This window comes from Harpia harpyja, chromosome 10 (assembly GCF_026419915.1).
Source record: "Harpia harpyja isolate bHarHar1 chromosome 10, bHarHar1 primary haplotype, whole genome shotgun sequence".
NCBI classification, from domain to species: Eukaryota; Metazoa; Chordata; class Aves; order Accipitriformes; family Accipitridae; genus Harpia; species Harpia harpyja.
In genome coordinates this window covers 10575328-10644431 of record NC_068949.1, presented here as the reverse complement: position 1 = coordinate 10644431, position 69104 = coordinate 10575328, and positions in this window count along the sequence as shown.

Below are 69104 nucleotides of genomic sequence, written 5' to 3'. Positions count from 1 at the left end.
TGCGACCTTCCTTGTGGGAGAAGCAGTCAGACGTTTGCCTTTTCGGAAATAGGCTCTGCCGAGGACGAGCACCATGAGATGTGCTGTCTCTAGGGAAGCACAGATCCCCAGTGCTTTTGTGCCTGTAGATAGTGCACGAAGAGAAGGTGAAGAGCAGCACCAGCTTTCAGGGCTGCGACCTTCCTTGTGGGAGAAGGAGTCGGACGTTTGCCTTTTTGGGAAGAGGCTCTGCGGAGGACGAGCACCATGAGATGTGCTGTCTCTAGGAAACCACAGATCCTCAGTGCTGTTGTGCCTGTAGATAAGATGCCAAGGGAAGGTGAAGAGCAGCACCAGCTTTCAGGGCGGCGACCTTCCATATGGGAGAAGGAGTCGGACGTTTGCTTTTTCGGAAAGAGGCTCTGTCAAGGACAAGCACCATGAGATGTGCTGTCTCTAGGAAAGCAGAGATCCCCAGTGCTTTTGTGCCTGTAGATAGTGCATGAAGAGAAGGTGAAGAGCAGCACCAGCTTTCAGGGCTGCGACCTTCCTTGTGGGAGAAGGAGTCGGACGTTTGCCTTTTCGGAAATAGGCTCTCCCGAGGACAAGCACCATGAGATGTGCTGTCTCTAGGAAAGCACAGATCCCCAGTGCTGTTGTGCCTGTAGATAGGGCACCAAGAGAAGTTGAAGAGCAGCACCAGCTTTCAGGGCTGCGACCTTCCTTGTGGGAGAAGGAGTGGGACGTTTGCCTTTTCGGAAATAGCCTCTGCCGAGGACGAGCACCATGAGATGTGCTGTCTCTAGGAAAGCAGAGATCCTCAGTGCTGTTGTGCCTGTAGATAGGGCACCAAGGGAAGGTGAAGACCCGCAAGTGCTTCAAGGGCTGCGACCTTCCTTGTGGGAGAAGGAGTCGGACGTTTGCCTTTTCGGGGAGAGGCTCTGCCGAGGACGAGCACCATGAGATGTGCTGTTTCTAGGAAAGCACAGATCCCCAGTGCTGTTGTGCATGTAGATAAGGTGCCAAGGGAAAGTGAAGAGCAGCACCAGCTTTCAGGGCGGCGCCCTTCCTTGTGGGAGAACGAGTCGGACGTTTCCATTATCGGAAAGAGGCTCTGCCGAGGACGAGCACCATGAGATGTGCTGTCTCTAGGAAAGCAGAGATCCTCAGTGCTGTTGTGCCTGTAGATAGGGCACCAAGAGAAGGTGAAGACCCGCAAGTGCTTCAAGGGCTGCGACCTGCCTTGTGGGAGAAGGAGTCGGACGTTTGCATTTTCGGAAAGAGGCTCTGCAGAGGACAAGCACCATGAGATGTGCTGTCTCTAGGAAAGCCCAGATCCCCAGTGCTGTTGTGCCTGTAGATAGTGCACCAAGAGAAGGTGAAGAGCAGCACCAGCTTTCAGGGAGGCGACCTTCCTTGTGGGAGAAGGAGTCGGACGTTTGCCTTTTCGGAAAGAGGCTCTGCCGAGGACGAGCACCATGAGATGTGCTGTCTCTAGGAAAGCACAGATCCCCAGTGCTGTTGTGCCTGTAGATAGTGCACCAAGAGAAGGTGAAGAGCAGCACCAGCTTTCAGGGCTGCGAAGTTCCTTGTGGGAGAAGGAGTCGGACGTTTGCCTTTTCGGAAAGAGGCTCTGCCGAGGACGAACACCATGAGATGTGCTGTCTCTAGGAAAGCAGAGATCCTCAGTGCTGTTGTGCCTGTAGATAGGGCACCAAGAGAAGGTGAAGACCCGAAGTGCTTCAAGGGCTGCGACCTTCCTTGTGGGAGAAGGAGTCGGACGTTTGCCTTTTCGAAAGAGGCTCTGCCGAGGACGAGCACCATGAGATGTGCTGTATCTAGGAAGCCACAGATCCCCAGTGCTTTTGTGCCTGTAGATAGTGCACCAAGAGAAGGTGAAGAGCAGCACCAGCTTTCAGGGCTGCGACCTTCCTTGTGGGAGAAGGAGTCGGACATTTGCCTTTTCGGAAGGAGGCTCTGCCGAGGACGAGCACCATGAGATGTGCTGTCTCTAGGAAAGCAGAGATCCTCAGTGCTGTTGTGCCTGTAGATAGGGCACCAAGAGAAGGTGAAGACCCGAAGTGCTTCTAGGGCTGCGACCTTCCTTGTGGGAGAAGGAGTCGGACGTTTGCCTTTTCGGAAAGAGGCTCTGCCGAGGACGAGCACCATGAGATGTGCTGTATCTAGGAAGCCACAGATCCCCAGTGCTTTTGTGCCTGTAGATAGTGCACGAAGAGAAGGTGAAGAGCAGCACCAGCTTTCAGGGCTGCGACCTTCCTTGTGGGAGAAGGAGTCGTACATTTGCCTTTTCGGAAAGAGGCTCTGCCGAGGACGAGCACCATGAGATGTGCTGTCTCTAGGAAACCACAGATCCCCACTGCTGTTGTGCCTGTAGATAAGGCACCAAGAGAAGGTGAAGACCCGCAAGTGCTTTAAGGGCTGCGACCTTCCTTGTGGGAGAAGGAGTCGGACGTTTGCCTTTTCGGAAAGAGGATCTGCCGAGGAGAAGCACCATGAGATATGCTGTCTCTAGGAAACCACAGATCCCCAGTGCTTTTGTGCCTGTAGATAGTGCACCAAGAGAAGGTGAAGAGCAGCACCAGCTTTCAGGGCTGCGACCTTCCTTGTGGGAGAAGGAGTCGGACGTTTGCCTTTTCGGAAAGAGGTTCTGTCTAGAACAAGCACCATGAGATGTGCTGTCTCTAGGAAAGCACAGATCCCCACTGCTGTTGTGCATGTAGATAGTGCACCAAGAGAAGGTGAAGAGCAGCACCAGCTTTCAGGGCTGCGACCTTCCTTGTGGGAGAAGGACTGGGACGTTTGCTTTTTCGGAAAGAGGTTCTGCTGAGGACTAGCACCATGAGATGTGCTGTCTCTAGGAAAGCACATATCCCCACTGCTGTTGTGCCTGTTGATAAGGTGCCAAGAGAAGGTGAAGAGCAGCACCAGCTTTCAGGGCTGCGACCTTCCTTGTGGGAGAAGGAGTGGGACGTTTTTCTTTTCGGGGAGAGGCTCTGCCGAGGACGAGCACCATGAGATGTGCTGTCTCCAGGAAACCACAGATCCCCACTGCTGTTGTGCCTGTAGATAGTGCACCAAGAGAAGGTGAAGAGCAGCACCAGCTTTCAGGGCTGCGACCTTCCTTGTGGGAGAAGCAGTCAGACGTTTGCCTTTTCGGAAATAGGCTCTGCCGAGGACGAGCACCATGAGATGTGCTGTCTCTAGGAAAGCAGAGATCCTCAGTGCTGTTGTGCCTGTAGATAGGGCAGCAAGAGAAGGTGAAGACCCGCAAGTGCTTCAAGGGCTGCGACCTTCCTTGTGGGAGAAGGAGTCAGACGTTTGCCTTTTCGGAAAGAGGCTCTGTCTAGAACAAGCACCATGAGATGTGCTGTCTCTAGGAAAGCAGAGATCCCCACTGCTGTTGTGCCTGTAGATAGTGCACGAAGAGAAGGTGAAGAGCAGCACCAGCTTTCAGGGCTGCGACCTTCCTTGTGGGAGAAGGAGTCGGACGTTTGCCTTTTCGGGAAGAGGCTCTGCCGAGGACAAGCACCATGAGATGTCCTGTCTCTAGGAAAGCAGAGATCCCCAGTGCTGTTGTTCCTGTAGATAGGGCACCAAGAGAAGGTGAAGAGCAGCACCAGCTTTCAGGGCTGCGACCTTCCTTGTGGGAGAAGGAGTGGGACGTTTGCCTTTTCGGAAATAGGCTCTGCCGAGGACGAGCACCATGAGATGTGCTGTCTCTAGGAAAGCACATATCTCCACTGCTGTTGTGCCTGTAGATAAGGTGCCAAGGGAAAGTGAAGAGCAGCACCAGTTTTCAGGGCGGCGCCCTTCCTTGTGGGAGAAGGAGTCGGACATTTCCATTATCGGAAAGAGGCTCTGCCGAGGACGAGCACCATGAGATGTGCTGTCTCTAGGAAAGCAGAGATCCTCAGTGCTGTTGTGCCTGTAGATAGGGCACCAAGAGAAGGTGAAGACCCGCAAGTGCTTCAAGGGCTGCGACCTTTCTTGTGTGAGAAGGAGTCGGACGTTTGCCTTTTTGGGAAGAGTCTCTGCCGAGGACGAGCACCATGAGATGTGCTGTCTCTAGGAAACCACAGATCCTCAGTGCTGTTGTGCCTGTAGATAAGGTGCCAAGGGAAGGTGAAGAGCAGCAACAGCTTTCAGTGCGGCAACCTTCCATGTGGGAGAAGGAGTCGGACGTTTGCTTTTTCGGAAAGAGGCTCTGGCAAGGACAAGCACCATGAGATGTGCTGTCTCTAGGAAAGCACAGATCCCCACTGCTGTTGTGCATGTAGATAGTGCACCAAGAGAAGGTGAAGAGCAGCACCAGCTTTCAGGGCTGCGACCTTCCTTGTGGGAGAAGGAGTGGGACTTTTGCCTTTTCGGAAAGAGGCTCTGCCGAGGACGAGCACCATGAGATGTGCTGTCTCTAGGAAACCACAGATCGCCAGAGCTTTTGTGCCTGTTGATAAGGTGCCAAGAGAAGCTGAAGAGCAGCAGCAGCTTTCAGGGCTGCGACCTTCCTTGTGGGAGAAGGAGTCGGACGTTTGCTTTTTCGCAAAGAGGCTCTTCCCAGGGCGAGCACCATGAGACGTGCTGTCTCTAGGAAAGCACAGATCCCCACTGCTGTTGTGCCTGTTGATAAGGTGCCAAGAGAAGGTGAAGCGCAGCACCAGCTTTCAGGGCTGCGACCTTCCTTGTGGGAGAAGGAGTCGGACATTTGCCTTTTCGGAAACAGGCTCTGCCGAGGACGAGCACCATGAGATGTGCTGTCTCTAGGAAAGCACAGATCCCCAGTGCTTTTGTGCCTGTAGATAGTGCACGAAGAGAAGGTGAAGAGCAGCACCAGCTTTCAGGGAGGCGACCTTCCTTGTGGGAGAAGGACTGGGACGTTTGCCTTTTCGGAAAGAGGCTCTGCTGAGGACAAGCACCATGAGATGTGCTGTCTCTAGGAAAGTACATATCCCCACTGCTGTTCTGCCTGTAGATAAGGTGCCAAGAGAAGGTGAAGAGCTGCTCCAGCTTTCAGGGCTGCGACCTTCCTTGTGGGAGAAGGAGTCGGACATTTGCCTTTTCGGAAAGAGGCTCTGCCGAGGACGAGCACCATGAGATGTGCTGTCTCTAGGAAAGCACAGATCCCCAGTGCTGTTGTGCCTGTAGATAGTGCACCAAGAGAAGGTGAAGAGCAGCACCAGCTTTCAGGGCTGCGACCTTCCTTGTGGGAGAAGGAGTCGGACATTTGCCTTTTCGGAAAGAGGCTCTGCCGAGGACGAGCACCATGAGATGTGCTGTCTCTAGGAAACCATAGATCCCCACTGCTGTTGTGCCTGTAGATAAGGCACCAAGAGAAGGTGAAGACCCGCAAGTGCTTCAAGCGTTGCTACCTTCCTTGTGGGAGAAGGAGTCGGACGTTTTCCTTTTCGGAAAGAGGCTCTGCCGAGGACGAGCACCATGAGATGTGCTGTCTCTAGGAAACCACAGATCCCCACTGCTGTTGTGCCTGTAGATAGGGCACCAAGAGAAGGTGAAGACCCGCAAGTGCTTCAAGGGCTGCGACCTTCCTTGTGGTAGAAGGAGTCGGACGTTTGCCTTTTCGGAAAGAGGATCTGCCGAGGAGAAGCACCATGAGATATGCTGTCTCTAGGAAACCACAGATCCCCAGTGCTTTTGTGCCTGTAGATAGTGCACCAAGAGAAGGTGAAGAGCAGCACCAGCTTTCAGGGCTGCGACCTTCCTTGTGGGAGAAGGAGTCGGACGTTTGCCTTTTCGGAAAGAGGTTCTGTCTAGAACAAGCACCATGAGATGTGCTGTCTCTGGGAAAGCACAGATCCCCACTGCTGTTGTGCATGTAGATAGTGCACCAAGAGAAGGTGAAGAGCAGCACCAGCTTTCAGGGCTGCGACCTTCCTTGTGGGAGAAGGACTGGGACGTTTGCTTTTTCGGAAAGAGGTTCTGCTGAGGACTAGCACCATGAGATGTGCTGTCTCTAGGAAAGCACATATCCCCACTGCTGTTGTGCCTGTTGATAAGGTGCCAAGAGAAGGTGAAGAGCAGCCCCAGCTTTCAGGGCTGCGACCTTCCTTGTGGGAGAAGGAGTGGGACGTTTTTCTTTTCGGGGAGAGGCTCTGCTGAGGACGAGCACCATGAGATGTGCTGTCTCCAGGAAACCACAGATCCCCACTGCTGTTTTGCCTGTAGATAGTGCACGAAGAGAAGGTGAAGAGCAGCACCAGCTTTCAGGGCTGCGACCTTCCTTGTGGGAGAAGCAGTCAGACGTTTGCCTTTTCGGAAATAGGCTCTGCCGAAGACGAGCACCATGAGATGTGCTGTCTCTAGGAAAGCACAGATCCCCAGTGCTTTTGTGCCTGTAGATAGTGCACGAAGAGAAGGTGAAGAGCAGCACCAGCTTTCAGGGCTGCAACCTTCCTTGTGGGAGAAGGAGTCGGACGTTTGCCTTTTTCGGGAAGAGGCTCTGCTGAGGACAAGCACCATGAGATGTGCTGTCTCTAGGAAAGTACATATCCCCACTGCTGTTCTGCCTGTAGATAAGGTGCCAAGAGAAGGTGAAGAGCAGCTCCAGCTTTCAGGGCTGCGACCTTCCTTGTGGGAGAAGGAGTGGGACGTTTTTCTTTTCGGGAAGAGGCTCTGCCGAGGACGAGCACCATGAGATGTGCTGTCTCTAGGAAACCACAGATCCCCACTGCTGTTGTGCCTGTAGATAGTGCACGAAGAGAAGGTGAAGAGCAGCACCAGCTTTCAGGGCTGCGACCTTCCTTGTGGGAGAAGGAGTCGGACGTTTGCCTTTTCGGAAAGAGGCTCTGCCGAGGACGAGCACCATGAGATGTGCTGTCTCTAGGAAAGCAGAGATCCTCAGTGCTGTTGTGCCTGTAGATAGGGCACCAAGAGAAGGTGAAGACCCGAAGTGCTTCAAGGGCTGCGACCTTCCTTGTGGGAGAAGGAGTCGGACGTTTGCCTTTTCGGAAAGAGGCTCTGCCGAGGACGAGCACCATGAGATGTGCTGTCTCTAGGAAGCCACAGATCCCCAGTGCTTTTGTGCCTGTAGATAGTGCACGAAGAGAAGGTGAAGAGCAGCACCAGCTTTCAGGGCTGCGACCTTCCTTGTGGGAGAAGGAGTGGGACATTTGCCTTTTCGGAAACAGGCTCTGCCGAGGACGAGCACCATGAGATGTGCTGTCTCTAGGAAACCACAGATCCCCTCTGCTGTTGTGCCTGTAGATAGGGCACCAAGAGAAGGTGAAGACCCGCAAGTGCTTCAAGGGCTGCGACCTTCCTTGTGGGAGAAGGAGTCAGACGTTTGCCTTTTCGGAAAGAGGTTCTGTCTATAACAAGCACCATGAGATGTGCTGTCTCTAGGAAAGCACAGATCCCCACTGCTGTTGTGCATGTAGATAGTGCACCAAGAGAAGGTGAAGAGCAGCACCAGCTTTCAGGGCTGCGACCTTCCTTGTGGGAGAAGGACTGGGACGTTTGCTTTTTCGGAAAGAGGTTCTGCTGAGGACTAGCACCATGAGATGTGCTGTCTCTAGGAAAGCACATATCCCCACTGCTGTTGTGCCTGTTGATAAGGTGCCAAGAGAAGGTGAAGAGCAGCACCAGCTTTCAGGGCTGCGACCTTCCTTGTGGGAGAAGGAGTGGGACGTTTTTCTTTTCGGGGAGAGGCTCTGCCGAGGACGAGCACCATGAGATGTGCTGTCTCTAGGAAACCACAGATCCCCACTGCTGTTGTGCCTGTTGATAAGGTGCAGGAAGAGAAGGTGAAGAGCAGCACCAGCTTTCAGGGCTGCGACCTTCCTTGTGGGAGAAGCAGTCAGACGTTTGCCTTTTCGGAAATAGGCTCTGCCGAGGACGAGCACCATGAGATGTGCTGTCTCTAGGGAAGCACAGATCCCCAGTGCTTTTGTGCCTGTAGATAGTGCACGAAGAGAAGGTGAAGAGCAGCACCAGCTTTCAGGGCTGCGACCTTCCTTGTGGGAGAAGGAGTCGGACGTTTGCCTTTTTGGGAAGAGGCTCTGCGGAGGACGAGCACCATGAGATGTGCTGTCTCTAGGAAACCACAGATCCTCAGTGCTGTTGTGCCTGTAGATAAGATGCCAAGGGAAGGTGAAGAGCAGCACCAGCTTTCAGGGCGGCGACCTTCCATATGGGAGAAGGAGTCGGACGTTTGCTTTTTCGGAAAGAGGCTCTGTCAAGGACAAGCACCATGAGATGTGCTGTCTCTAGGAAAGCAGAGATCCCCAGTGCTTTTGTGCCTGTAGATAGTGCATGAAGAGAAGGTGAAGAGCAGCACCAGCTTTCAGGGCTGCGACCTTCCTTGTGGGAGAAGGAGTCGGACGTTTGCCTTTTCGGAAATAGGCTCTCCCGAGGACAAGCACCATGAGATGTGCTGTCTCTAGGAAAGCACAGATCCCCAGTGCTGTTGTGCCTGTAGATAGGGCACCAAGAGAAGTTGAAGAGCAGCACCAGCTTTCAGGGCTGCGACCTTCCTTGTGGGAGAAGGAGTGGGACGTTTGCCTTTTCGGAAATAGCCTCTGCCGAGGACGAGCACCATGAGATGTGCTGTCTCTAGGAAAGCAGAGATCCTCAGTGCTGTTGTGCCTGTAGATAGGGCACCAAGGGAAGGTGAAGACCCGCAAGTGCTTCAAGGGCTGCGACCTTCCTTGTGGGAGAAGGAGTCGGACGTTTGCCTTTTCGGGGAGAGGCTCTGCCGAGGACGAGCACCATGAGATGTGCTGTTTCTAGGAAAGCACAGATCCCCAGTGCTGTTGTGCATGTAGATAAGGTGCCAAGGGAAAGTGAAGAGCAGCACCAGCTTTCAGGGCGGCGCCCTTCCTTGTGGGAGAACGAGTCGGACGTTTCCATTATCGGAAAGAGGCTCTGCCGAGGACGAGCACCATGAGATGTGCTGTCTCTAGGAAAGCAGAGATCCTCAGTGCTGTTGTGCCTGTAGATAGGGCACCAAGAGAAGGTGAAGACCCGCAAGTGCTTCAAGGGCTGCGACCTGCCTTGTGGGAGAAGGAGTCGGACGTTTGCATTTTCGGAAAGAGGCTCTGCAGAGGACAAGCACCATGAGATGTGCTGTCTCTAGGAAAGCCCAGATCCCCAGTGCTGTTGTGCCTGTAGATAGTGCACCAAGAGAAGGTGAAGAGCAGCACCAGCTTTCAGGGAGGCGACCTTCCTTGTGGGAGAAGGAGTCGGACGTTTGCCTTTTCGGAAAGAGGCTCTGCCGAGGACGAGCACCATGAGATGTGCTGTCTCTAGGAAAGCACAGATCCCCAGTGCTGTTGTGCCTGTAGATAGTGCACCAAGAGAAGGTGAAGAGCAGCACCAGCTTTCAGGGCTGCGAAGTTCCTTGTGGGAGAAGGAGTCGGACGTTTGCCTTTTCGGAAAGAGGCTCTGCCGAGGACGAACACCATGAGATGTGCTGTCTCTAGGAAAGCAGAGATCCTCAGTGCTGTTGTGCCTGTAGATAGGGCACCAAGAGAAGGTGAAGACCCGAAGTGCTTCAAGGGCTGCGACCTTCCTTGTGGGAGAAGGAGTCGGACGTTTGCCTTTTCGAAAGAGGCTCTGCCGAGGACGAGCACCATGAGATGTGCTGTATCTAGGAAGCCACAGATCCCCAGTGCTTTTGTGCCTGTAGATAGTGCACCAAGAGAAGGTGAAGAGCAGCACCAGCTTTCAGGGCTGCGACCTTCCTTGTGGGAGAAGGAGTCGGACATTTGCCTTTTCGGAAGGAGGCTCTGCCGAGGACGAGCACCATGAGATGTGCTGTCTCTAGGAAAGCAGAGATCCTCAGTGCTGTTGTGCCTGTAGATAGGGCACCAAGAGAAGGTGAAGACCCGAAGTGCTTCAAGGGCTGCGACCTTCCTTGTGGGAGAAGGAGTCGGACGTTTGCCTTTTCGGAAAGAGGCTCTGCCGAGGACGAGCACCATGAGATGTGCTGTATCTAGGAAGCCACAGATCCCCAGTGCTTTTGTGCCTGTAGATAGTGCACGAAGAGAAGGTGAAGAGCAGCACCAGCTTTCAGGGCTGCGACCTTCCTTGTGGGAGAAGGAGTCGTACATTTGCCTTTTCGGAAAGAGGCTCTGCCGAGGACGAGCACCATGAGATGTGCTGTCTCTAGGAAACCACAGATCCCCACTGCTGTTGTGCCTGTAGATAAGGCACCAAGAGAAGGTGAAGACCCGCAAGTGCTTTAAGGGCTGCGACCTTCCTTGTGGGAGAAGGAGTCGGACGTTTGCCTTTTCGGAAAGAGGATCTGCCGAGGAGAAGCACCATGAGATATGCTGTCTCTAGGAAACCACAGATCCCCAGTGCTTTTGTGCCTGTAGATAGTGCACCAAGAGAAGGTGAAGAGCAGCACCAGCTTTCAGGGCTGCGACCTTCCTTGTGGGAGAAGGAGTCGGACGTTTGCCTTTTCGGAAAGAGGTTCTGTCTAGAACAAGCACCATGAGATGTGCTGTCTCTAGGAAAGCACAGATCCCCACTGCTGTTGTGCATGTAGATAGTGCACCAAGAGAAGGTGAAGAGCAGCACCAGCTTTCAGGGCTGCGACCTTCCTTGTGGGAGAAGGACTGGGACGTTTGCTTTTTCGGAAAGAGGTTCTGCTGAGGACTAGCACCATGAGATGTGCTGTCTCTAGGAAAGCACATATCCCCACTGCTGTTGTGCCTGTTGATAAGGTGCCAAGAGAAGGTGAAGAGCAGCACCAGCTTTCAGGGCTGCGACCTTCCTTGTGGGAGAAGGAGTGGGACGTTTTTCTTTTCGGGGAGAGGCTCTGCCGAGGACGAGCACCATGAGATGTGCTGTCTCCAGGAAACCACAGATCCCCACTGCTGTTGTGCCTGTAGATAGTGCACCAAGAGAAGGTGAAGAGCAGCACCAGCTTTCAGGGCTGCGACCTTCCTTGTGGGAGAAGCAGTCAGACGTTTGCCTTTTCGGAAATAGGCTCTGCCGAGGACGAGCACCATGAGATGTGCTGTCTCTAGGAAAGCAGAGATCCTCAGTGCTGTTGTGCCTGTAGATAGGGCAGCAAGAGAAGGTGAAGACCCGCAAGTGCTTCAAGGGCTGCGACCTTCCTTGTGGGAGAAGGAGTCAGACGTTTGCCTTTTCGGAAAGAGGCTCTGTCTAGAACAAGCACCATGAGATGTGCTGTCTCTAGGAAAGCAGAGATCCCCACTGCTGTTGTGCCTGTAGATAGTGCACGAAGAGAAGGTGAAGAGCAGCACCAGCTTTCAGGGCTGCGACCTTCCTTGTGGGAGAAGGAGTCGGACGTTTGCCTTTTCGGGAAGAGGCTCTGCCGAGGACAAGCACCATGAGATGTCCTGTCTCTAGGAAAGCAGAGATCCCCAGTGCTGTTGTTCCTGTAGATAGGGCACCAAGAGAAGGTGAAGAGCAGCACCAGCTTTCAGGGCTGCGACCTTCCTTGTGGGAGAAGGAGTGGGACGTTTGCCTTTTCGGAAATAGGCTCTGCCGAGGACGAGCACCATGAGATGTGCTGTCTCTAGGAAAGCACATATCTCCACTGCTGTTGTGCCTGTAGATAAGGTGCCAAGGGAAAGTGAAGAGCAGCACCAGTTTTCAGGGCGGCGCCCTTCCTTGTGGGAGAAGGAGTCGGACATTTCCATTATCGGAAAGAGGCTCTGCCGAGGACGAGCACCATGAGATGTGCTGTCTCTAGGAAAGCAGAGATCCTCAGTGCTGTTGTGCCTGTAGATAGGGCACCAAGAGAAGGTGAAGACCCGCAAGTGCTTCAAGGGCTGCGACCTTTCTTGTGTGAGAAGGAGTCGGACGTTTGCCTTTTTGGGAAGAGTCTCTGCCGAGGACGAGCACCATGAGATGTGCTGTCTCTAGGAAACCACAGATCCTCAGTGCTGTTGTGCCTGTAGATAAGGTGCCAAGGGAAGGTGAAGAGCAGCAACAGCTTTCAGTGCGGCAACCTTCCATGTGGGAGAAGGAGTCGGACGTTTGCTTTTTCGGAAAGAGGCTCTGGCAAGGACAAGCACCATGAGATGTGCTGTCTCTAGGAAAGCACAGATCCCCACTGCTGTTGTGCATGTAGATAGTGCACCAAGAGAAGGTGAAGAGCAGCACCAGCTTTCAGGGCTGCGACCTTCCTTGTGGGAGAAGGAGTGGGACTTTTGCCTTTTCGGAAAGAGGCTCTGCCGAGGACGAGCACCATGAGATGTGCTGTCTCTAGGAAACCACAGATCGCCAGAGCTTTTGTGCCTGTTGATAAGGTGCCAAGAGAAGCTGAAGAGCAGCAGCAGCTTTCAGGGCTGCGACCTTCCTTGTGGGAGAAGGAGTCGGACGTTTGCTTTTTCGCAAAGAGGCTCTTCCCAGGGCGAGCACCATGAGACGTGCTGTCTCTAGGAAAGCACAGATCCCCACTGCTGTTGTGCCTGTTGATAAGGTGCCAAGAGAAGGTGAAGCGCAGCACCAGCTTTCAGGGCTGCGACCTTCCTTGTGGGAGAAGGAGTCGGACATTTGCCTTTTCGGAAACAGGCTCTGCCGAGGACGAGCACCATGAGATGTGCTGTCTCTAGGAAAGCACAGATCCCCAGTGCTTTTGTGCCTGTAGATAGTGCACGAAGAGAAGGTGAAGAGCAGCACCAGCTTTCAGGGAGGCGACCTTCCTTGTGGGAGAAGGACTGGGACGTTTGCCTTTTCGGAAAGAGGCTCTGCTGAGGACAAGCACCATGAGATGTGCTGTCTCTAGGAAAGTACATATCCCCACTGCTGTTCTGCCTGTAGATAAGGTGCCAAGAGAAGGTGAAGAGCTGCTCCAGCTTTCAGGGCTGCGACCTTCCTTGTGGGAGAAGGAGTCGGACATTTGCCTTTTCGGAAAGAGGCTCTGCCGAGGACGAGCACCATGAGATGTGCTGTCTCTAGGAAAGCACAGATCCCCAGTGCTGTTGTGCCTGTAGATAGTGCACCAAGAGAAGGTGAAGAGCAGCACCAGCTTTCAGGGCTGCGACCTTCCTTGTGGGAGAAGGAGTCGGACATTTGCCTTTTCGGAAAGAGGCTCTGCCGAGGACGAGCACCATGAGATGTGCTGTCTCTAGGAAACCATAGATCCCCACTGCTGTTGTGCCTGTAGATAAGGCACCAAGAGAAGGTGAAGACCCGCAAGTGCTTCAAGCGTTGCTACCTTCCTTGTGGGAGAAGGAGTCGGACGTTTTCCTTTTCGGAAAGAGGCTCTGCCGAGGAGAAGCACCATGAGATATGCTGTCTCTAGGAAAGCACATATCCCCACTGCTGTTGTGCCTGTTGATAAGGTGCCAAGAGAAGGTGAAGAGCAGCACCAGCTTTCAGGGCTGCGACCTTCCTTGTGGGAGAAGGAGTGGGACGTTTTTCTTTTCGGGGAGAGGCTCTGCCGAGGACGAGCACCATGAGATGTGCTGTCTCCAGGAAACCACAGATCCCCACTGCTGTTGTGCCTGTAGATAGTGCACGAAGAGAAGGTGAAGAGCAGCACCAGCTTTCAGGGCTGCGACCTTCCTTGTGGGAGAAGCAGTCAGACGTTTGCCTTTTCGGAAATAGACTCTGCCGAGGACGAGCACCATGAGATGTGCTGTCTCTAGGAAAGCACAGATCCCCAGTGCTTTTGTGCCTGTAGATAGTGCACGAAGAGAAGGTGAAGAGCAGCACCAGCTTTCAGGGCTGCGACCTTCCTTGTGGGAGAAGGAGTCGGACGTTTGCCTTTTCGGAAAGAGGCTCTGCCGAGGACGAGCACCATGAGATGTGCTGTCTCTAGGAAAGCAGAGATCCTCAGTGCTGTTGTGCCTGTAGATAGGGCACCAAGAGAAGGTGAAGACCCGCAAGTGCTTCAAGGGCTGCGACATTCCTTGTGGGAGAAGGAGTCGGACGTTTGCCTTTTCGGAAAGAGGCTCTGCCGAGGACAGGCACCATGAGATGTGCTGTCTCTAGGAAGCCACAGATCCCCAGTGCTTTTGTGCCTGTAGATAGTGCACGAAGAGAAGGTGAAGAGCAGCACCAGCTTTCAGGGCTGCGACCTTCCTTGTGGGAGAAGGAGTGGGACATTTGCCTTTTCGGAAAGAGGCTCTGCCGAGGACGAGCACCATGAGATGTGCTGTCTCTAGGAAACCACAGATCCCCTCTGCTGTTGTGCCTGTAGATAGGGCACCAAGAGAAGGTGAAGACCCGCAAGTGCTTCAAGGGCTGCGACCTTCCTTGTGGGAGAAGGAGTCGGACGTTTGCCTTTTCGGAAAGAGGTTCTGTCTATAACAAGCACCATGAGATGTGCTGTCTCTAGGAAAGCACAGATCCCCACTGCTGTTGTGCATGTAGATAGTGCACCAAGAGAAGGTGAAGAGCAGCACCAGCTTTCAGGGCTGCGACCTTCCTTGTGGGAGAAGGGCTGGGACGTTTGCTTTTTCGGAAAGAGGTTCTGCTGAGGACTAGCCCCATGAGATGTGCTGTCTCTAGGAAAGCACATATCCCCACTGCTGTTGTGCCTGTTGATAAGGTGCCAAGAGAAGGTGAAGAGCAGCACCAGCTTTCAGGGCTGCGACCTTCCTTGTGGGAGAAGGAGTGGGACGTTTTTCTTTTCGGGGAGAGGCTCTGCCGAGGACGAGCACCATGAGATGTGCTGTCTCTAGGAAACCACAGATCCCCACTGCTGTTGTGCCTGTAGATAGTGCACGAAGAGAAGGTGAAGAGCAGCACCAGCTTTCAGGGCTGCGACCTTCCTTGTGGGAGAAGCAGTCAGACGTTTGCCTTTTCGGAAATAGGCTCTGCCGAGGACGAGCACCATGAGATGTGCTGTCTCTAGGGAAGCACAGATCCCCAGTGCTTTTGTGCCTGTAGATAGTGCACGAAGAGAAGGTGAAGAGCAGCACCAGCTTTCAGGGCTGCGACCTTCCTTGTGGGAGAAGGAGTCGGACGTTTGCCTTTTTGGGAAGAGGCTCTGCCGAGGACGAGCACCATGAGATGTGCTGTCTCTAGGAAACCACAGATCCTCAGTGCTGTTGTGCCTGTAGATAAGATGCCAAGGGAAGGTGAAGAGCAGCACCAGCTTTCAGGGCGGCGACCTTCCATGTGGGAGAAGGAGTCGGACGTTTGCTTTTTCGGAAAGAGGCTCTGTCAAGGACAAGCACCATGAGATGTGCTGTCTCTAGGAAAGCAGAGATCCCCAGTGCTTTTGTGCCTGTAGATAGTGCATGAAGAGAAGGTGAAGAGCAGCACCAGCTTTCAGGGCTGCGACCTTCCTTGTGGGAGAAGGAGTCGGACGTTTGCCTTTTCGGAAATAGGCTCTGCCGAGGACAAGCACCATGAGATGTGCTGTCTCTAGGAAAGCACAGATCCCCAGTGCTGTTGTGCCTGTAGATAGTGCACCAAGAGAAGTTGAAGAGCAGCACCAGCTTTCAGGGCTGCGACCTTCCTTGTGGGAGAAGGAGTGGGACGTTTGCCTTTTCGGAAATAGCCTCTGCCGAGGACGAGCACCATGAGATGTGCTGTCTCTAGGAAAACACATATCCCCACTGCTGTTGTGCCTGTTGATAAGGTGCCAAGAGAAGGTGAAGAGCAGCACCAGCTTTCAGGGCTGCGACCTTCCTTGTGGGAGAAGGAGTGGGACGTTTTTCTTTTCGGGGAGAGGCTCTGCCGAGGACGAGCACCATGAGATGTGCTGTCTCCAGGAAACCACAGATCCCCACTGCTGTTGTGCCTGTAGATAGTGCACGAAGAGAAGGTGAAGAGCAGCACCAGCTTTCAGGGCTGCGACCTTCCTTGTGGGAGAAGCAGTCAGACGTTTGCCTTTTCGGAAATAGGCTCTGCCGAGGACGAGCACCATGAGATGTGCTGTCTCTAGGAAAGCACAGATCCCCAGTGCTTTTGTGCCTGTAGATAGTGCACGAAGAGAAGGTGAAGAGCAGCACCACCTTTCAGGGCTGCGACCTTCCTTGTGGGAGAAGGAGTCGGACGTTTGCTTTTTCGGGAAGAGTCTCTGCTGAGGACAAGCACCATGAGATGTGCTGTCTCTAGGAAAGTACATATCCCCACTGCTGTTCTGCCTGTAGATAAGGTGCCAAGAGAAGGTGAAGAGCAGCTCCAGCTTTCAGGGCTGCGACCTTCCTTGTGGGAGAAGGAGTGGGACGTTTTTCTTTTCGGGGAGAGGCTCTGCCGAGGACGAGCACCATGAGATGTGCTGTCTCTAGGAAACCACAGATCCCCACTGCTGTTGTGCCTGTAGATAGTGCACCAAGAGAAGGTGAAGAGCAGCACCAGCTTTCAGGGCTGCGACCTTCCTTGTGGGAGAAGGAGTCGGACGTTTGCCTTTTCGGAAAGAGGCTCTGCCGAGGACGAGCACCATGAGATGTGCTGTCTCTAGGAAAGCAGAGATCCTCAGTGCTGTTGTGCCTGTAGATAGGGCACCAAGAGAAGGTGAAGACCCGAAGTGCTTCAAGGGCTGCGACCTTCCTTGTGGGAGAAGGAGTCGGACGTTTGCCTTTTCGGAAAGAGGCTCTGCCGAGGACGAGCACCATGAGATGTGCTGTCTCTAGGAAAGCACAGATCCCCAGTGCTTTTGTGCCTGTAGATAGTGCACGAAGAGAAGGTGAAGAGCAGCACCAGCTTTCAGGGCTGCGACCTTCCTTGTGGGAGAAGGAGTGGGACATTTGCCTTTTCGGAAACAGGCTCTGCCGAGGACGAGCACCATGAGATGTGCTGTCTCTAGGAAACCACAGATCCCCTCTGCTGTTGTGCCTGTAGATAGGGCACCAAGAGAAGGTGAAGACCCGCAAGTGCTTCAAGGGCTGCGACCTTCCTTGTGGGAGAAGGAGTCGGACGTTTGCTTTTTCGGGAAGAGGCTCTGCTGAGGACAAGCACCATGAGATGTGCTGTCTCTAGGAAAGTACATATCCCCACTGCTGTTCTGCCTGTAGATAAGGTGCCAAGAGAAGGTGAAGAGCAGCTCCAGCTTTCAGGGCTGCGACCTTCCTTGTGGGAGAAGGAGTGGGACGTTTTTCTTTTCGGGGAGAGGCTCTGCCGAGGACGAGCACCATGAGATGTGCTGTCTCTAGGAAACCACAGATCCCCACTGCTGTTGTGCCTGTAGATAGTGCACCAAGAGAAGGTGAAGAGCAGCACCAGCTTTCAGGGCTGCGACCTTCCTTGTGGGAGAAGGAGTCGGACGTTTGCCTTTTCGGAAAGAGGCTCTGCCGAGGACGAGCACCATGAGATGTGCTGTCTCTAGGAAAGCAGAGATCCTCAGTGCTGTTGTGCCTGTAGATAGGGCACCAAGAGAAGGTGAAGACCCGCAAGTGCTTCAAGGGCTGCGACCTGCCTTGTGGGAGAAGGAGTCGGACGTTTGCCTTTTCGGAAAGAGGCTCTGCCGAGGACGAGCACCATGAGATGTGCTGTCTCTAGGAAGCCACAGATCCCCAGTGCTTTTGTGCCTGTAGATAGTGCACGAAGAGAAGGTGAAGAGCAGCACCAGCTTTCAGGGCTGCGACCTTCCTTGTGGGAGAAGGAGTGGGACATTTGCCTTTTCGGAAACAGGCTCTGCCGAGGACGAGCACCATGAGATGTGCTGTCTCTAGGAAACCACAGATCCCCTCTGCTGTTGTGCCTGTAGATAGGGCACCAAGAGAAGGTGAAGACCCGCAAGTGCTTCAAGGGCTGCGACCTTCCTTGTGGGAGAAGGAGTCGGACGTTTGCCTTTTCGGAAAGAGGTTCTGTCTATAACAAGCACCATGAGATGTGCTGTCTCTAGGAAACCACAGATCCCCACTGCTGTTGTGCCTGTAGATAGTGCACGAAGAGAAGGTGAAGAGCAGCACCAGCTTTCAGGGCTGCGACCTTCCTTGTGGGAGAAGCAGTCAGACGTTTGCCTTTTCGGAAATAGGCTCTGCCGAGGACGAGCACCATGAGATGTGCTGTCTCTAGGAAAGCACAGATCCCCAGTGCTTTTGTGCCTGTAGATAGTGCACGAAGAGAAGGTGAAGAGCAGCACCACCTTTCAGGGCTGCGACCTTCCTTGTGGGAGAAGGAGTCGGACGTTTGCTTTTTCGGGAAGAGTCTCTGCTGAGGACAAGCACCATGAGATGTGCTGTCTCTAGGAAAGTACATATCCCCACTGCTGTTCTGCCTGTAGATAAGGTGCCAAGAGAAGGTGAAGAGCAGCTCCAGCTTTCAGGGCTGCGACCTTCCTTGTGGGAGAAGGAGTGGGACGTTTTTCTTTTCGGGGAGAGGCTCTGCCGAGGACGAGCACCATGAGATGTGCTGTCTCTAGGAAACCACAGATCTCCACTGCTGTTGTGCCTGCCGATAGTGCACCAAGAGAAGGTGAAGAGCAGCACCAGCTTTCAGGGCTGCGACCTTCCTTGTGGGAGAAGGAGTCGGACGTTTGCCTTTTCGGAAAGAGGCTCTGCCGAGGACGAGCACCAGGAGATGTGCTGTCTCTAGGAAAGCAGAGATCCTCAGTGCTGTTGTGCCTGTAGATAGGGCACCAAGAGAAGGTGAAGACCCGCAAGTGCTTCAAGGGCTGCGACCTTCCTTGTGGGAGAAGGAGTCGGACGTTTGCCTTTTCGGAAAGAGGCTCTGCCGAGGACGAGCACCATGAGATGTGCTGTCTCTAGGAAGCCACAGATCCCCAGTGCTTTTGTGCCTGTAGATAGTGCACGAAGAGAAGGTGAAGAGCAGCACCAGCTTTCAGGGCTGCGACCTTCCTTGTGGGAGAAGGAGTGGGACATTTGCCTTTTCGGAAACAGGCTCTGCCGAGGACGAGCACCATGAGATGTGCTGTCTCTAGGAAACCACAGATCCCCTCTGCTGTTGTGCCTGTAGATAGGGCACCAAGAGAAGGTGAAGACCCGCAAGTGCTTCAAGGGCTGCGACCTTCCTTGTGGGAGAAGGAGTCGGACGTTTGCTTTTTCGGGAAGAGTCTCTGCTGAGGACAAGCACCATGAGATATGCTGTCTCTAGGAAAGTACATATCCCCACTGCTGTTCTGCCTGTAGATAAGGTGCCAAGAAAAGGTGAAGAGCAGCTCCAGCTTTCAGGGCTGCGACCTTCCTTGTGGGAGAAGGAGTGGGACGTTTTTCTTTTCGGGGAGAGGCTCTGCCGAGGACGAGCACCATGAGATGTGCTGTCTCTAGGAAACCACAGATCCCCACTGCTGTTGTGCCTGTAGATAGTGCACCAAGAGAAGGTGAAGAGCAGCACCAGCTTTCAGGGCTGCGACCTTCCTTGTGGGAGAAGGAGTCGGACGTTTGCCTTTTCGGAAAGAGGCTCTGCCGAGGACGAGCACCAGGAGATGTGCTGTCTCTAGGAAAGCAGAGATCCTCAGTGCTGTTGTGCCTGTAGATAGGGCACCAAGAGAAGGTGAAGACCCGCAAGTGCTTCAAGGGCTGCGACCTTCCTTGTGGGAGAAGGAGTCGGACGTTTGCCTTTTCGGAAAGAGGCTCTGCCGAGGACGAGCACCATGAGATGTGCTGTCTCTAGGAAGCCACAGATCCCCAGTGCTTTTGTGCCTGTAGATAGTGCACGAAGAGAAGGTGAAGAGCAGCACCAGCTTTCAGGGCTGCGACCTTCCTTGTGGGAGAAGGAGTGGGACATTTGCCTTTTCGGAAAGATGTTCTGTCTATAACAAGCACCATGAGATGTGCTGTCTCTAGGAAAGCACAGATCCCCACTGCTGTTGTGCATGTAGATAGTGCACCAAGAGAAGGTGAAGAGCAGCACCAGCTTTCAGGGCTGCGACCTTCCTTGTGGGAGAAGGACTGGGACGTTTGCTTTTTCGGAAAGAGGTTCTGCTGAGGACTAGCACCATGAGATGTGCTGTCTCTAGGAAAGCACATATCCCCACTGCTGTTGTGCCTGTTGATAAGGTGCCAAGAGAAGGTGAAGAGCAGCACCAGCTTTCAGGGCTGCGACCTTCCTTGTGGGAGAAGGAGTGGGACGTTTTTCTTTTAGGGGAGAGGCTCTGCCGAGGACGAGCACCATGAGATGTGCTGTCTCTAGGAAACCACAGATCCCCACTGCTGTTGTGCCTGTAGATAGTGCACGAAGAGAAGGTGAAGAGCAGCACCAGCTTTCAGGGCTGCGACCTTCCTTGTGGGAGAAGCAGTCAGACGTTTGCCTTTTCGGAAATAGGCTCTGCCGAGGACGAGCACCATGAGATGTGCTGTCTCTAGGGAAGCACAGATCCCCAGTGCTTTTGTGCCTGTAGATAGTGCACGAAGAGAAGGTGAAGAGCAGCACCAGCTTTCAGGGCTGCGACCTTCCTTGTGGGAGAAGGAGTCGGACGTTTGACTTTTTGGGAAGAGGCTCTGCCGAGGACGAGCACCATGAGATGTGCTGTCTCTAGGAAACCACAGATCCTCAGTGCTGTTGTGCCTGTAGATAAGATGCCAAGGGAAGGTGAAGAGCAGCTCCAGCTTTCAGGGCGGCGACCTTCCATGTGGGAGAAGGAGTCGGACGTTTGCTTTTTCGGAAAGAGGCTCTGTCAAGGACAAGCACCATGAGATGTGCTGTCTCTAGGAAAGCAGAGATCCCCAGTGCTTTTGTGCCTGTAGATAGTGCATGAAGAGAAGGTGAAGAGCAGCAGCAGCTTTCAGGGCTGCGACCTTCCTTGTGGGAGAAGGAGTGGGACGTTTGCCTTTTCGGAAATAGGCTCTGCCGAGGACGAGCACCATGAGATGTGCTGTCTCTAGGAAAGCACATATCCCCACTGCTGTTGTGCCTGTTGATAAGGTACCAAGAGAAGGTGAAAAGCAGCACCAGCTTTCAGGGCTGCGACCTTCCTTGTGGGAGAAGGAGTCGGACGTTTGCTTTTTCGGGAAGAGGCTCTTCCCAGGACGAGCACCATGAGATGTGCTGTCTCTAGGAAAGCAGAGATCCTCAGTGCTGTTGTGCCTGTAGATAGGGCACCAAGAGAAGGTGAAGACCCGCAAGTGCTTCAAGGGCTGCGACCTTCCTTGTGGGAGAAGGAGTCGGACGTTTGTCTTTTCGGGGAGAGGCTCTGCCGAGGACGAGCACCATGAGATGTGCTGTCTCTAGGAAAGCACAGATCCCCAGTGCTGTTGTGCCTGTAGATAAGATGCCAAGGGAAAGTGAAGAGCAGCACCAGCTTTCAGGGCGGCGCCCTTCCTTGTGGGAGAACGAGTCGGACGTTTCCATTATCGGAAAGAGGCTCTGCCGAGGAGGAGCACCATGAGATGTGCTGTCTCTAGGAAAGCAGAGATCCTCAGTGCTGTTGTGCCTGTAGATAGGGCACCAAGAGAAGGTGAAGACCCGCAAGTGCTTCAAGGGCTGCGACCTGCCTTGTGGGAGAAGGAGTCGGACGTTTGCATTTTCGGAAAGAGGCTCTGCAGAGGACAAGCACCATGAGATGTGCTGTCTCTAGGAAAGCACAGATCCCCAGTGCTGTTGTGCCTGTAGATAGTGCACCAAGAGAAGGTGAAGAGCAGCACCAGCTTTCAGGGCTGCGACCTTCCTTGTGGGAGAAGGAGTCGGACGTTTGCCTTTTCGGAAAGAGGCTCTGCCGAGGACGAGCACCATGAGATGTGCTGTCTCTAGGAAACCACAGATCCCCACTGCTGTTTTGCCTGTAGATAGGGCACCAAGAGAAGGTGAAGAACCGCAAGTGCTTCAAGGGCTGCGACCTTCCTTGTGGGAGAAGGAGTCGGACGTTTGCCTTTTCGGAAATAGGCTCTGCCGAGGACGAGCACCATGAGACGTGCTGTCTCTAGGAAACCACAGATCCCCAGTGCTGTTGTGCCTGTAGATAGTGCACCAGAGAAGGTGAAGAGCAGCACCAGCTTTCAGGGCTGCGACCTTCCTTGTGGGAGAAGGACTGGGACGTTTGCTTTTTCGGAAAGAGGTTCTGCTGAGGACTAGCACCATGAGATGTGCTGTCTCTAGGAAAGCACATATCCCCACTGCTGTTGTGCCTGTTGATAAGGTGCCAAGGGAAGGTGAAGAGCAGCAACAGCTTTCAGTGCGGCGACCTTCCATGTGGGAGAAGGAGTCGGACGTTTGATTTTTCGGAAAGAGGCTCTGCCAAGGAGAAGCACCATGAGATGTGCTGTCTCTAGGAAAGCACAGATCCCCACTGCTGTTGTGCATGTAGATAGTGCACCAAGAGAAGGTGAAGAGCAGCACCAGCTTTCAGGGCTGCGACCTTCCTTGTGGGAGAAGGAGTGGGACTTTTGCCTTTTCGGAAAGAGGCTCTGCCGAGGACGAGCACCATGAGATGTGCTGTCTCTAGGAAACCACAGATCGCCAGAGCTTTTGTGCCTGTTGATAAGGTGCCAAGAGAAGCTGAAGAGCAGCAGCAGCTTTCAGGGCTGTGACCTTCCTTGTGGGAGAATGAGTCGGACGTTTGCTTTTTCGGAAAGAGGCTCTTCCCAGGGCGAGCACCATGAGACGTGCTGTCTCTAGGAAAGCACAGATCCCCACTGCTGTTGTGCCTGTTGATAAGGTGCCAAGAGAAGGTGAAGCGCAGCACCAGCTTTCAGGGCTGCGACCTTCCTTGTGGGAGAAGGAGTCGGATATTTGCCTTTTCGGAAACAGGCTCTGCCGAGGACGAGCACCATGAGATGTGCTGTCTCTAGGAAAGCACAGATCCCCAGTGCTTTTGTGCCTGTAGATAGTGCACGAAGAGAAGGTGAAGAGCAGCACCAGCTTTCAGGGCTGCGACCTTCCTTGTGGGAGAAGGAGTCGGACGTTTGCTTTTTCGGGAAGAGGCTCTGCTGAGGACAAGCACCATGAGATGTGCTGTCTCTAGGAAAGTACATATCCCCACTGCTGTTCTGCCTGTAGATAAGGTGCCAAGAGAAGGTGAAGAGCTGCTCCAGCTTTCAGGGCTGCGACCTTCCTTGTGGGAGAAGGAGTCGGACGTTTGCCTTTTCGGGAAGAGGCTCTGCCGAGGACGAGCACCATGAGATGTGCTGTCTCTAGGAAAGCACAGATCCCCAGTGCTGTTGTGCCTGTAGATAGTGCACGAAGAGAAGGTGAAGAGCAGCACCAGCTTTCAGGGCTGCGACCTTCCTTGTGGGAGAAGGAGTCGGACGTTTGCTTTTTCGGGAAGAGGCTCTGCCGAGGACGAGCACCATGAGATGTGCTGTCTCTAGGAAAGTACATATCCCCACTGCTGTTCTGCCTGTAGATAAGGTGCCAAGAGAAGGTGAAGAGCTGCTCCAGCTTTCAGGGCTGCGACCTTCCATGTGGGAGAAGGAGTCGGACGTTTGCCTTTTCGGGGAGAGGCTCTGCCGAGGACGAGCACCATGAGATGTGCTGTCTCTAGGAAAGCAGAGATCCTCAGTGCTGTTGTGCCTGTAGATAGGGCACCAAGAGAAGGTGAAGACCCGAAGTGCTTCAAGGGCTGCGACCTTCCTTGTGGGAGAAGGAGTCGGACGTTTGCCTTTTCGGAAAGAGGCTCTGCCGAGGACGAGCACCATGAGATGTTCTGTGTCTAGGAAGCCACAGATCCCCAGTGCTTTTGTGCCTGTAGATAGTGCACGAAGAGAAGGTGAAGAGCAGCACCAGCTTTCAGGGCTGCGACCTTCCTTGTGGGAGAAGGAGTCGGACATTTGCCTTTTCGGAAAGAGGCTCTGCCGAGGACGAGCACCATGAGATGTGCTGTCTCTAGGAAAGCAGAGATCCCCACTGCTGTTGTGCCTGTAGATAAGGCACCAAGAGAAGGTGAAGACCCGCAAGTGCTTCAAGGGCTGCGACCTTCCTTGTGGGAGAAGGAGTCGGACGTTCGCCTTTTCGGAAAGAGGATCTGCCGAGGAGAAGCACCATGAGATATGCTGTCTCTAGGAAACCACAGATCCCCAGTGCTTTTGTGCCTGTAGATAGTGCACCAAGAGAAGGTGAAGAGCAGCACCAGCTTTCAGGGCTGCGACCTTCCTTGTGGGAGAAGGAGTCGGACGTTTGCCTTTTCGGAAAGAGGTTCTGTCTAGAACAAGCACCATGAGATGTGCTGTCTCTAGGAAAGCACAGATCCCCACTGCTGTTGTGCATGTAGATAGTGCACCAAGAGAAGGTGAAGAGCAGCACCAGCTTTCAGGGCTGCGACCTTCCTTGTGGGAGAAGGACTGGGACGTTTGCTTTTTCGGAAAGAGGTTCTGCTGAGGACTAGCACCATGAGATGTGCTGTCTCTAGGAAAGCACAGATCCCCACTGCTGTTGTGCCTGTTGATAAGGTGCCAAGAGAAGGTGAAGAGCAGCACCAGCTTTCAGGGCTGCGACCTTCCTTGTGGGAGAAGGAGTGGGACGTTTTTCTTTTCGGGGAGAGGCTCTGCCGAGGACGAGCACCATGAGATGTGCTGACTCCAGGAAACCACAGATCCCCACTGCTGTTGTGCCTGTAGATAGTGCACGAAGAGAAGGTGAAGAGCAGCACCAGCTTTCAGGGCTGCGACCTTCCTTGTGGGAGAAGCAGTCAGACGTTTGCCTTTTCGGAAATAGGCTCTGCCGAGGACGAGCACCATGAGATGTGCTGTCTCTAGGAAAGCACAGATCCCCAGTGCTTTTGTGCCTGTAGATAGTGCACGAAGAGAAGGTGAAGAGCAGCACCAGCTTTCAGGGCTGCGACCTTCCTTGTGGGAGAAGGAGTCGGACGTTTGCTTTTTCGGGAAGAGTCTCTGCTGAGGACAAGCACCATGAGATGTGCTGTCTCTAGGAAAGTACATATCCCCACTGCTGTTCTGCCTGTAGATAAGGTGCCAAGAGAAGGTGAAGAGCAGCTCCAGCTTTCAGGGCTGCGACCTTCCTTGTGGGAGAAGGAGTGGCACGTTTTTCTTTTCGGGGAGAGGCTCTGCCGAGGACGAGCACCATGAGATGTGCTGTCTCTAGGAAACCACAGATCCCCACTGCTGTTGTGCCTGTAGATAGTGCACGAAGAGAAGGTGAAGAGCAACACCAGCTTTCAGGGCTGCGACCTTCCTTGTGGGAGAAGGAGTCGGACGTTTGCCTTTTCGGGAAGAGGCTCTGCCGAGGACGAGCACCATGAGATGTGCTGTCTCTAGGAAACCACAGATCCTCAGTGCTGTTGTGCCTGTAGATAAGGTGCCAAGGGAAGGTGAAGAGCAGCACCAGCTTTCAGGGCTGCGACCTTCCTTGTGGGAGAAGGAGTCGGACGTTTGCTTTTTCGGGAAGAGGCTCTGCTGAGGACAAGCACCATGAGATGTGCTGTCTCTAGGAAAGTACATATCCCCACTGCTGTTCTGCCTGTAGATAAGGTGCCAAGAGAAGGTGAAGAGCTGCTCCAGCTTTCAGGGCTGCGACCTTCCTTGTGGGAGAAGGAGTCGGACGTTTGCCTTTTCGGGGAGAGGCTCTGCCGAGGACGAGCACCATGAGATGTGCTGTCTCTAGGAAACCACAGATCCCCACTGCTGTTGTGCCTGTAGATAGTGCACCAAGAGAAGGTGAAGAGCAGCACCAGCTTTCAGGGAGGCGACCTTCCTTGTGGGAGAAGGAGTCGGACGTTTGCCTTTTCGGAAAGAGGCTCTGCCGAGGACGAGCACCATGAGATGTGCTGTCTCTAGGAAAGCAGAGATCCTCAGTGCTGTTGTGCCTGTAGATAGGGCACCAAGAGAAGGTGAAGACCCGAAGTGCTTCAAGGGCTGCGACCTTCCTTGTGGGAGAAGGAGTCGGACGTTTGCCTTTTCGGGAAGAGGCTCTGCCGAGGACGAGCACCATGAGATGTGCTGTATCTAGGAAGCCAGAGATCCCCAGTGCTTTTGTGCCTGTAGATAGTGCACGAAGAGAAGGTGAAGAGCAGCACCAGCTTTCAGGGCTGCGACCTTCCTTGTGGGAGAAGGAGTCGGACATTTGCCTTTTCGGAAAGAGGCTCTGCCGAGGACGAGCACCATGAGATGTGCTGTCTCTAGGAAACCACAGATCCCCACTGCTGTTGTGCCTGTAGATAGGGCACCAAGAGAAGGTGAAGACCCGCAAGTGCTTCAAGGGCTGCGACCTTCCTTGTGGTAGAAGGAGTCGGACGTTTGCCTTTTCGGAAAGAGGATCTGCCGAGGAGAAGCACCATGAGATATGCTGTCTCTAGGAAACCACAGATCCCCAGTGCTTTTGTGCCTGTAGATAGTGCACCAAGAGAAGGTGAAGAGCAGCACCAGCTTTCAGGGCTGCGACCTTCCTTGTGGGAGAAGGAGTCGGACGTTTGCTTTTTCGGGAAGAGGCTCTGCTGAGGACAAGCACCATGAGATGTGCTGTCTCTAGGAAAGTACATATCCCCACTGCTGTTCTGCCTGTAGATAAGGTGCCAAGAGAAGGTGAAGAGCTGCTCCAGCTTTCAGGGCTGCGACCTTCCTTGTGGGAGAAGGAGTCGGACGTTTGCCTTTTCGGGGAGAGGCTCTGCCGAGGACGAGCACCATGAGATGTGCTGTCTCTAGGAAACCACAGATCCCCACTGCTGTTGTGCCTGTAGATAGTGCACCAAGAGAAGGTGAAGAGCAGCACCAGCTTTCAGGGAGGCGACCTTCCTTGTGGGAGAAGGAGTCGGACGTTTGCCTTTTCGGAAAGAGGCTCTGCCGAGGACGAGCACCATGAGATGTGCTGTCTCTAGGAAAGCAGAGATCCTCAGTGCTGTTGTGCCTGTAGATAGGGCACCAAGAGAAGGTGAAGACCCGAAGTGCTTCAAGGGCTGCGACCTTCCTTGTGGGAGAAGGAGTCGGACGTTTGCCTTTTCGGGAAGAGGCTCTGCCGAGGACGAGCACCATGAGATGTGCTGTATCTAGGAAGCCAGAGATCCCCAGTGCTTTTGTGCCTGTAGATAGTGCACGAAGAGAAGGTGAAGAGCAGCACCAGCTTTCAGGGCTGCGACCTTCCTTGTGGGAGAAGGAGTCGGACATTTGCCTTTTCGGAAAGAGGCTCTGCCGAGGACGAGCACCATGAGATGTGCTGTCTCTAGGAAACCACAGATCCCCACTGCTGTTGTGCCTGTAGATAGGGCACCAAGAGAAGGTGAAGACCCGCAAGTGCTTCAAGGGCTGCGACCTTCCTTGTGGTAGAAGGAGTCGGACGTTTGCCTTTTCGGAAAGAGGATCTGCCGAGGAGAAGCACCATGAGATATGCTGTCTCTAGGAAACCACAGATCCCCAGTGCTTTTGTGCCTGTAGATAGTGCACCAAGAGAAGGTGAAGAGCAGCACCAGCTTTCAGGGCTGCGACCTTCCTTGTGGGAGAAGGAGTCGGACGTTTGCCTTTTCGGAAAGAGGTTCTGTCTAGAACAAGCACCATGAGATGTGCTGTCTCTGGGAAAGCACAGATCCCCACTGCTGTTGTGCATGTAGATAGTGCACCAAGAGAAGGTGAAGAGCAGCACCAGCTTTCAGGGCTGCGACCTTCCTTGTGGGAGAAGGACTGGGACGTTTGCTTTTTCGGAAAGAGGTTCTGCTGAGGACTAGCACCATGAGATGTGCTGTCTCTAGGAAAGCACATATCCCCACTGCTGTTGTGCCTGTTGATAAGGTGCCAAGAGAAGGTGAAGAGCAGCACCAGCTTTCAGGGCTGCGACCTTCCTTGTGGGAGAAGGAGTGGGACGTTTTTCTTTTCGGGGAGAGGCTCTGCTGAGGACGAGCACCATGAGATGTGCTGTCTCCAGGAAACCACAGATCCCCACTGCTGTTTTGCCTGTAGATAGTGCACGAAGAGAAGGTGAAGAGCAGCACCAGCTTTCAGGGCTGCGACCTTCCTTGTGGGAGAAGCAGTCAGACGTTTGCCTTTTCGGAAATAGGCTCTGCCGAAGACGAGCACCATGAGATGTGCTGTCTCTAGGAAAGCACAGATCCCCAGTGCTTTTGTGCCTGTAGATAGTGCACGAAGAGAAGGTGAAGAGCAGCACCAGCTTTCAGGGCTGCAACCTTCCTTGTGGGAGAAGGAGTCGGACGTTTGCCTTTTTCGGGAAGAGGCTCTGCTGAGGACAAGCACCATGAGATGTGCTGTCTCTAGGAAAGTACATATCCCCACTGCTGTTCTGCCTGTAGATAAGGTGCCAAGAGAAGGTGAAGAGCAGCTCCAGCTTTCAGGGCTGCGACCTTCCTTGTGGGAGAAGGAGTGGGACGTTTTTCTTTTCGGGAAGAGGCTCTGCCGAGGACGAGCACCATGAGATGTGCTGTCTCTAGGAAACCACAGATCCCCACTGCTGTTGTGCCTGTAGATAGTGCACGAAGAGAAGGTGAAGAGCAGCACCAGCTTTCAGGGCTGCGACCTTCCTTGTGGGAGAAGGAGTCGGACGTTTGCCTTTTCGGAAAGAGGCTCTGCCGAGGACGAGCACCATGAGATGTGCTGTCTCTAGGAAAGCAGAGATCCTCAGTGCTGTTGTGCCTGTAGATAGGGCACCAAGAGAAGGTGAAGACCCGAAGTGCTTCAAGGGCTGCGACCTTCCTTGTGGGAGAAGGAGTCGGACGTTTGCCTTTTCGGAAAGAGGCTCTGCCGAGGACGAGCACCATGAGATGTGCTGTCTCTAGGAAGCCACAGATCCCCAGTGCTTTTGTGCCTGTAGATAGTGCACGAAGAGAAGGTGAAGAGCAGCACCAGCTTTCAGGGCTGCGACCTTCCTTGTGGGAGAAGGAGTGGGACATTTGCCTTTTCGGAAACAGGCTCTGCCGAGGACGAGCACCATGAGATGTGCTGTCTCTAGGAAACCACAGATCCCCTCTGCTGTTGTGCCTGTAGATAGGGCACCAAGAGAAGGTGAAGACCCGCAAGTGCTTCAAGGGCTGCGACATTCCTTGTGGGAGAAGGAGTCAGACGTTTGCCTTTTCGGAAAGAGGTTCTGTCTATAACAAGCACCATGAGATGTGCTGTCTCTAGGAAAGCACAGATCCCCACTGCTGTTGTGCATGTAGATAGTGCACCAAGAGAAGGTGAAGAGCAGCACCAGCTTTCAGGGCTGCGACCTTCCTTGTGGGAGAAGGACTGGGACGTTTGCTTTTTCGGAAAGAGGTTCTGCTGAGGACTAGCACCATGAGATGTGCTGTCTCTAGGAAAGCACATATCCCCACTGCTGTTGTGCCTGTTGATAAGGTGCCAAGAGAAGGTGAAGAGCAGCACCAGCTTTCAGGGCTGCGACCTTCCTTGTGGGAGAAGGAGTCGGACGTTTTTCTTTTCGGGGAGAGGCTCTGCCGAGGACGAGCACCATGAGATGTGCTGTCTCTAGGAAACCACAGATCCCCACTGCTGTTGTGCCTGTTGATAAGGTGCAGGAAGAGAAGGTGAAGAGCAGCACCAGCTTTCAGGGCTGCGACCTTCCTTGTGGGAGAAGCAGTCAGACGTTTGCCTTTTCGGAAATAGGCTCTGCCGAGGACGAGCACCATGAGATGTGCTGTCTCTAGGGAAGCACAGATCCCCAGTGCTTTTGTGCCTGTAGATAGTGCACGAAGAGAAGGTGAAGAGCAGCACCAGCTTTCAGGGCTGCGACCTTCCTTGTGGGAGAAGGAGTCGGACGTTTGCCTTTTTGGGAAGAGGCTCTGCGGAGGACGAGCACCATGAGATGTGCTGTCTCTAGGAAACCACAGATCCTCAGTGCTGTTGTGCCTGTAGATAAGATGCCAAGGGAAGGTGAAGAGCAGCACCAGCTTTCAGGGCGGCGACCTTCCATATGGGAGAAGGAGTCGGACGTTTGCTTTTTCGGAAAGAGGCTCTGTCAAGGACAAGCACCATGAGATGTGCTGTCTCTAGGAAAGCAGAGATCCCCAGTGCTTTTGTGCCTGTAGATAGTGCATGAAGAGAAGGTGAAGAGCAGCACCAGCTTTCAGGGCTGCGACCTTCCTTGTGGGAGAAGGAGTCGGACGTTTGCCTTTTCGGAAATAGGCTCTCCCGAGGACAAGCACCATGAGATGTGCTGTCTCTAGGAAAGCACAGATCCCCAGTGCTGTTGTGCCTGTAGATAGGGCACCAAGAGAAGTTGAAGAGCAGCACCAGCTTTCAGGGCTGCGACCTTCCTTGTGGGAGAAGGAGTGGGACGTTTGCCTTTTCGGAAATAGCCTCTGCCGAGGACGAGCACCATGAGATGTGCTGTCTCTAGGAAAGCAGAGATCCTCAGTGCTGTTGTGCCTGTAGATAGGGCACCAAGGGAAGGTGAAGACCCGCAAGTGCTTCAAGGGCTGCGACCTTCCTTGTGGGAGAAGGAGTCGGACGTTTGCCTTTTCGGGGAGAGGCTCTGCCGAGGACGAGCACCATGAGATGTGCTGTTTCTAGGAAAGCACAGATCCCCAGTGCTGTTGTGCATGTAGATAAGGTGCCAAGGGAAAGTGAAGAGCAGCACCAGCTTTCAGGGCGGCGCCCTTCCTTGTGGGAGAACGAGTCGGACGTTTCCATTATCGGAAAGAGGCTCTGCCGAGGACGAGCACCATGAGATGTGCTGTCTCTAGGAAAGCAGAGATCCTCAGTGCTGTTGTGCCTGTAGATAGGGCACCAAGAGAAGGTGAAGACCCGCAAGTGCTTCAAGGGCTGCGACCTGCCTTGTGGGAGAAGGAGTCGGACGTTTGCATTTTCGGAAAGAGGCTCTGCAGAGGACAAGCACCATGAGATGTGCTGTCTCTAGGAAAGCCCAGATCCCCAGTGCTGTTGTGCCTGTAGATAGTGCACCAAGAGAAGGTGAAGAGCAGCACCAGCTTTCAGGGAGGCGACCTTCCTTGTGGGAGAAGGAGTCGGACGTTTGCCTTTTCGGAAAGAGGCTCTGCCGAGGACGAGCACCATGAGATGTGCTGTCTCTAGGAAAGCACAGATCCCCAGTGCTGTTGTGCCTGTAGATAGTGCACCAAGAGAAGGTGAAGAGCAGCACCAGCTTTCAGGGCTGCGAAGTTCCTTGTGGGAGAAGGAGTCGGACGTTTGCCTTTTCGGAAAGAGGCTCTGCCGAGGACGAACACCATGAGATGTGCTGTCTCTAGGAAAGCAGAGATCCTCAGTGCTGTTGTGCCTGTAGATAGGGCACCAAGAGAAGGTGAAGACCCGAAGTGCTTCAAGGGCTGCGACCTTCCTTGTGGGAGAAGGAGTCGGACGTTTGCCTTTTCGAAAGAGGCTCTGCCGAGGACGAGCACCATGAGATGTGCTGTATCTAGGAAGCCACAGATCCCCAGTGCTTTTGTGCCTGTAGATAGTGCACCAAGAGAAGGTGAAGAGCAGCACCAGCTTTCAGGGCTGCGACCTTCCTTGTGGGAGAAGGAGTCGGACATTTGCCTTTTCGGAAGGAGGCTCTGCCGAGGACGAGCACCATGAGATGTGCTGTCTCTAGGAAACCACAGATCCCCACTGCTGTTTTGCCTGTAGATAGGGCACCAAGAGAAGGTGAAGACCCGCAAGTGCTTCAAGGGCTGCGACCTTCCTTGTGGGAGAAGGAGTCGGACGTTTGCCTTTTCGGAAAGAGGTTCTGTCTAGAACAAGCACCATGAGATGTGCTGTCTCTAGGAAAGCACAGATCCCCAGTGCTGTTGTGCATGTAGATAGTGCACCAGAGAAGGTGAAGAGCAGCACCAGCTTTCAGGGCTGCGACCTTCCTTGTGGGAGAAGGACTGGGACGTTTGCTTTTTCGGAAAGAGGTTCTGCTGAGGACTAGCACCATGAGATGTGCTGTCTCTAGGAAAGCACATATCCCCACTGCTGTTGTGCCTGTTGATAAGGTGCCAAGAGAAGGTGAAGAGCAGCACCAGCTTTCAGGGCTGCGACCTTCCTTGTGGGAGAAGGAGTGGGACGTTTTTCTTTTCGGGGAGAGGCTCTGCCGAGGACGAGCACCATGAGATGTGCTGTCTCTAGGAAACCACAGATCCCCACTGCTGTTGTGCCTGTAGATAGTGCACGAAGAGAAGGTGAAGAGCAGCACCAGCTTTCAGGGCTGCGACCTTCCTTGTGGGAGAAGGAGTCGGACGTTTGCCTTTTCGGGAAGAGGCTCTGCCGAGGACGAGTACCATGAGATGTGCTGTCTCTAGGAAACCACAGATCCTCAGTGCTGTTGTGCCTGTAGATAAGGTGCCAAGGGAAGGTGAAGAGCAGCACCAGCTTTCAGGGCGGCGACCTTCCATGTGGGAGAAGGAGTCGGACGTTTGCTTTTTCGGGAAGAGGCTCTTCCCAGGACGAGCACCATGAGATGTGCTGTCTCTAGGAAAGCAGAGATCCTCAGTGCTGTTGTGCCTGTAGATAGGGCACCAAGAGAAGGTGAAGACCCGCAAGTGCTTCAAGGGCTGCGACCTTCCTTGTGGGAGAAGGAGTCGGACGTTTGCCTTTTCGGGAAGAGGCTCTGCCGAGGACGAGCACCATGAGATGTGCTGTTTCTAGGAAAGCACAGATCCCCAGTGCTGTTGTGCCTGTAGATAAGGTGCCAAGGGAAAGTGAAGAGCAGCACCAGCTTTCAGGGCGGCGCCCTTCCTTGTGGGAGAACGAGTCGGACGTTTCCATTATCGGAAAGAGGCTCTGCCGAGGACGAGCACCATGAGATGTGCTGTCTCTAGGAAAGCAGAGATCCTCAGTGCTGTTGTGCCTGTAGATAGGGCACCAAGAGAAGGTGAAGACCCGCAAGTGCTTCAAGGGCTGCGACCTGCCTTGTGGGAGAAGGAGTCGGACGTTTGCATTTTCGGAAAGAGGCTCTGCAGAGGACAAGCACCATGAGATGTGCTGTCTCTAGGAAAGCACAGATCCCCAGTGCTGTTGTGCCTGTAGATAGTGCACCAAGAGAAGGTGAAGAGCAGCACCAGCTTTCAGGGCTGCGACCTTCCTTGTGGGAGAAGGAGTCGGACGTTTGCTTTTTCGGAAAGAGGCTCTTCCCAGGGCGAGCACCATGAGACGTGCTGTCTCTAGGAAAGCACAGATCCCCACTGCTGTTGTGCCTGTTGATAAGGTGCCAAGAGAAGGTGAAGCGCAGCACCAGCTTTCAGGGCTGCGATCTTCCTTGTGGGAGAAGGAGTTGGACGTTTTTCTTTTCGGGGAGAGGCTCTGCCGAGGACGAGCACCATGAGATGTGCTGTCTCTAGGAAACCACAGATCCCCAGTGCTTTTGTGCCTGTAGATAGTGCACGAAGAGAAGGTGAAGAGCAGCACCAGCTTTCAGGGCTGCGACCTTCCTTGTGGGAGAAGGAGTCGGACGTTTGCTTTTTCGGGAAGAGGCTCTGCTGAGGACAAGCACCATGAGATGTGCTGTCTCTAGGGAAGCACAGATCCCCAGTGCTTTTGTGCCTGTAGATAGGGCACCAAGAGAAGGTGAAGAGCAGCACCAGCTTTCAGGGCTGCGACCTTCCTTGTGGGAGAAGGAGTGGGACGTTTGCCTTTTCGGAAAGAGGCTCTGCCGAGGACGAGCAGCAGGAGATGTGCTGTCTCTAGGAAACCACAGATCCTCAGTGCTGTTGTGCCTGTAGATAGGGCAGCAAGAGAAGGTGAAGACCCGGAAGTGCTTCAAGGGCTGCGACCTTCCTTGTGGGAGAAGGAGTCGGACGTTTGCCTTTTCGGAAAGAGGCTCTGCCGAGGACGAGCACCATGAGATGTGCTGTCTCTAGGAAGCCACAGATCCCCTGTGTTTTTATGCCTGTAGATAGTGAACCAAGAGAAGGTGAAGAGCAGCTCCAGCTTTCAGGGCTGCAACCTTCCTTGTGGGAGAAGGAGTCGGACGTTTGTCTTTTCGGGGAGAGGCTCTGCTGAGGACTAGCACCATGAGATGTGCTGTCTCTAGGAAAGCACATATCCCCACTGCTGTTGTGCCTGTTGATAAGGTGCCAAGAGAAGGTGAAGAGCAGCACCAGCTTTCAGGGCTGCGACCTTCCTTGTGGGAGAAGGAGTGGGACGTTTTTCTTTTCGGGGAGAGGCTCTGCCGAGGACGAGCACCATGAGATGTGCTGTCTCTAGGAAACCACAGATCCCCACTGCTGTTGTGCCTGTAGATAGTGCACGAAGAGAAGATGAAGAGCAGCACCAGCTTTCAGGGCTGCGACCTTCCTTGTGGGAGAAGGAGTCGGACGTTTGCCGTTTCGGGAAGAGGCTCTGCCGAGGACGAGTACCATGAGATGTGCTGTCTCTAGGAAACCACAGATCCTCAGTGCTGTTGTGCCTGTAGATAAGGTGCCAAGGGAAGGTGAAGAGCAGCACCAGCTTTCAGGGCGGCGACCTTCCATGTGGGAGAAGGAGTCGGACGTTTGCTTTTTCGGGAAGAGGCTCTTCCCAGGACGAGCACCATGAGATGTGCTGTCTCTAGGAAAGCAGAGATCCTCAGTGCTGTTGTGCCTGTAGATAGGGCACCAAGAGAAGGTGAAGACCCGCAAGTGCTTCAAGGGCTGCGACCTTCCTTGTGGGAGAAGGAGTCGGACGTTTGCCTTTTCGGGAAGAGGCTCTGCCGAGGACGAGCACCATGAGATGTGCTGTTTCTAGGAAAGCACAGATCCCCAGTGCTGTTGTGCCTGTAGATAAGGTGCCAAGGGAAAGTGAAGAGCAGCACCACCTTTCAGGGCGGCGCCCTTCCTTGTGGGAGAACGAGTCGGACGTTTCCATTATCGGAAAGAGGCTCTGCCGAGGACGAGCACCATGAGATGTGCTGTCTCTAGGAAAGCAGAGATCCTCAGTGCTGTTGTGCCTGTAGATAGGGCACCAAGAGAAGGTGAAGACCCGCAAGTGCTTCAAGGGCTGCGACCTGCCTTGTGGGAGAAGGAGTCGGACGTTTGCATTTTCGGAAAGAGGCTCTGCAGAGGACAAGCACCATGAGATGTGCTGTCTCTAGGAAAGCACAGATCCCCAGTGCTGTTGTGCCTGTAGATAGTGCACCAAGAGAAGGTGAAGAGCAGCACCAGCTTTCAGGGCTGCGACCTTCCTTGTGGGAGAAGGAGTCGGACGTTTGCTTTTTCGGAAAGAGGCTCTTCCCAGGGCGAGCACCATGAGACGTGCTGTCTCTAGGAAAGCACAGATCCCCACTGCTGTTGTGCCTGTTGATAAGGTGCCAAGAGAAGGTGAAGCGCAGCACCAGCTTTCAGGGCTGCGATCTTCCTTGTGGGAGAAGGAGTTGGACGTTTTTCTTTTCGGGGATAGGCTCTGCCGAGGACGAGCACCATGAGATGTGCTGTTTCTAGGAAACCACAGATCCCCAGTGCTTTTGTGCCTGTAGATAGTGCACGAAGAGAAGGTGAAGAGCAGCACCAGCTTTCAGGGCTGCGACCTTCCTTGTGGGAGAAGGAGTCGGACGTTTGCTTTTTCGGGAAGAGGCTCTGCTGAGGACAAGCACCATGAGATGTGCTGTCTCTAGGGAAGCACAGATCCCCAGTGCTGTTGTGCCTGTAGATAGTGCACGAAGAGAAGGTGAAGAGCAGCACCAGCTTTCAGGGCTGCGACCTTCCTTGTGGGAGAAGGAGTCGGACGTTTGCCTTTTCGGAAAGAGGCTCTGCCGAGGACGAGCAGCAGGAGATGTGCTGTCTCTAGGAAACCACAGATCCTCAGTGCTGTTGTGCCTGTAGATAGGGCAGCAAGAGAAGGTGAAGACCCGGAAGTGCTTCAAGGGCTGCGACCTTCCTTGTGGGAGAAGGAGTCGGACGTTTGCCTTTTCGGAAAGAGGCTCTGCCGAGGACGAGCACCATGAGATGTGCTGTCTCTAGGAAGCCACAGATCCCCTGTGTTTTTATGCCTGTAGATAGTGAACCAAGAGAAGGTGAAGAGCAGCTCCAGCTTTCAGGGCTGCAACCTTCCTTGTGGGAGAAGGAGTCGGACGTTTGTCTTTTCGGGGAGAGGCTCTGCCGAGGACGAGCACCATGAGATGTGCTGTCTCTAGGAAAGCAGAGATCCCCACTGCAGTTGTGGCTGTAGGTAGAGCAACAAGAGAAGGTGAAGAGCAGCACCAGCTTTCAGGGCGGCGACCTTCCTTGTGGGAGAAGGAGTGGGACGTTTTTCTTTTCGGGGAGAGGCTATTCCGAGGACGAGCACCATGAGATGTGCTTTCTCTAGGAAACCACAGATCCCCACTGCTGTTGTGCCTGTAGATAGTGCACGAAGAGAAGGGGAAGAGCAGCACCAGCTTTCAGGGCTGCGACCTTCCTTGTGGGAGAAGGAGTCGGACATTTGCCTTTTCGGAAAGAGGCTCTGCCGAGGACGAGCACCATGAGATGTGCTGTCTCTAGGAAACCACAGATCTCCACTGCAGTTGTGCCTGTAGGTAGAGCAACAAGAGAAGGTGAAGAGCAGCACCAGCTTTCAGGGCGGCGATCTTCCTTGTGGGAGAAGGAGTCGGACGTTTGCTTTTTCGGAAAGAGGCTCTGCCGAGGACGAGCACCATGAGATGTGCTGTCTCTAGGAAACCACAGATCCCTCGTGCTTTTGTGCCTGTTGATAAGGTGCCAAGAGAAGGTGAAGAGCAGCACCAGCTTTCAGGGCTGCGACCTTCCTTGTGGGAGAAGGAGTCGGACGTTTGCTTTTTCGGAAAGAGGCTCTTCCCAGGGCGAGCACCATGAGACGTGCTGTCTCTAGGAAAGCACAGATCCCCACTGCTGTTGTGCCTGTTGATAAGGTGCCAAGAGAAGGTGAAGCGCAGCACCAGCTTTCAGGGCTGCGATCTTCCTTGTGGGAGAAGGAGTTGGACGTTTTTCTTTTCGGGGAGAGGCTCTGCCGAGGACGAGCACCATGAGATGTGCTGTCTCTAGGAAACCACAGATCCCCAGTGCTTTTGTGCCTGTAGATAGTGCACCAAGAGAAGGTGAAGAGCAGCACCAGCTTTCAGGGCTGCGACCTTCCTTGTGGGAGAAGGAGTCGGACGTTTGCTTTTTCGGGAAGAGGCTCTGCTGAGGACAAGCACCATGAGATGTGCTGTCTCTAGGGAAGCACAGATCCCCAGTGCTTTTGTGCCTGTAGATAGTGCACGAAGAGAAGGTGAAGAGCAGCACCAGCTTTCAGGGCTGCGACCTTCCTTGTGGGAGAAGGAGTCGGACGTTTGCCTTTTCGGAAAGAGGCTCTGCCGAGGACGAGCAGCAGGAGATGTGCTGTCTCTAGGAAACCACAGATCCTCAGTGCTGTTGTGCCTGTAGATAGGGCAGCAAGAGAAGGTGAAGACCCGGAAGTGCTTCAAGGGCTGCGACCTTCCTTGTGGGAGAAGGAGTCGGACGTTTGCCTTTTCGGAAAGAGGCTCTGCCGAGGACGAGCACCATGAGATGTGCTGTCTCTAGGAAGCCACAGATCCCCTGTGTTTTTATGCCTGTAGATAGTGAACCAAGAGAAGGTGAAGAGCAGCTCCAGCTTTCAGGGCTGCAACCTTCCTTGTGGGAGAAGGAGTCGGACGTTTGTCTTTTCGGGGAGAGGCTCTGCCGAGGACGAGCACCATGAGATGTGCTGTCTCTAGGAAAGCAGAGATCCCCACTGCAGTTGTGGCTGTAGGTAGAGCAACAAGAGAAGGTGAAGAGCAGCACCAGCTTTCAGGGCGGCGACCTTCCTTGTGGGAGAAGGAGTGGGACGTTTTTCTTTTCGGGGAGAGGCTATTCCGAGGACGAGCACCATGAGATGTGCTTTCTCTAGGAAACCACAGATCCCCACTGCTGTTGTGCCTGTAGATAGTGCACGAAGAGAAGGGGAAGAGCAGCACCAGCTTTCAGGGCTGCGACCTTCCTTGTGGGAGAAGGAGTCGGACATTTGCCTTTTCGGAAAGAGGCTCTGCCGAGGACGAGCACCATGAGATGTGCTGTCTCTAGGAAACCACAGATCTCCACTGCAGTTGTGCCTGTAGGTAGAGCAACAAGAGAAGGTGAAGAGCAGCACCAGCTTTCAGGGCGGCGATCTTCCTTGTGGGAGAAGGAGTCGGACGTTTGCTTTTTCGGAAAGAGGCTCTGCCGAGGACGAGCACCATGAGATGTGCTGTCTCTAGGAAACCACAGATCCCTCGTGCTTTTGTGCCTGTTGATAAGGTGCCAAGAGAAGGTGAAGAGCAGCACCAGCTTTCAGGGCTGCGACCTTCCTTGTGGGAGAAGGAGTCGGACGTTTGCCTTTTCGGGAAGAGGCTCTGCCGAGGACGAGTACCATGAGATGTGCTGTCTCTAGGAAACCACAGATCCTCAGTGCTGTTGTGCCTGTAGATAAGGTGCCAAGGGAAGGTGAAGAGCAGCACCAGCTTTCAGGGCGGCGACCTTCCATGTGGGAGAAGGAGTCGGACGTTTGCTTTTTCGGGAAGAGGCTCTTCCCAGGACGAGCACCATGAGATGTGCTGTCTCTAGGAAAGCAGAGATCCTCAGTGCTGTTGTGCCTGTAGATAAGGTGCCAAGGGAAAGTGAAGAGCAGCACCAGCTTTCAGGGCGGCGCCCTTCCTTGTGGGAGAACGAGTCGGACGTTTCCATTATCGGAAAGAGGCTCTGCCGAGGACGAGCACCATGAGATGTGCTGACTCTAGGAAAGCAGAGATCCTCAGTGCTGTTGTGCCTGTAGATAGGGCACCAAGAGAAGGTGAAGACCCGCAAGTGCTTCAAGGGCTGCGACCTGCCTTGTGGGAGAAGGAGTCGGACGTTTGCATTTTCGGAAAGAGGCTCTGCAGAGGACAAGCACCATGAGATGTGCTGTCTCTAGGAAAGCACAGATCCCCAGTGCTGTTGTGCCTGTAGATAGTGCACCAAGAGAAGGTGAAGAGCAGCACCAGCTTTCAGGGCTGCGACCTTCCTTGTGGGAGAAGGAGTCGGACGTTTGCTTTTTCGGAAAGAGGCTCTTCCCAGGGCAAGCACCATGAGACGTGCTGTCTCTAGGAAAGCACAGATCCCCACTGCTGTTGTGCCTGTTGATAAGGTGCCAAGAGAAGGTGAAGCGCAGCACCAGCTTTCAGGGCTGCGATCTTCCTTGTGGGAGAAGGAGTTGGACGTTTTTCTTTTCGGGGAGAGGCTCTGCCGAGGACGAGCACCATGAGATGTGCTGTCTCTAGGAAAGCAGAGATCCCCAGTGCTTTTGTGCCTGTAGATAGTGCACGAAGAGAAGGTGAAGAGCAGCACCAGCTTTCAGGGCTGCGACCTTCCTTGTGGGAGAAGGAGTCGGACGTTTGCTTTTTCGGGAAGAGGCTCTGCTGAGGACAAGCACCATGAGATGTGCTGTCTCTAGGGAAGCACAGATCCCCAGTGCTTTTGTGCCTGTAGATAGTGCACGAAGAGAAGGTGAAGAGCAGCACCAGCTTTCAGGGCTGCGACCTTCCTTGTGGGAGAAGGAGTCGGACGTTTGCCTTTTCGGAAAGAGGCTCTGCCGAGGACGAGCAGCAGGAGATGTGCTGTCTCTAGGAAACCACAGATCCTCAGTGCTGTTGTGCCTGTAGATAGGGCAGCAAGAGAAGGTGAAGACCCGGAAGTGCTTCAAGGGCTGCGACCTTCCTTGTGGGAGAAGGAGTCGGACGTTTGCCTTTTCGGAAAGAGGCTCTGCCGAGGACGAGCACCATGAGATGTGCTGTCTCTAGGAAGCCACAGATCCCCTGTGTTTTTATGCCTGTAGATAGTGAACCAAGAGAAGGTGAAGAGCAGCTCCAGCTTTCAGGGCTGCAACCTTCCTTGTGGGAGAAGGAGTCGGACGTTTGTCTTTTCGGGGAGAGGCTCTGCCGAGGACGAGCACCATGAGATGTGCTGTCTCTAGGAAAGCAGAGATCCCCACTGCAGTTGTGGCTGTAGGTAGAGCAACAAGAGAAGGTGAAGAGCAGCACCAGCTTTCAGGGCGGCGACCTTCCTTGTGGGAGAAGGAGTGGGACGTTTTTCTTTTCGGGGAGAGGCTATTCCGAGGACGAGCACCATGAGATGTGCTTTCTCTAGGAAACCACAGATCCCCACTGCTGTTGTGCCTGTAGATAGTGCACGAAGAGAAGGGGAAGAGCAGCACCAGCTTTCAGGGCTGCGACCTTCCTTGTGGGAGAAGGAGTCGGACATTTGCCTTTTCGGAAAGAGGCTCTGCCGAGGACGAGCACCATGAGATGTGCTGTCTCTAGGAAACCACAGATCTCCACTGCAGTTGTGCCTGTAGGTAGAGCAACAAGAGAAGGTGAAGAGCAGCACCAGCTTTCAGGGCGGCGATCTTCCTTGTGGGAGAAAGAGTCGGACGTTTGCTTTTTCGGAAAGAGGCTCTGCCGAGGACGAGCACCATGAGATGTGCTGTCTCTAGGAAACCACAGATCCCTCGTGCTTTTGTGCCTGTTGATAAGGTGCCAAGAGAAGGTGAAGAGCAGCACCAGCCTTCAGGGCTGCGACCTTCCTTGTTGGAAAAGGAGTCGGACGTTTGCCTTTTCGGGAAGAGGCTCTGCCGAGGACGAGCACCATGAGATGTGCTGTCTCTAGGAAAGCAGAGATCCTCAGTGCTGTTGTGCCTGTAGATAGGGCACCAAGAGAAGGTGAAGACCCGCAAGTGCTTCAAGGGCTGCGACCTTTCTTGTGGGAGAAGGAGTCGGACGTTTGCCTTTTCGGAAATAGGCTCTGCCGAGGACAAGCACCATGAGATGTGCTGTCTCTAGGAATGCACAGATCCCCAGTGCTTTTGTGCCTGTAGATAGTGCACGAAGAGAAGTTGAAGAGCAGCACCAGCTTTCAGGGCTGTGACCTTCCTTGTGGGAGAAGGAGTCGGACGTTTGCCTTTTCGGAAAGAGGCTCTGCCGAGGACGAGCACCATGAGACGTGCTGTCTCTAGGAAAGCACAGATCCCCAGTGCTGTTGTGCCTGTAGATAGGGCACCAAGAGAAGGTGCAGAGCAGCACCAGCTTTCAGGGCTGCAACCTTCCTTGTGGGAGAAGGAGTCGGACGTTTGCCTTTTCGGAAATAGGCTCTGCCGAGGACGAGCACCATGAGACGTGCTGTCTCTAGGAAAGCACAGATCCCCAGTGCTGTTGTGCCTGTAGATAGGGCACCAAGAGAAGGTGAAGACCCGCAAGTGCTTCAAGGGCTGCGACCTTCCTTGTGGGAGAAGGAGTCGGACGTTTGCCTTTTCGGAAAGAGGCTCTGACGAGGAAGAGCACCAGGAGATGTGCTCTCTCTAGGAAGCCACAGATCCCCTGTGTTTTTATGCATGTAGATAGTGCACCAAGAGAAGGTGAAGAGCAGCACCAGCTTTCAGGGCGGCGCCCTTCCTTGTGGGAGAACGAGTCGGACGTTTCCATTATCGGAAAGAGGCTCTGCCGAGGACGAGCACCATGAGATGTGCTGTCTCTAGGAAAGCAGAGATCCTCAGTGCTGTTGTGCCTGTAGATAGTGCACGAAGAGAAGGTGAAGCGCAGCACCAGCTTTCAGGGCTGCGACCTTCCTTGTGGGAGAAGGAGTCGGACGTTTGCTTTTTCGGGAAGAGGCTCTGCTGAGGACAAGCACCATGAGATGTGCTGTCTCTAGGAAAGTACATATCCCCACTGCTGTTCTGCCTGTAGATAAGGTGCCAAGAGAAGGTGAAGAGCAGCACCAGCTTTCAGGGCTGAGACCTTCCTTGTGGGAGAAGGAGTCGGACGTTTGCCTTTTCGGAAAGAGGCTCTGCCGAGGACGAGCAGCAGGAGATGTGCTGTCTCTAGGAAACCACAGATCCTCAGTGCTGTTGTGCCTGTAGATAGGGCAGCAAGAGAAGGTGAAGACCCGGAAGTGCTTCAAGGGCTGCGACCTTCCTTGTGGGAGAAGGAGTCGGACGTTTGCCTTTTCGGAAAGAGGCTCTGCCGAGGACGAGCACCAGGAGATGTGCTGTCTCTAGGAAGCCACAGATCCCCTGTGTTTTTATGCCTGTAGATAGTGAACCAAGAGAAGGTGAAGAGCAGCTCCAGCTTTCAGGGCTGCAACCTTCCTTGTGGGAGAAGGAGTCGGACGTTTGTCTTTTCGGGGAGAGGCTCTGCCGAGGACGAGCACCATGAGATGTGCTGTCTCTAGGAAAGCAGAGATCCCCACTGCAGTTGTGGCTGTAGGTAGAGCAACAAGAGAAGGTGAAGAGCAGCACCAGCTTTCAGGGCGGCGATCTTCCTTGTGGGAGAAGGAGTCGGACGTTTGCTTTTTCGGAAAGAGGCTCTGCCGAGGACGAGCACCATGAGATGTGCTGTCTCTAGGAAACCACAGATCCCTCGTGCTTTTGTGCCTGTTGATAAGGTGCCAAGAGAAGGTGAAGAGCAGCACCAGCTTTCAGGGCGGCGACCTTCCTTGTGGGAGAAGGAGTGGGACGTTTTTCTTTTCGGGGAGAGGGTCTGCCGAGGACGAGCACCATGAGATGTGCTGTCTCTAGGAAAGCAGAGATCCTCAGTGCTGTTGTGCCTGTAGATAGGGCACCAAGAGAAGGTGAAGACCCGCAAGTGCTTCAAGGGCTGCGACCTTTCTTGTGGGAGAAGGAGTTGGACGTTTGCCTTTTCGGAAATAGGCTCTGCCGAGGACAAGCACCATGAGATGTGCTGTCTCTAGGAAAGCACAGATCCCCAGTGCTTTTGTGCCTGTAGATAGTGCACGAAGAGAAGGTGAAGAGCAGCACCAGCTTTCAGGGCGGCGACCTTCCTTGTTGGACAAGGAGTGGGACGTTTGCCTTTTCGGGAACAGGCTCTGCCGAGGACGAGCACCATGAGATGTGCTGTCTCTAGGAAAGCAGAGATCCTCAGTGCTGTTGTGCCTGTAGATAGGGCTCCAAGAGAAGGTGAAGACCCGCAAGTGCTTCAAGGGCTGCTACCTTTCTTGTGGGAGAAGGAGTGAGACTTTTGCCTTATCGGAAATAGGCTGTGCCGAGGACAAGCACCATGAGATGTGCTGTCTCTAGGAAAGCACAGATCCCCAGTGCTTTTTTGACTGTAGATAGTGCACCAAGAGAAGGTGAAGAGCAGCACCAGCTTTCAGGGCGGCGACCTTCCTTGTGGGAGAAGGAGTCCAACGTTTGCCTTTTCGGGAAGAGGCTCTGCCCAGGACAAGCACCATGAGATGTGCTGTCTCTAGGAAAGCACAGATCCCCAGTGCTGTTGTGCCTGTAGATAGTGCACCAAGAGAAGGTGAAGAGCAGCACCAGCTTTCAGGGCTGCGACCTTCCTTGTGGGAGAAGGAGTGGGACGTTTGCCTTTTCGGAAATAGGCTCTGCCGAGGACGAGCACCATGAGACGTGCTGTCTCTAGGAAACCACAGATCCCCACTGCTGTTGTGCCTGTAGATAGTGCACCAAGAGAAGGTGCAGAGCAGCACCAGCTTTCAGGGCTGCGACCTTCCTTGTGGGAGAAGGAGTCGGACGTTTGCCTTTTCGGGAAGAGGCTCTGCCGAGGACAAGCACCATGAGATGTGCTGTCTCTAGGAAACCACAGATCGCCAGAGCTTTTTTGCCTGTAGATAGTGCACGAAGAGAAGGTGAAGAGCAGCACCAGCTTTCAGGGAGGCGACCTTCCTTGTGGGAGAAGGAGTGGGACTTTTGCCTTTTCGGAAACAGGCTCTGCATAGGACGAGCACCATGAGATGTGCTGTCTCTAGGAAACCACAGATCCTCAGTGCTGTTGTGCCTGTAGATAAGGTGCCAAGGGAAGGTGAAGAGCAGCACCAGCTTTCAGGGCGGCGACCTTCCATGTGGGAGAAGGAGTCGGACGTTTGCTTTTTCGGGAAGAGGCTCTTCCCAGGACGAGCACCATGAGATGTGCTGTCTCTAGGAAAGCAGAGATCCTCAGTGCTGTTGTGCCTGTAGATAAGGTGCCAAGGGAAAGTGAAGAGCAGCACCAGCTTTCAGGGCGGCGCCCTTCCTTGTGGGAGAACGAGTCGGACGTTTCCATTATCGGAAAGAGGCTCTGCCGAGGACGAGCACCATGAGATGTGCTGTCTCTAGGAAAGCAGAGATCCTCAGTGCTGTTGTGCCTGTAGATAGGGCACCAAGAGAAGGTGAAGACCCGCAAGTGCTTCAAGGGCTGCGACCTGCCTTGTGGGAGAAGGAGTCGGACGTTTGCATTTTCGGAAAGAGGCTCTGCAGAGGACAAGCACCATGAGATGTGCTGTCTCTAGGAAAGCACAGATCCCCAGTGCTGTTGTGCCTGTAGATAGTGCACCAAGAGAAGGTGAAGAGCAGCACCAGCTTTCAGGGCTGCGACCTTCCTTGTGGGAGAAGGAGTCGGACGTTTGCTTTTTCGGAAAGAGGCTCTTCCCAGGGCAAGCACCATGAGACGTGCTGTCTCTAGGAAAGCACAGATCCCCACTGCTGTTGTGCCTGTTGATAAGGTGCCAAGAGAAGGTGAAGCGCAGCACCAGCTTTCAGGGCTGCGATCTTCCTTGTGGGAGAAGGAGTTGGACGTTTTTCTTTTCGGGGAGAGGCTCTGCCGAGGACGAGCACCATGAGATGTGCTGTCTCTAGGAAAGCAGAGATCCCCAGTGCTTTTGTGCCTGTAGATAGTGCACGAAGAGAAGGTGAAGAGCAGCACCAGCTTTCAGGGCTGCGACCTTCCTTGTGGGAGAAGGAGTCGGACGTTTGCTTTTTCGGGAAGAGGCTCTGCTGAGGACAAGCACCATGAGATGTGCTGTCTCTAGGGAAGCACAGATCCCCAGTGCTTTTGTGCCTGTAGATAGTGCACGAAGAGAAGGTGAAGAGCAGCACCAGCTTTCAGGGCTGCGACCTTCCTTGTGGGAGAAGGAGTCGGACGTTTGCCTTTTCGGAAAGAGGCTCTGCCGAGGACGAGCAGCAGGAGATGTGCTGTCTCTAGGAAACCACAGATCCTCAGTGCTGTTGTGCCTGTAGATAGGGCAGCAAGAGAAGGTGAAGACCCGGAAGTGCTTCAAGGGCTGCGACCTTCCTTGTGGGAGAAGGAGTCGGACGTTTGCCTTTTCGGAAAGAGGCTCTGCCGAGGACGAGCACCATGAGATGTGCTGTCTCTAGGAAGCCACAGATCCCCTGTGTTTTTATGCCTGTAGATAGTGAACCAAGAGAAGGTGAAGAGCAGCTCCAGCTTTCAGGGCTGCAACCTTCCTTGTGGGAGAAGGAGTCGGACGTTTGTCTTTTCGGGGAGAGGCTCTGCCGAGGACGAGCACCATGAGATGTGCTGTCTCTAGGAAAGCAGAGATCCCCACTGCAGTTGTGGCTGTAGGTAGAGCAACAAGAGAAGGTGAAGAGCAGCACCAGCTTTCAGGGCGGCGACCTTCCTTGTGGGAGAAGGAGTGGGACGTTTTTCTTTTCGGGGAGAGGCTATTCCGAGGACGAGCACCATGAGATGTGCTTTCTCTAGGAAACCACAGATCCCCACTGCTGTTGTGCCTGTAGATAGTGCACGAAGAGAAGGGGAAGAGCAGCACCAGCTTTCAGGGCTGCGACCTTCCTTGTGGGAGAAGGAGTCGGACATTTGCCTTTTCGGAAAGAGGCTCTGCCGAGGACGAGCACCATGAGATGTGCTGTCTCTAGGAAACCACAGATCTCCACTGCAGTTGTGCCTGTAGGTAGAGCAACAAGAGAAGGTGAAGAGCAGCACCAGCTTTCAGGGCGGCGATCTTCCTTGTGGGAGAAAGAGTCGGACGTTTGCTTTTTCGGAAAGAGGCTCTGCCGAGGACGAGCACCATGAGATGTGCTGTCTCTAGGAAACCACAGATCCCTCGTGCTTTTGTGCCTGTTGATAAGGTGCCAAGAGAAGGTGAAGAGCAGCACCAGCCTTCAGGGCTGCGACCTTCCTTGTTGGAAAAGGAGTCGGACGTTTGCCTTTTCGGGAAGAGGCTCTGCCGAGGACGAGCACCATGAGATGTGCTGTCTCTAGGAAAGCAGAGATCCTCAGTGCTGTTGTGCCTGTAGATAGGGCACCAAGAGAAGGTGAAGACCCGCAAGTGCTTCAAGGGCTGCGACCTTTCTTGTGGGAGAAGGAGTCGGACGTTTGCCTTTTCGGAAATAGGCTCTGCCGAGGACAAGCACCATGAGATGTGCTGTCTCTAGGAATGCACAGATCCCCAGTGCTTTTGTGCCTGTAGATAGTGCACGAAGAGAAGTTGAAGAGCAGCACCAGCTTTCAGGGCTGTGACCTTCCTTGTGGGAGAAGGAGTCGGACGTTTGCCTTTTCGGAAAGAGGCTCTGCCGAGGACGAGCACCATGAGACGTGCTGTCTCTAGGAAAGCACAGATCCCCAGTGCTGTTGTGCCTGTAGATAGGGCACCAAGAGAAGGTGCAGAGCAGCACCAGCTTTCAGGGCTGCAACCTTCCTTGTGGGAGAAGGAGTCGGACGTTTGCCTTTTCGGAAATAGGCTCTGCCGAGGACGAGCACCATGAGACGTGCTGTCTCTAGGAAAGCACAGATCCCCAGTGCTGTTGTGCCTGTAGATAGGGCACCAAGAGAAGGTGAAGACCCGCAAGTGCTTCAAGGGCTGCGACCTTCCTTGTGGGAGAAGGAGTCGGACGTTTGCCTTTTCGGAAAGAGGCTCTGACGAGGAAGAGCACCAGGAGATGTGCTCTCTCTAGGAAGCCACAGATCCCCTGTGTTTTTATGCATGTAGATAGTGCACCAAGAGAAGGTGAAGAGCAGCACCAGCTTTCAGGGCGGCGCCCTTCCTTGTGGGAGAACGAGTCGGACGTTTCCATTATCGGAAAGAGGCTCTGCCGAGGACGAGCACCATGAGATGTGCTGTCTCTAGGAAAGCAGAGATCCTCAGTGCTGTTGTGCCTGTAGATAGTGCACGAAGAGAAGGTGAAGCGCAGCACCAGCTTTCAGGGCTGCGACCTTCCTTGTGGGAGAAGGAGTCGGACGTTTGCTTTTTCGGGAAGAGGCTCTGCTGAGGACAAGCACCATGAGATGTGCTGTCTCTAGGAAAGTACATATCCCCACTGCTGTTCTGCCTGTAGATAAGGTGCCAAGAGAAGGTGAAGAGCAGCACCAGCTTTCAGGGCTGAGACCTTCCTTGTGGGAGAAGGAGTCGGACGTTTGCCTTTTCGGAAAGAGGCTCTGCCGAGGACGAGCAGCAGGAGATGTGCTGTCTCTAGGAAACCACAGATCCTCAGTGCTGTTGTGCCTGTAGATAGGGCAGCAAGAGAAGGTGAAGACCCGGAAGTGCTTCAAGGGCTGCGACCTTCCTTGTGGGAGAAGGAGTCGGACGTTTGCCTTTTCGGAAAGAGGCTCTGCCGAGGACGAGCACCAGGAGATGTGCTGTCTCTAGGAAGCCACAGATCCCCTGTGTTTTTATGCCTGTAGATAGTGAACCAAGAGAAGGTGAAGAGCAGCTCCAGCTTTCAGGGCTGCAACCTTCCTTGTGGGAGAAGGAGTCGGACGTTTGTCTTTTCGGGGAGAGGCTCTGCCGAGGACGAGCACCATGAGATGTGCTGTCTCTAGGAAAGCAGAGATCCCCACTGCAGTTGTGGCTGTAGGTAGAGCAACAAGAGAAGGTGAAGAGCAGCACCAGCTTTCAGGGCGGCGATCTTCCTTGTGGGAGAAGGAGTCGGACGTTTGCTTTTTCGGAAAGAGGCTCTGCCGAGGACGAGCACCATGAGATGTGCTGTCTCTAGGAAACCACAGATCCCTCGTGCTTTTGTGCCTGTTGATAAGGTGCCAAGAGAAGGTGAAGAGCAGCACCAGCTTTCAGGGCGGCGACCTTCCTTGTGGGAGAAGGAGTGGGACGTTTTTCTTTTCGGGGAGAGGGTCTGCCGAGGACGAGCACCATGAGATGTGCTGTCTCTAGGAAAGCAGAGATCCTCAGTGCTGTTGTGCCTGTAGATAGGGCACCAAGAGAAGGTGAAGACCCGCAAGTGCTTCAAGGGCTGCGACCTTTCTTGTGGGAGAAGGAGTTGGACGTTTGCCTTTTCGGAAATAGGCTCTGCCGAGGACAAGCACCATGAGATGTGCTGTCTCTAGGAAAGCACAGATCCCCAGTGCTTTTGTGCCTGTAGATAGTGCACGAAGAGAAGGTGAAGAGCAGCACCAGCTTTCAGGGCGGCGACCTTCCTTGTTGGACAAGGAGTGGGACGTTTGCCTTTTCGGGAACAGGCTCTGCCGAGGACGAGCACCATGAGATGTGCTGTCTCTAGGAAAGCAGAGATCCTCAGTGCTGTTGTGCCTGTAGATAGGGCTCCAAGAGAAGGTGAAGACCCGCAAGTGCTTCAAGGGCTGCTACCTTTCTTGTGGGAGAAGGAGTGAGACTTTTGCCTTATCGGAAATAGGCTGTGCCGAGGACAAGCACCATGAGATGTGCTGTCTCTAGGAAAGCACAGATCCCCAGTGCTTTTTTGACTGTAGATAGTGCACCAAGAGAAGGTGAAGAGCAGCACCAGCTTTCAGGGCGGCGACCTTCCTTGTGGGAGAAGGAGTCCAACGTTTGCCTTTTCGGGAAGAGGCTCTGCCCAGGACAAGCACCATGAGATGTGCTGTCTCTAGGAAAGCACAGATCCCCAGTGCTGTTGTGCCTGTAGATAGTGCACCAAGAGAAGGTGAAGAGCAGCACCAGCTTTCAGGGCTGCGACCTTCCTTGTGGGAGAAGGAGTGGGACGTTTGCCTTTTCGGAAATAGGCTCTGCCGAGGACGAGCACCATGAGATGTGCTGTCTCTAGGAAACCACAGATCCCCAGTGCTGTTGTGCCTGTAGATAGTGCACCAAGAGAAGGTGAAGAGCAGCACCAGCTTTCAGGGCTGAGACCTTCCTTGTGGGAGAAGGAGTCGGACGTTTGCCTTTTCGGAAAGAGGCTCTGCGGAGGACGAGCACCATGAGATGTGCTGTCTCTAGGAAACCACAGATCCCCAGTGCTGTTGTGCCTGTAGATAGTGCACCAAGAGAAGGTGAAGAGCAGCTCCAGCTTTCAGGGCTGCGACCTTCCTTGTGGGAGAAGGAGTCGGACGTTTGCCTTTTCGGGAAGAGGCTCTGCCGAGGACAAGCACCATGAGATGTGCTGTCTCTAGGAAAGCACAGATCCCCACTGCTGTTGAGCATGTAGATAGTGCACCAAGAGAAGGTGAAGAGCAGCACCAGCTTTCAGGGCTGCGACCTTCCTTGTGGGAGAAGGAGTCGGACGTTTGCCTTTTCGGAAAGAGCCTCTGCCGAGGACGAGCACCATGAGATGTGCTGTCTCTAGGAAAGCACAGATCGCCAGAGCTTGTGTGCCTGTAGATAGTGCACCAAGAGAAGGTGAAGAGCAGCACCAGCTTTCAGGGCTGCGACCTTCCTTGTGGGAGAAGGAGTCGGATGTTTGCCTTTTCGGAAAGAGGCTCTGCCGAGGACGAGCACCATGAGATGTGCTGTCTCTAGGAAAGCACAGATCCCCACTGCTGTTGTGCCTGTTGATAAGGTGCCAAGAGAAGGTGAAGAGCAGCACCAGCTTTCAGGGCTGCGACCTTCCTTGTGGGAGAAGTAGTGGGACGTTTGCCTTTTCGGAAAGAGGCTCTGCGGAGGAGGAGCACCATGAGATGTGCTGTCTATAGGAAAGCACAGATCCCCAGTGCTTTTGTGCCTGTAGATAGTGCACGAAGAGAAGGTGAAGAGCAGCACCAGCTTTCAGGGCTGCGACCTTCCTTGTGGGAGAAGGAGTCGGACGTTTGCCTTTTCGGAAATAGGCTCTGCCGAGGACGAGCACCATGAGATGTGCTGTCTCTAGGAAAGCACAGATCCCCAGTGCTGTTGTGCCTGTTGATAAGGTGCCAAGAGAAGCTGAAGAGCAGCACCAGCTTTCAGGGCTGCGACCTTCCTTGTGGGAGAAGGAGTGGGACGTTTTTCTTTTCGGGGAGAGGCTCTGCCGAGGACGAGCACCAGGAGATGTGCTGTCTCTAGGAAAGTACATATCCCCACTGCTGTTCTGCCTGTAGATAAGGTGCCAAGAGAAGGTGAAGGGCAGCACCAGCTTTCAGGGCTGCGACCTTCCTTGTGGGAGAAGGAGTCGGACGTTTGTCTTTTCGGGGAGAGGCTCTGCCGAGGACAAGCAACATGAGATGTGCTGTCTCTAGGAAACCACAGATCCTCAGTGCTGTTGTGCCTGTAGATAGGGCACCAAGAGAAGGTGAAGACCCGCAAGTGCTTCAAGGGCTGCGACCTTCCTTGTGGGAGAAGGAGTGGGACGTTTGCCTTTTCGGAAAGAGGCTCTGCCGAGGACGAGAACCAGGAGATGTGCTGTCTCTAGGAAGCCACAGATCCCCAGTGCTTTTGTGCCTGTAGATAGTGCACCAAGAGAAGGTGAAGAGCAGCACCAGCTTTCAGGGCTGCGACCTTCCTTGTGGGAGAAGGAGTCGGACGTTTGCCTGTTCGGGAAGAGGCTCTGCTGAGGACGAGCACCATGAGATATGCTGTCTCTAGGAAAGCACAGATCCCCACTGCTGTTCTGCCTGTAGATAGTGCACGAAGAGAAGGTGAAGAGCAGCACCAGCTTTCAGGGCTGCGACCTTCCTTGTGGGAGAAGTAGTCGGACGTTTGCCTTTTCGGGAAGAGGCTCTGCCGAGGACAAGCACCATGAGATGTGCTGTCTCTAGGAAAGCACAGATCCCCAGTGCTGTTGTGCCTGTAGATAGTGCACCAAGAGAAGGTGAAGAGCAGCACCAGCTTTCAGGGCTGCGACCTTCCTTGTGGGAGAAGGAGCCGGACGTTTGCCTTTTCGGAAATAGGCTCTGCCGAGGACGAGCACCATGAGACGTGCTGTCTCTAGGAAAGCACAGATCCCCAGTGCTGTTGTGCCTGTAGATAGGGCACCAAGAGAAGGTGCAGAGCAGCACGAGCTTTCAAGGCTGCGACCTTCCTTGTGGGAGAAGGAGTCGGATGTTTGCTTTTTCGGAAAGAGGCTCTTCCCAGGGCGAGCACCATGAGATATGCTGTCTCTAAAGCACAGATCCCCAGTACTGTTGTGCCTGTAGATAGGGCACGAAGAGAAGGTGAAGAGCAGCACCAGCTTTCAGGGCTGCGACCTTCCTTGTGGGAGAAGGAGTCGGACGTTTGCCTTTTCGGAAAGAGGCTCTGCCGAGGACAAGCACCATGAGATGTGCTGTCTCTAGGAAAGCACAGATCCCCAGTGCTGTTGTGCCTGTAGATAGTGCACCAAGAGAAGGTGAAGAGCAGCACCAGCTTTCAGGGCTGTGACCTTCCTTGTGGGAGAAGGAGTCGGACGTTTGCCTTTTCGGAAATAGGCTCTGCCGAGGACGAGCACCATGAGATGTGCTGTCTCTAGGAAAGCAGAGATCCTCAGTGCTGTTGTGCCTGTAGATAGGGCACCAAGAGAAGGTGAAGACCCGCAAGTGCTTCAAGGGCTGCGACCTTCCTTGTGGGAGAAGGAGTCGGACGTTTGCCTTTTCGGAAATAGGCTCTGCGAGGACAAGCACCATGAGATGTGCTGTCTCTAGGAAAGCACAGATCCCCAGTGCTTTTGTGCCTGTAGATAGTGCACCAAGAGAAGGTGAAGAGCAGCACCAGCTTTCAGGGCTGCGACCTTCCTTGTAAGACAAGGAGTCGGACGTTTGCTTTTTCGGAAAGAGGCTCTTCCCAGGGTGAGCACCATGAGACGTGATGTCTCTAGGAAAGCACAGATCCCCAGTGCTGTTGTGCCTGTAGATAGTGCACCAAGAGAAGGTGAAGAGCAGCACCAGCTTTCAGGGCTGCGACCTTCCTTGTGGGAGAAGGAGTCGGACGTTTGCTTTTTCGGAAAGAGGCTCTGCCGAGGACAAGCACCATGAGATGTGCTGTCTCTAGGAAAGCACAGATCCCCAGTGCTTTTGTGCCTGTAGATAGTGCACGAAGAGAAGGTGAAGAGCAGCACCAGCTTTCAGGGCTGCGACCTTCCTTGTGGGAGAAGGAGTCGGACGTTTGCTTTTTCGGAAAGAGGTTCTGCTGAGGACTAGCACCATGAGATGTGCTGTCTCTAGGAAGCCACATATCCCCACTGCTGTTGTGCCTGTTGATAAGGTGCCAAGAGAAGGTGAAGAGCAGCACCAGCTTTCAGGGCTGCGACCTTCCTTGTGGGAGAAGGAGTCGGACGTTTTTCTTTTTGGAAAGAGGCTCTGCCGAGGACAAGCACCATGAGATGTGCTGTCTCTAGGAAACCACAGATCCCCAGTGCTTTTGTGCCTGTAGATAGTGCACCAAGAGAAGGTGCAGAGCAGCACCAGCTTTCAGGGCTGCGACCTTCCTTGTGGGAGAAGGAGTCGGACGTTTGCCTTTTCGGGAAGAGTCTCTGCTGAGGACAAGCACCATGAATATGCTGTCTCTAGGAAAGTACATACCCCCACTGCTGTTCTGCCTGTAGATAAGGTGCCAAGAGAAGGTGAAGAGCAGCACCAGCTTTCAGGGCTGCGACCTTCCTTGTGGGAGAAGGAGTCGGACGTTTGCCTTTTCGGAAAGAGGCTCTGCGGAGGACGAGCACCATGAGATGTGCTGTCTCTAGGAAACCACAGATCCCCAGTGCTGTTGTGCCTGTAGATAGTGCACCAAGAGAAGGTGAAGAGCAGCACCAGCTTTCAGGGCTGCGACCTTCCTTGTGGGAGAAGGAGTCGGACGTTTGCCTTTTCGGGAAGAGGCTCTGCCGAGGACAAGCACCATGAGATGTGCTGTCTCTAGGAAAGCACAGATCCCCACTGCTGTTGAGCATGTAGATAGTGCACCAAGAGAAGGTGAAGAGCAGCACCAGCTTTCAGGGCTGCGACCTTCCTTGTGGGAGAAGGAGTCGGACGTTTGCCTTTTCGGAAAGAGCCTCTGCCGAGGACGAGCACCATGAGATGTGCTGTCTCTAGGAAAGCACAGATCGCCAGAGCTTGTGTGCCTGTAGATAGTGCACCAAGAGAAGGTGAAGAGCAGCACCAGCTTTCAGGGCTGCGAACTTCCTTGTGGGAGAAGGAGTCGGATGTTTGCCTTTTCGGAAATAGGCTCTGCCGAGGACGAGCACCATGAGATGTGCTGTCTCTAGGAAAGCACAGATCCCCAGTGCTTTTGTGCCTGTTGATAAGGTGCCAAGAGAAGGTGAAGAGCAGCACCAGCTTTCAGGGCTGCGACCTTCCTTGTGGGAGAAGTAGTGGGACGTTTGCCTTTTCGGAAAGAGGCTCTGCGGAGGAGGAGCACCATGAGATGTGCTGTCTCTAGGAAAGCACAGATCCCCAGTGCTTTTGTGCCTGTAGATAGTGCACCAAGAGAAGGTGAAGAGCAGCACCAGCTTTCAGGGCTGCGACCTTCCTTGTGGGAGAAGGAGCGGGACGTTTGCCTTTTCGGAAATAGGCTCTGCTGAGGACGAGCACCATGAGACGTGCTGTCTCTAGGAAAGCACAGATCCCCAGTGCTGTTCTGCCTGTAGATAGTGCACCAAGAGAAGGTGAAGAGCAGCACCAGCTTTCAGGGCTGCGACCTTCCTTGTGGGAGAAGGAGTCGGATGTTTGCCTTTTCGGAAACAGGCTCTGCCGAGGACAAACACCATGAGATGTGCTGTCTCTAGGAAAGCACAGATTCCCACTGCTGTTGTGCATGTAGATAGTGCACCAAGAGTAGGTGAAGAGCAGCACCAGCTTTCAGGGCTGCGACCTTCCTTGTGGGAGAAGGAGTCGGACGTTTGCCTTTTCTGGGAGAGGCTCTGCGGAGGACGAGCACCATGAGATGTGCTGTCTCTAGGAAAGCACATATCCCCACTGCTGTTGTGCCTGTTGATAAGGTGCCAAGAGAAGGTGAAGAGCAGCACCGGCTTTCAGGGCTGCGACCTTCCTTGTGGGAGAAGGAGTCGGACGTTTGCTTTTTCGGAAAGAGGCTCTTCGCAGGACGAGCACCATGAGATATGCTGTCTCTAGGAAAGCACAGATCCCCACTGCTGTTCTGCCTGTAGATAGTGCACCAAGAGAAGGTGAAGAGCAGCACCAGCTTTCAGGGCTGCGACCTTCCTTGTGGGAGAAGGAGTGGGACTTTTGCCTTTTCGGAAATAGGCTCTGCCGAGGATGAGCACCATGAGATGTGCTGTCTCTAGGAAAGCACAGATCCCCAGTGCTGTTGTGCCTGTTGATAAGGTGCCAAGAGAAGCTGAAGAGCAGCACCAGCTTTCAGGGCTGCGACCTTCCTTGTGGGAGAAGGAGTGGGACGTTTTTCTTTTCGGGGAGAGGCTCTGCCGAGGACGAGCACCATGAGATGTGCTGTCTCTAGGAAAGTACATATCCCCACTGCTGTTCTGCCTGTAGATAAGGTGCCAAGAGAAGGTGAAGGGCAGCACCAGCTTTCAGGGCTGCGACCTTCCTTGTGGGAGAAGGAGTCGGACGTTTGTCTTTTCGGGGAGAGGCTCTGCCGAGGACAAGCACCATGAGATGTGCTGTCTCTAGGAAACCACAGATCCTCAGTGCTGTTGTGCCTGTAGATAGGGCACCAAGAGAAGGTGAAGACCCGCAAGTGCTTCAAGGGCTGCGACCTTCCTTGTGGGAGAAGGAGTCGGACGTTTGCCTTTTCGGAAAGAGGCTCTGCCGAGGACGAGCACCAGGAGATGTGCTGTCTCTAGGAAGCCACAGATCCCCAGTGCTTTTGTGCCTGTAGATAGTGCACCAAGAGAAGGTGAAGAGCAGCACCAGCTTTCAGGGCTGCGACCTTCCTTGTGGGAGAAGGAGTCGGACGTTTGCCTGTTCGGGAAGAGGCTCTGCTGAGGACGAGCACCATGAGATATGCTGTCTCTAGGAAAGCACAGATCCCCACTGCTGTTCTGCCTGTAGATAGTGCACGAAGAGAAGGTGAAGAGCAGCACCAGCTTTCAGGGCTGCGACCTTCCTTGTGGGAGAAGTAGTCGGACGTTTGCCTTTTCGGGAAGAGGCTCTGCCGAGGACAAGCACCATGAGATGTGCTGTCTCTAGGAAAGCACAGATCCCCAGTGCTGTTGTGCCTGTAGATAGTGCACCAAGAGAAGGTGAAGAGCAGCACCAGCTTTCAGGGCTGCGACCTTCCTTGTGGGAGAAGGAGCCGGACGTTTGCCTTTTCGGAAATAGGCTCTGCCGAGGACGAGCACCATGAGACGTGCTGTCTCTAGGAAAGCACAGATCCCCAGTGCTGTTGTGCCTGTAGATAGGGCACCAAGAGAAGGTGCAGAGCAGCACCAGCTTTCAAGGCTGCGACCTTCCTTGTGGGAGAAGGAGTCGGATGTTTGCTTTTTCGGAAAGAGGCTCTTCCCAGGGCCAGAACCATGAGATATGCTGTCTCTAGTTAAGCACAGATCCCCAGTACTGTTGTGCCTGTAGATAGGGCACGAAGAGAAGGTGAAGAGCAGCACCAGCTTTCAGGGCTGCGACCTTCCTTGTGGGAGAAGGAGTCGGACGTTTGCCTTTTCGGGAAGAGGCTCTGCCGAGGACAAGCACCATGAGATGTGCTGTCTCTAGGAAAGCACAGATCCCCAGTGCTGTTGTGCCTGTAGATAGTGCACCAAGAGAAGGTGAAGAGCAGCACCAGCTTTCAGGGCTGTGACCTTCCTTGTGGGAGAAGGAGTCGGACGTTTGCCTTTTCGGGAAGAGGCTCTGCCGAGGACGAGCACCATGAGATGTGCTGTCTCTAGGAAAGCAGAGATCCTCAGTGCTGTTGTGCCTGTAGATAGGGCACCAAGAGAAGGTGAAGACCCGCAAGTGCTTCAAGGGCTGCGACCTTCCTTGTGGGAGAAGGAGTCGGACGTTTGCCTTTTCGGAAATAGGCTCTGCGAGGACAAGCACCATGAGATGTGCTGTCTCTAGGAAAGCACAGATCCCCAGTGCTTTTGTGCCTGTAGATAGTGCACCAAGAGAAGGTGAAGAGCAGCACCAGCTTTCAGGGCTGCGACCTTCCTTGTAGGACAAGGAGTCGGACGTTTGCTTTTTCGGAAAGAGGCTCTTCCCAGGGTGAGCACCATGAGACGTGCTGTCTCTAGGAAAGCACAGATCCCCAGTGCTGTTGTGCCTGTAGATAGTTCACCAAGAGAAGGTGAAGAGCAGCACCAGCTTTCAGGGCTGCGACCTTCCTTGTGGGAGAAGGAGTCGGACGTTTGCTTTTTCGGAAAGAGGCTCTGCCGAGGACAAGCACCATGAGATGTGCTGTCTCTAGGAAAGCACAGATCCCCAGTGCTTTTGTGCCTGTAGATAGTGCACGAAGAGAAGGTGAAGAGCAGCACCAGCTTTCAGGGCTGCGACCTTCCTTGTGGGAGAAGGAGTCGGACGTTTGCTTTTTCGGAAAGAGGCTTTTCCCAGGGCGAGCACCATGAGATGTGCTGTCTCTAGGAAAGCACAGATCCCCAGTGCTTTTGTGCCTGTAGATAGTGCACGAAGAGAAGGTGAAGAGCAGCACCAGCTTTCAGGGATGCGACCTTCCTTGTGGGAGAAGGAGTCGGACATTTGCCTTTTCGGAAAGAGGCTCTGCCGAGGACGAGCACCATGAGATGTGCTGTCTCTAGGAAAGCAGAGATCCTCAGTGCTGTTCTGCCTGTAGATAGGGCACCAAGAGAAGGTGAAGACCCGCAAGTGCTTCAAGGGCTGCGACCTTTCTTGTGGGAGAAGGAGTCGGACGTTTGCCTTTTCGGAAATAGGCTCTGCCGAGGACAAGCACCATGAGATGTGCTGTCTCTAGGAAAGCACAGATCCCCAGTGCTTTTGTGCCTGTAGATAGTGCACCAAGAGAAGCTGAAGAGCAGCACCAGCTTTCAGGGCTGCGACCTTCCTTGTGGGAGAAGGAGTCGGACGTTTGCTTTTTAGGAAAGAGGCTCTTCCCAGGGCGAGCACCATGAGATGTGCTGTCTCTAGGAAAGCACAGATCCCCAGTGCTGTTGTGCCTGTAGATAGTGCACCAAGAGAAGGTGAAGAGCAGCACCAGCTTTCAGGGCTGCGACCTTCCTTGTGGGAGAAGGAGTCGACGTTTGCTTTTTCGGAAAGAGGCTCTGCCGAGGACAAGCACCATGAGATGTGCTGTCTCTAGGAAAGCACAGATCCCCACTGCTGTTGTGCCTGTAGATAGTGCACGAAGAGAAGGTGAAGAGCAGCACCAGCTTTCAGGGCTGCGACCTTCCTTGTGGGAGAAGGAGTCGGACGTTTGCCTTTTCGGGAAGAGGCTCTGCTGAGGACGAGCACCATGAGATGTGCTGTCTCTAGGAAAGTACATATCCCCACTGCTGTTCTGCCTGTAGATAAGGTGCCAAGAGAAGCTGAAGAGCAGCACCAGCTTTCAGGGCTGCGACCTTCCTTGTGGGAGAAGGAGTCGGACGTTTGCTTTTTCGGAAAGAGGCTCTTCCCAGGGCGAGCACCAGGAGATATGCTGTCTCTAGGAAAGCACAGATCCCCAGTGCTTTTGTGCCTGTAGATAGTGCACGAAGAGAAGGTGAAGAGCAGCACCAGCTTTCAGGGCTGCGACCTTCCTTGTGGGAGAAGGAGTCGGACGTTTGCCTTTTCGGGAAGAGGCTCTGCCGAGGACAAGCACCATGAGATGTGCTGTCTCTAGGAAAGCACAGATCCCCAGTGCTTTTGTGCCTGTAGATAGTGCACCAAGAGAAGGTGAAGAGCAGCACCAGCTTTCAGGGCGGCGACCTTCCTTGTGGGAGAAGGAGTGGGACGTTTTTCTTTTCGGGGAGAGGCTCTGCCGAGGACGAGCACCATGAGATGTGCTGTCTCTAGGAAACCGCAGATCCCCACTGCTGTTGTGCCTGTAGATAGTGCACGAAGAGAAGGTGAAGAGCAGCACCAGCTTTCAGGGCTGCGCCCTTCCTTGTGGGAGAAGGAGTCGGACGTTTGCCTTTTCGGGAAGAGGCTCTGCTGAGGACGAGCACCATGATATGTGCTGTCTCTAGGAAAGTACATATCCCCACTGCTGTTGTGCCTGTAGATAAGGTGCCAAGAGAAGCTGAAGAGCAGCACCAGCTTTCAGGGCTGCGACCTTCCTTGTGGGAGAAGGAGTCGGACGTTTGCTTTTTCAGAAAGAGGCTCTTCGCAGGACGAGCACCAGGAGATATGCTGTCTCTAGGAAAGCACATATCCCCACTGCTGTTCTGCCTGTAGATAGTGCACGAAGAGAAGGTGAAGAGCAGCACCAGCTTTCAGGGCTGCGACCTTCCTTGTGGGAGAAGGAGTCGGACGTTTGCCTTTTCGGGAAGAGGCTCTGCCGAGGACGAGCACCATGAGATGTGCTGTCTCTAGGAAAGCACAGATCCCCAGTGCTGTTGTGCCTGTAGATAGTGCACCAAGAGAAGGTGAAGAGCAGCACCAGCTTTCAGGGCTGCGACCTTCCTTGTGGGAGAAGGAGCCGGACGTTTGCCTTTTCGGAAATAGGCTCTGCCGAGGACGAGCACCATGAGACGTGCTGTCTCTAGGAAAGCACAGATCCCCAGTGCTGTTGTGCCTGTAGATAGTGCACCAAGAGAAGGTGCAGAGCAGCACCAGCTTTCAGGGATGCGACCTTCCTTGTGGGAGAAGGAGTCGGACGTTTGCTTTTTCGGAAAGAGGCTCTTCCCAGGGCGAGCAGCATGAGATATGCTGTCTCTAGTTAAGCACAGATCCCCAGTGCTGTTGTGCCTGTAGATAGGGCACGAAGAGAAGGTGAAGAGCAGCACCAGCTTTCAGGGCGGCGACCTTCCTTGTGGGAGAAGGAGTCGGACGTTTGCCTTTTCGGGAAGAGGCTCTGCCGAGGACAAGCACCATGAGATGTGCTGTCTCTAGGAAAGCACAGATCCCCACTGCTGTTGTGCCTGTAGATAGTGCACCAAGAGAAGGTGAAGAGCAGCACCAGCTTTCAGGGCTGCGACCTTCCTTGTGGGAGAAGGAGTCGGACGTTTGCCTTTTCGGAAATAGGCTCTGCCGAGGACAAGCACCATGAGATGTGCTGTCTCTAGGAAAGCACAGATCCCCAGTGCTTTTGTGCCTGTAGATAGTGCACGAAGAGAAGGTGAAGAGCAGCACCAGCTTTCAGGGCTGCGACCTTCCTTGTGGGAGAAGGAGTCGGACGTTTGCCTTTTCGGGAAGAGGCTCTGCCGAGGACAAGCACCATGAGATGTGCTGTCTCTAGGAAAGCACAGATCCCCAGTGCTGTTGTGCCTGTAGATAGTGCACCAAGAGAAGGTGAAGAGCAGCACCAGCTTTCAGGGCTGTGACCTTCCTTGTGGGAGAAGGAGTCGGACGTTTGCCTTTTCGGAAATAGGCTCTGCCGAGGACGAGCACCATGAGATGTGCTGTCTCTAGGAAAGCAGAGATCCTCAGTGCTGTTGTGCCTGTAGATAGGGCACCAAGAGAAGGTGAAGACCCGCAAGTGCTTCAAGGGCTGCGACCTTTCTTGTGGGAGAAGGAGTCGGACGTTTGCCTTTTCGGAAATAGGCTCTGCCGAGGACAAGCACCATGAGATGTGCTGTCTCTAGGAAAGCACAGATCCCCAGTGCTTTTGTGCCTGTAGATAGTGCACCAAGAGAAGGTGAAGAGCAGCACCAGCTTTCAGGGCTGCGACCTTCCTTGTAGGACAAGGAGTCGGACGTTTGCTTTTTCGGAAAGAGGCTCTTCCCAGGGTGAGCACCATGAGACGTGCTGTCTCTAGGAAAGCACAGATCCCCAGTGCTGTTGTGCCTGTAGATAGTGCACCAAGAGAAGGTGAAGAGCAGCACCAGCTTTCAGGGCTGCGACCTTCCTTGTGGGAGAAGGAGTCGGACGTTTGCTTTTTCGGAAAGAGGCTCTGCCGAGGACAAGCACCATGAGATGTGCTGTCTCTAGGAAAGCACAGATCCCCAGTGCTTTTGTGCCTGTAGATAGTGCACGAAGAGAAGGTGAAGAGCAGCACCAGCTTTCAGGGCTGCGACCTTCCTTGTGGGAGAAGGAGTCGGACGTTTGCTTTTTCGGAAAGAGGCTTTTCCCAGGGCGAGCACCATGAGATGTGCTGTCTCTAGGAAAGCACAGATCCCCAGTGCTTTTGTGCCTGTAGATAGTGCACGAAGAGAAGGTGAAGAGCAGCACCAGCTTTCAGGGCTGCGACCTTCCTTGTGGGAGAAGGAGTCGGACATTTGCCTTTTCGGAAAGAGGCTCTGCCGAGGACGAGCACCATGAGATGTGCTGTCTCTAGGAAAGCAGAGATCCTCAGTGCTGTTCTGCCTGTAGATAGGGCACGAAGAGAAGGTGAAGACCCGCAAGTGCTTCAAGGGCTGCGACCTGCCTTGTGGGAGAAGGAGTCGGACGTTTCCCTTTTCGGAAATTGGCTCTGCCGAGGACGAGCACCATGAGTCGTGCTGTCTCTAGGAAAGCACAGATCCCCAGTGCTTTTGTGCCTGTAGATAGTGCACCAAGGGAAGGTGAAGAGCAGCACCAGCTTTCAGGGCTGCGACCTTCCTTGTGGGAGAAGTAGTCGGACGTTTGCCTTTTCGGGAAGAGGCTCTGCCGAGGAGAAGCACCATGAGATGTGCTGTCTCTAGGAAAGTACAGATCCCCAGTGCTGTTGTGCCTGTAGATAGTGCACCAAGAGAAGGTGAAGAGCAGCACCAGCTTTCAGGGCTGCGACCTTCCTTGTGGGAGAAGGAGTCGGACGTTTGCCTTTTCGGGAAGAGGCTCTGCCGAGGACGAGCACCATGAGATGTGCTGTCTCTAGGAAAGCACAGATCCCCAGTGCTTTTGTGCCTGTAGATAGTGCACCAAGGGAAGGTGAAGAGCAGCACCAGCTTTCAGGGCTGCGACCTTCCTTGTGGGAGAAGTAGTCGGACGTTTGCCTTTTCGGGAAGAGGCTCTGCCGAGGAGAAGCACCATGAGATGTGCTGTCTCTAGGAAAGCACAGATCCCCAGTGCTGTTGTGCCTGTAGATAGTGCACCAAGAGAAGGTGAAGAGCAGCACCAGCTTTCAGGGCTGCGACCTTCCTTGTGGGAGAAGGAGTCGGACGTTTGCCTTTTCGGAAATAGGATCTGCCGAGGACAAGCACCATGAGATGTGCTGTCTCTAGGAAAGCACAGATCCCCAGTGCTTTTGTGCCTGTAGATAGTGCACCAAGAGAAGCTGAAGAGCAGCACCAGCTTTCAGGGCTGCGACCTTCCTTGTGGGAGAAGGAGTCGGACGTTTGCTTTTTCGGAAAGAGGCTTTTCCCAGGGCGAGCACCATGAGATGTGCTGTCTCTAGGAAAGCACAGATCCCCAGTGCTTTTGTGCCTGTAGATAGTGCACGAAGAGAAGGTGAAGAGCAGCACCAGCTTTCAGGGCTGCGACCTTCCTTGTGGGAGAAGGAGTCGGACATTTGCCTTTTCGGAAAGAGGCTCTGCCGAGGACGAGCACCATGAGATGTGCTGTCTCTAGGAAAGCAGAGATCCTCAGTGCTGTTCTGCCTGTAGATAGGGCACGAAGAGAAGGTGAAGACCCGCAAGTGCTTCAAGGGCTGCGACCTGCCTTGTGGGAGAAGGAGTCGGACGTTTCCCTTTTCGGAAATTGGCTCTGCCGAGGACGAGCACCATGAGTCGTGCTGTCTCTAGGAAGCCACAGATCCCCTCTGTTTTTGTGCCTGTAGATAGTGAACCAAGAGAAGGTGAAGAGCAGCACCAGCTTTCAGGGCTGCGACCTTCCTTGTGGGAGAAGGAGTCGGACGTTTGCCTTTTCGGGAAGAGGCTCTGCCGAGGACGAGCACCATGAGATGTGCTGTCTCTAGGAAAGCACAGATCCCCAGTGCTTTTGTGCCTGTAGATAGTGCACCAAGGGAAGGTGAAGAGCAGCACCAGCTTTCAGGGCTGCGACCTTCCTTGTGGGAGAAGGAGTCGGACGTTTGCCTTTTCGGGAAGAGGCTCTGCCGAGGAGAAGCACCATGAGATGTGCTGTCTCTAGGAAAGCACAGATCCCCAGTGCTGTTGTGCCTGTAGATAGTGCACCAAGAGAAGGTGAAGAGCAGCACCAGCTTTCAGGGCTGCGACCTTCCTTGTGGGAGAAGGAGTCGGACGTTTGCCTTTTCGGGAAGAGGCTCTGCTGAGGACGAGCACCATGAGATGTGCTGTCTCTAGGAAAGCAGAGATCCTCAGTGCTGTTGTGCCTGTAGATAGGGCACCAAGAGAAGGTGAAGACTCGCAAGTGCTTCAAGGGCTGCGACCTTTCTTGTGGGAGAAGGAGTCGGACGTTTGCCTTTTCGGAAATAGGATCTGCCGAGGACAAGCACCATGAGATGTGCTGTCTCTAGGAAAGCACAGATCCCCAGTGCTTTTGTGCCTGTAGATAGTGCACCAAGAGAAGCTGAAGAGCAGCACCAGCTTTCAGGGCTGCGACCTTCCTTGTGGGAGAAGGAGTCGGACGTTTCCCTTTTCGGAAATAGGCTCTGCCGAGGACGAGCACCATGAGTCGTGCTGTCTCTAGGAAGCCACAGATCCCCTCTGTTTTTGTGCCTGTAGATAGTGAACCAAGAGAAGGTGAAGAGCAGCACCAGCTTTCAGGGCTGCGACCTTCCTTGTGGGAGAAGGAGTCGGACGTTTGCCTTTTCGGGAAGAGGCTCTGCCGAGGACGAGCACCATGAGATGTGCTGTCTCTAGGAAAGCACAGATCCCCAGTGCTTTTGTGCCTGTAGATAGTGCACCAAGGGAAGGTGAAGAGCAGCACCAGCTTTCAGGGCTGCGACCTTCCTTGTGGGAGAAGTAGTCGGACGTTTGCCTTTTCGGGAAGAGGCTCTGCCGAGGAGAAGCACCATGAGATGTGCTGTCTCTAGGAAAGTACATATCCCCACTGCTGTTCTGCCTGTAGATAAGGTGCCAAGAGAAGCTGAAGAGCAGCACCAGCTTTCAGGGCTGCGACCTTCCTTGTGGGAGAAGGAGTCGGACGTTTGCTTTTTCGGAAAGAGGCTCTTCCCAGGGCGAGCACCAGGAGATATGCTGTCTCTAGGAAAGCACAGATCCCCAGTGCTTTTGTGCCTGTAGATAGTGCACGAAGAGAAGGTGAAGAGCAGCACCAGCTTTCAGGGCTGCGACCTTCCTTGTGGGAGAAGGAGTCGGACGTTTGCCTTTTCGGGAAGAGGCTCTGCCGAGGACAAGCACCATGAGATGTGCTGTCTCTAGGAAAGCACAGATCCCCAGTGCTTTTGTGCCTGTAGATAGTGCACCAAGAGAAGGTGAAGAGCAGCACCAGCTTTCAGGGCGGCGACCTTCCTTGTGGGAGAAGGAGTGGGACGTTTTTCTTTTCGGGGAGAGGCTCTGCCGAGGACGAGCACCATGAGATGTGCTGTCTCTAGGAAACCGCAGATCCCCACTGCTGTTGTGCCTGTAGATAGTGCACGAAGAGAAGGTGAAGAGCAGCACCAGCTTTCAGGGCTGCGCCCTTCCTTGTGGGAGAAGGAGTCGGACGTTTGCCTTTTCGGGAAGAGGCTCTGCTGAGGACGAGCACCATGATATGTGCTGTCTCTAGGAAAGTACATATCCCCACTGCTGTTCTGCCTGTAGATAAGGTGCCAAGAGAAGCTGAAGAGCAGCACCAGCTTTCAGGGCTGCGACCTTCCTTGTGGGAGAAGGAGTCGGACGTTTGCTTTTTCAGAAAGAGGCTCTTCGCAGGACGAGCACCAGGAGATATGCTGTCTCTAGGAAAGCACATATCCCCACTGCTGTTCTGCCTGTAGATAGTGCACGAAGAGAAGGTGAAGAGCAGCACCAGCTTTCAGGGCTGCGACCTTCCTTGTGGGAGAAGGAGTCGGACGTTTGCCTTTTCGGGAAGAGGCTCTGCCGAGGACGAGCACCATGAGATGTGCTGTCTCTAGGAAAGCACAGATCCCCAGTGCTGTTGTGCCTGTAGATAGTGCACCAAGAGAAGGTGAAGAGCAGCACCAGCTTTCAGGGCTGCGACCTTCCTTGTGGGAGAAGGAGCCGGACGTTTGCCTTTTCGGAAATAGGCTCTGCCGAGGACGAGCACCATGAGACGTGCTGTCTCTAGGAAAGCACAGATCCCCAGTGCTGTTGTGCCTGTAGATAGTGCACCAAGAGAAGGTGCAGAGCAGCACCAGCTTTCAGGGATGCGACCTTCCTTGTGGGAGAAGGAGTCGGACGTTTGCTTTTTCGGAAAGAGGCTCTTCCCAGGGCGAGCAGCATGAGATATGCTGTCTCTAGTTAAGCACAGATCCCCAGTGCTGTTGTGCCTGTAGATAGGGCACGAAGAGAAGGTGAAGAGCAGCACCAGCTTTCAGGGCGGCGACCTTCCTTGTGGGAGAAGGAGTCGGACGTTTGCCTTTTCGGGAAGAGGCTCTGCCGAGGACAAGCACCATGAGATGTGCTGTCTCTAGGAAAGCACAGATCCCCACTGCTGTTGTGCCTGTAGATAGTGCACCAAGAGAAGGTGAAGAGCAGCACCAGCTTTCAGGGCTGCGACCTTCCTTGTGGGAGAAGGAGTCGGACGTTTGCCTTTTCGGAAATAGGCTCTGCCGAGGACAAGCACCATGAGATGTGCTGTCTCTAGGAAAGCACAGATCCCCAGTGCTTTTGTGCCTGTAGATAGTGCACGAAGAGAAGGTGAAGAGCAGCACCAGCTTTCAGGGCTGCGACCTTCCTTGTGGGAGAAGGAGTCGGACGTTTGCCTTTTCGGGAAGAGGCTCTGCCGAGGACAAGCACCATGAGATGTGCTGTCTCTAGGAAAGCACAGATCCCCAGTGCTGTTGTGCCTGTAGATAGTGCACCAAGAGAAGGTGAAGAGCAGCACCAGCTTTCAGGGCTGTGACCTTCCTTGTGGGAGAAGGAGTCGGACGTTTGCCTTTTCGGAAATAGGCTCTGCCGAGGACGAGCACCATGAGATGTGCTGTCTCTAGGAAAGCAGAGATCCTCAGTGCTGTTGTGCCTGTAGATAGGGCACCAAGAGAAGGTGAAGACCCGCAAGTGCTTCAAGGGCTGCGACCTTTCTTGTGGGAGAAGGAGTCGGACGTTTGCCTTTTCGGAAATAGGCTCTGCCGAGGACAAGCACCATGAGATGTGCTGTCTCTAGGAAAGCACAGATCCCCAGTGCTTTTGTGCCTGTAGATAGTGCACCAAGAGAAGGTGAAGAGCAGCACCAGCTTTCAGGGCTGCGACCTTCCTTGTAGGACAAGGAGTCGGACGTTTGCTTTTTCGGAAAGAGGCTCTTCCCAGGGTGAGCACCATGAGACGTGCTGTCTCTAGGAAAGCACAGATCCCCAGTGCTGTTGTGCCTGTAGATAGTGCACCAAGAGAAGGTGAAGAGCAGCACCAGCTTTCAGGGCTGCGACCTTCCTTGTGGGAGAAGGAGTCGGACGTTTGCTTTTTCGGAAAGAGGCTCTGCCGAGGACAAGCACCATGAGATGTGCTGTCTCTAGGAAAGCACAGATCCCCAGTGCTTTTGTGCCTGTAGATAGTGCACGAAGAGAAGGTGAAGAGCAGCACCAGCTTTCAGGGCTGCGACCTTCCTTGTGGGAGAAGGAGTCGGACGTTTGCTTTTTCGGAAAGAGGCTTTTCCCAGGGCGAGCACCATGAGATGTGCTGTCTCTAGGAAAGCACAGATCCCCAGTGCTTTTGTGCCTGTAGATAGTGCACGAAGAGAAGGTGAAGAGCAGCACCAGCTTTCAGGGCTGCGACCTTCCTTGTGGGAGAAGGAGTCGGACATTTGCCTTTTCGGAAAGAGGCTCTGCCGAGGACGAGCACCATGAGATGTGCTGTCTCTAGGAAAGCAGAGATCCTCAGTGCTGTTCTGCCTGTAGATAGGGCACGGAGAGAAGGTGAAGACCCGCAAGTGCTTCAAGGGCTGCGACCTGCCTTGTGGGAGAAGGAGTCGGACGTTTCCCTTTTCGGAAATTGGCTCTGCCGAGGACGAGCACCATGAGTCGTGCTGTCTCTAGGAAAGCACAGATCCCCAGTGCTTTTGTGCCTGTAGATAGTGCACCAAGGGAAGGTGAAGAGCAGCACCAGCTTTCAGGGCTGCGACCTTCCTTGTGGGAGAAGTAGTCGGACGTTTGCCTTTTCGGGAAGAGGCTCTGCCGAGGAGAAGCACCATGAGATGTGCTGTCTCTAGGAAAGTACAGATCCCCAGTGCTGTTGTGCCTGTAGATAGTGCACCAAGAGAAGGTGAAGAGCAGCACCAGCTTTCAGGGCTGCGACCTTCCTTGTGGGAGAAGGAGTCGGACGTTTGCCTTTTCGGGAAGAGGCTCTGCCGAGGACGAGCACCATGAGATGTGCTGTCTCTAGGAAAGCACAGATCCCCAGTGCTTTTGTGCCTGTAGATAGTGCACCAAGGGAAGGTGAAGAGCAGCACCAGCTTTCAGGGCTGCGACCTTCCTTGTGGGAGAAGTAGTCGGACGTTTGCCTTTTCGGGAAGAGGCTCTGCCGAGGAGAAGCACCATGAGATGTGCTGTCTCTAGGAAAGCACAGATCCCCAGTGCTGTTGTGCCTGTAGATAGTGCACCAAGAGAAGGTGAAGAGCAGCACCAGCTTTCAGGGCTGCGACCTTCCTTGTGGGAGAAGGAGTCGGACGTTTGCCTTTTCGGAAATAGGATCTGCCGAGGACAAGCACCATGAGATGTGCTGTCTCTAGGAAAGCACAGATCCCCAGTGCTTTTGTGCCTGTAGATAGTGCACCAAGAGAAGCTGAAGAGCAGCACCAGCTTTCAGGGCTGCGACCTTCCTTGTGGGAGAAGGAGTCGGACGTTTGCTTTTTCGGAAAGAGGCTTTTCCCAGGGCGAGCACCATGAGATGTGCTGTCTCTAGGAAAGCACAGATCCCCAGTGCTTTTGTGCCTGTAGATAGTGCACGAAGAGAAGGTGAAGAGCAGCACCAGCTTTCAGGGCTGCGACCTTCCTTGTGGGAGAAGGAGTCGGACATTTGCCTTTTCGGAAAGAGGCTCTGCCGAGGACGAGCACCATGAGATGTGCTGTCTCTAGGAAAGCAGAGATCCTCAGTGCTGTTCTGCCTGTAGATAGGGCACGAAGAGAAGGTGAAGACCCGCAAGTGCTTCAAGGGCTGCGACCTGCCTTGTGGGAGAAGGAGTCGGACGTTTCCCTTTTCGGAAATTGGCTCTGCCGAGGACGAGCACCATGAGTCGTGCTGTCTCTAGGAAGCCACAGATCCCCTCTGTTTTTGTGCCTGTAGATAGTGAACCAAGAGAAGGTGAAGAGCAGCACCAGCTTTCAGGGCTGCGACCTTCCTTGTGGGAGAAGGAGTCGGACGTTTGCCTTTTCGGGAAGAGGCTCTGCCGAGGACGAGCACCATGAGATGTGCTGTCTCTAGGAAAGCACAGATCCCCAGTGCTTTTGTGCCTGTAGATGGTGCACCAAGGGAAGGTGAAGAGCAGCACCAGCTTTCAGGGCTGCGACCTTCCTTGTGGGAGAAGTAGTCGGACGTTTGCCTTTTCGGGAAGAGGCTCTGCCGAGGAGAAGCACCATGAGATGTGCTGTCTCTAGGAAAGCACAGATCCCCAGTGCTGTTGTGCCTGTAGATAGTGCACCAAGAGAAGGTGAAGAGCAGCACCAGCTTTCAGGGCTGCGACCTTCCTTGTGGGAGAAGGAGTCGGACGTTTGCCTTTTCGGGAAGAGGCTCTGCTGAGGACGAGCACCATGAGATGTGCTGTCTCTAGGAAAGCAGAGATCCTCAGTGCTGTTGTGCCTGTAGATAGGGCACCAAGAGAAGGTGAAGACCCGCAAGTGCTTCAAGGGCTGCGACCTTTCTTGTGGGAGAAGGAGTCGGACGTTTGCCTTTTCGGAAATAGGATCTGCCGAGGACAAGCACCATGAGATGTGCTGTCTCTAGGAAAGCACAGATCCCCAGTGCTTTTGTGCCTGTAGATAGTGCACCAAGAGAAGCTGAAGAGCAGCACCAGCTTTCAGGGCTGCGACCTTCCTTGTGGGAGAAGGAGTCGGACGTTTCCCTTTTCGGAAATAGGCTCTGCCGAGGACGAGCACCATGAGTCGTGCTGTCTCTAGGAAGCCACAGATCCCCTCTGTTTTTGTGCCTGTAGATAGTGAACCAAGAGAAGGTGAAGAGCAGCACCAGCTTTCAGGGCTGCGACCTTCCTTGTGGGAGAAGGAGTCGGACGTTTGCCTTTTCGGGAAGAGGCTCTGCCGAGGACGAGCACCATGAGATGTGCTGTCTCTAGGAAAGCACAGATCCCCAGTGCTTTTGTGCCTGTAGATAGTGCACCAAGGGAAGGTGAAGAGCAGCACCAGCTTTCAGGGCTGCGACCTTCCTTGTGGGAGAAGTAGTCGGACGTTTGCCTTTTCGGGAAGAGGCTCTGCCGAGGAGAAGCACCATGAGATGTGCTGTCTCTAGGAAAGCACAGATCCCCAGTGCTGTTGTGCCTGTAGATAGTGCACCAAGAGAAGGTGAAGAGCAGCACCAGCTTTCAGGGCTGCGACCTTCCTTGTGGGAGAAGGAGTCGGACGTTTGCCTTTTCGGGAAGAGGCTCTGCCGAGGACGAGCACCATGAGATGTGCTGTCTCTAGGAAAGCAGAGATCCTCAGTGCTGTTGTGCCTGTAGATAGGGCACCAAGAGAAGGTGAAGACCCGCAAGTGCTTCAAGGGCTGCGACCTTTCTTGTGGGAGAAGGAGTCGGACGTTTGCCTTTTCGGAAATAGGATCTGCCGAGGACAAGCACCATGAGATGTGCTGTCTCTAGGAAAGCACAGATCCCCAGTGCTTTTGTGCCTGTAGATAGTGCACCAAGAGAAGCTGAAGAGCAGCACCAGCTTTCAGGGCTGCGACCTTCCTTGTGGGAGAAGGAGTCGGACGTTTGCTTTTTAGGAAAGAGGCTCTGCCGAGGACGAGCACCAGGAGATGTGCTGTCTCTAGGAAAGCACAGATCCCCAGTGCTGTTCTGCCTGTAGATAGTGCACGAAGAGAAGGTGAAGAGCAGCACCAGCTTTCAGGGCTGCGACCTTCCTTGTGGGAGAAGGAGTCGGACGTTTGCCTTTTCGTGAAGAGGCTCTGCTGAGGACGAGCACCATGAGATGTGCTGTCTCTAGGAAAGTACATATCCCCACTGCTGTTGTGCATGTAGATAAGGTGCCAAGAGAAGCTGAAGAGCAGCACCAGCTTTCAGGGCTGCGACCTTCCTTGTGGGAGAAGGAGTCGGACGTTTGCTTTTTCGGAAAGAGGCTCTTCGCAGGACGAGGACCAGGAGATATGCTGTCTCTAGGAAAGCACAGATCCCCACTGCTGTTCTGCCTGTAGATAGTGCACGAAGAGAAGGTGAAGAGCAGCACCAGCTTTCAGGGCTGCGACCTTCCTTGTGGGAGAAGGAGTCAGACGTTTGCCTTTTCGGGAAGAGGCTCTGCCGAGGACAAGCACCATGAGATGTGCTGTCTCTGGGAAAGCACAGATCCCCAGTGCTTTTGTGCCTGTAGATAGTGCACCAAGGGAAGGTGAAGAGCAGTACCAGCTTTCAGGGCTGCGACCTTCCTTGTGGGAAAAGTAGTCGGACGTTTGCCTTTTCGGGAAGAGGCTCTGCCGAGGAGAAGCACCATGAGATGTGCTGTCTCTAGG